Source organism: Vigna unguiculata, chromosome 3, assembly GCF_037176805.1.
Source record: "Vigna unguiculata cultivar grain cowpea cultivar isolate G323 ecotype 2 chromosome 3, ASM3717680v1, whole genome shotgun sequence".
Lineage (NCBI taxonomy): Eukaryota > Viridiplantae > Streptophyta > Magnoliopsida > Fabales > Fabaceae > Vigna > Vigna unguiculata.
Genome location: NC_140794.1, coordinates 40,715,270 through 40,787,358, shown reverse-complemented (window position 1 = coordinate 40,787,358; position 72,089 = coordinate 40,715,270). Strand labels below are relative to the sequence as shown.

The window sequence follows — 72,089 nt, the reverse complement described above, 5'->3', positions numbered from 1 at the left end:
TAGTACATCTTATATTTCCTATACTACAAGGGGAAAAATGTATTATTTATTTACAGCTTTTCCCTCATATACTGGCTTTCAAACAGGTGGAGGGAAAAGGTTATGGATAAGGTTCACTTGGACTGTTGGGGGTAAATAAAAGGTAACTCTGATTTGTCCTTCGATGACAATCGGCACATTCGGAGCAGAGAGAAAAGTAATGGTAGAGTTTCTCATTCCCTGAAATGTTACAAAATTGTTTATTGCATTGGTTTGCCATGCATTCCCAGGGAAAACAGCTACAATGTCAGCGAAGAAGGGATCAGGCATGTTTGGAGCAGCCATCTATGATAATTTTATAAAATTTTGTTTTTTACACACAATAAAAAAAATAGGGAAGTGAGACAAATATCACAAAAAAACAGCATATCATAATAAAATAAAATGAAATGAAAGTTCTCCCAAATCCATAAAACTGGATTTTTATTATACTTTTATAAAGATATTGATTAATTTTGTAGTGACTAGTCAGGATAAATGAGCTCATGGCCAACAAGGTAACTCAAGAACATCTCATCTTGAGTAATACTAACTCGTTTAAATCTCCAAGGTCATACCTCCAACGACAATAATCAAATCTTCATTTATCGTAAATTTTATTTCAATATTAACCATTTAATTATATAATTAAATAAACATGATCGATGCATAATTAAATATATATATATATATATATATATATATATATAAAGAAAAAGGACCAGTACGTAACTGGAGATATAAATAAGTAAATGAGAGTAAATATAAATAGGATCAGTGCTCAACTAGAGATGAATATAAATAAATAGGAATGGGAACTAAATATAAATTAGAATGAGGTTAGGGACACCTCAGTTAAGGTAAATATAGAGATAAAAATAATTATGAACAGATAAAAAAAATAATTAAAGTAAAAAGATAAAATGATAGATGTTTCCTTCCCTTACCTTAGCTATGGAAGATATACTTTTGAAGATGATCTTTGTATTTTATTTTTCTTCTCTTTCTTTTCTCACGCTTGCAAAGACCCTTTGCTTCTCCTCCCTCTCTTTTTTTTTCTTCACTATCTCTCTTTCTTTCCCCCCTTTGAATTCATTTCATCCATATTTATACTACATTGGCTTAAATATACATTTGGTCCCTATTTTTTTTGATTTTATTCAATTTGGTCCCTATTTTCGTTTTATGTTCAATTAGGTCCTCATTTTCGTTAAATTGTAGTCAATTTGGTCCTTTTCACTAATGGTATTTAAATAGTTAACGTTTTTTAACAATACATGCCAAATTTCAGCTCCTAGCTTTTTTTACTTTTATTTTTGATTTTTTTGATTTTTTTTTAATTTGTTTTAATTTGTTTTTATTTTTTTTTAATTTTTTTAATTTCAAAAAAAGTGTCCACGTGTCAAGTCACAATTGTGCCACGTGTCAATGCTAGTGTCACGTGTCAGTTTGTAGTTGTATTATTTATTTTTGTTCAATTTAGTCTCGATATTCGTTATTTTTGTTCAATTTAGTCCCTATATTCATTATTTTTGTTTAATTTAGTCCCAAATTTTGTTAAAATAAAATCATTTAATTTTTAAAATTGACATTATTATTAGTTATTTTTAAATTTAATTATAAATTATAATATTTAGTTATTAATTGAATATAATTCTTAAATTCAATTGTTAAATAGAATATTAATTTGTATAAAAGATATTAAATTTAGTGTCAATTTGATAGGGACAAAATTGATTAATTTTAACAAAAATTGGGACTAAATTGAACAAAAATAACGAATATAGGGACTAAATTGAACAAAAAAAATAATACTACCACAAACTAACACGTGGCACAATTGTGACTTGACACGTGGACCATTTTTTTTGAAATTAAAAAATTAAAAAAAAAATTAAAAAAATTAAAAAAAAAATAAAAAAAAAAACAGGAGCTAACACGTGGCATGTATTATTCAAAAATGTTAACTATTTAAACACTGTTAGTGAAAAGGACCAAATTGATCACAATTTAACGAAAATGAGGACCTAATTGAACATAAAACGAAAATAGGAACCAAATTGAATAAAATCAACAAAAATAGGGACCAAATGTATATTTAAGCCTACTACATTTTGTAATGATTACACTTAGTTTAAATTGCACTATCTCGTTTTTGTTTCAATGCTTCCTTGGTTTGGTTTAGTTTGTTAAAGATTGGCCCATCCAGATTTTTTTTGTTTATCCAATTTGAAGTTAATATTAACTTATCATGGCATTAATTGTGATTTGCCATTTTGATAGTGTATGTGCATGAACTGTGACGTGGTGGTGGAGATTCAACCTAAAAACAATTCTTTGTTTACCTTATATAAAGTGTTTATACATATATCATTAAAGATCAACTTGGAGAAGATTATTAATATTATTATTATTATTATTATTATTATTATTATTATTATTATTATTATTATTATTATAATAAATGCAAAACATGTTTTTTTTCTAAAACTGAAATGTAGCTATAATGTTATATAACTTATTTTATTATTGAAGTATATTATTTTGTAGTAATATATTTTTTTTAATTGCAAATACTTAAATTTTGATTTCTTGAATAATTATAATTTTTATATCATATGTTCAAAATTTATTATACTAGTCACAATACCTAAAAAAAAAATGTATCATAAACTTTTAGGTATTGACACACTGAAAAAACACTAGGGTACAAATGTTGAGATGTTACATGGGTCTTTCTTCCTGGTTGTCCATTATATTTATCTGATCTTAGAATAATAACAACAAATCCAAAATTAAAAGCAACCCCTCTAACCCACTTAATTAAATCTTCACGTGTTGGGAAGACATCATCAATTGTTGTAAAGTGAGATGTATAATCTTGTTCACAGATATCATGAACGAAAGCAGAAAAGTCTAACATGAGACTAAAATTTACTTGAAAATCCACTTGAGAATCCAAGAAACTCAAATAATTAAAATGATGATCTTCCATGATGAGCTATAATAAATAGAAAATATTTTAATACGTGAAAGAACCCGATTAAGGGCATGCACATTAGCAAAATATGCAAGCAGATAAGCAAAATATGCAATGCAACAGGAGAAAAAATTGATCCTTAGCTCAAACCAAAAGAAACCAACACAAACAACGAAGAGATGAATTATGAAACCATAAACTCACGCATACACTAATATAATCACACACCTCACAAACTCACGCACACCACTGCACCTCACTGGACTCTCTCTCACCTAGCACACAACACACACTACCTCACAAACTCACGCATACTGCACCTCACTCACGCACACAATACACACTACCTCACAAACTCACGCACACCACTGCACCTCATTCACGTACACACTAAAACCACACCACTCACTACACTCTCTCACCACGCACACAACACACACTACCTCACAAACTCACGCACATAACGCACTTCACTCATGCACACACTAAAACCACACTCAATGCACTCTCTCACCATGCACACAACACACACTACCTCACGCACATAACACACTCAAACACATTGTCACCTGCACTCCAACCTCAAGCTCGCATTACACCATTCAATTTACATATCAACTACTTTTATATCTTGGTTTTGCCTCAGTGCTTCTTTGCCTCGCTTGCCTCGCCGGTGTTGTGTGACATCCGTAACAAACAAAAAGAAAAAAACACTAAACGGATGTTGAGATCCATTTCAGAAAAATGTGAAATGAATGTCGACATTCGTTTCACATTTTTCTGAAACGGATATCAACATCTGTAATACAAAAAAAAATAAAAAAAAATGAAACGGATGTCGACATCCGTTTCACATTTTCCTGAAACGGATCTCAACATCCGTTTCACAGAAAAAACAAAAGAAAAAAAATTGCAAAACAGATCTTAACAAACAACATTCCAACATTCAAATCAAATTCCAACATTCAATATGATTATGATTAAAGTGGAAGCAGACTAACTTGGCATAGAAGAGAAGATGACAGCTTTCAAAAATAAAATTAATGAAACAGGGGTGCACGGAGCTCGGACCAGCTTCAAGGACAACTGGTAGCTTCAACAAGTGACAACAGAATGAAGCACAGGCAGGGACCATTGCCACCTTGAAGCACAAGGACCACGGATGACAGTTCAGAAAGCACTAGCACTGTGGAGAAAAAACGGAGAGAACAAACGGTGGAGAGAAGAAACGGTGTGGAAATAGTTAGGGGTGCAAAGCTCAGATAAAAACAAAGTAAAAATACACTGTTAGCCGTAGTAAATACCATTTACTGCTTTAACCCACCTGCCAGGTAAAAATTTATTAGGGGTAAAATGGTAATTATTGGGGGTACTGGAGAAGACTTGGGGGTGTAGGGAGAAGGTCCCCCCTCTCTCTCTTGTTTAATGGAGTCGTTTATCCCTTGTACCTAGGGATGGCAAAAATACCCGCGTCCGCGGATATCTGCGGATAAAATCTGTGGCGGATAGTTATTACCCGCGGGTAGCGGGTATTTTAATACCCGCTTATAAACGGGTCGGGTACGAGTATCATACTATCCGTACCCGTAGGTACCCGTTACCCGCAAAAAATTAAAATTAAAATTTAATTTATATTTTATTAAGTTAAATTTAATTAAAATTAAAATTAACAGTATATTTTATTATGCCAAATTTAATTATAATTAAAATTTAATTTAATTTATATTTTATTTTTATAATTTTATATTAATAAATTTATAAAATACATATTTTTTTAAATATTTGTGGGTATCGGTATTCACGGATACCCGCGGATTTTAAAAATATTCACGGATATTTTTTAAGCAGATACTCGACGAGTAAACGGGCGGATTTGTTTTTTGCAGATCGGGTTGCGGGTAGGCACTATCCGTACCCGACCCGACCCGTTGTCATCCCTACTTGTACCCTTTTCCCTTTAGACAAGATATATTGGGGCCCCTCTTCGACTCGTTAATGGGTCTATATCAAAAATAAGACGGCTTTTACCTCCTGCACCCCTATCATTTCTTCACACACCCACTCAAACTTTCAAAATGGCCATTTTATTCTCTGAAAAAGTGACTTCCAAATTACATATTGTTGAGGCTTTTCAAAATTTCTAAAATAATATTTCCATAGAATTTTTGAAATAAAATTTCCAAAATATAATTTCCGGAATAATATTTCTGAAACATACGAATGCGTTTTGGACTAAATTTTTAGGAATTGGATGCAGTTAAAAGTTTTTAGGAATAATATTTTCCTGTATTGTGTTGCAGTTAATAGTTGTTGGGTTGCAGAAAGCAATATCCAAATAAAAACTATAAGACTCCTTTCTAGTTGTTTGTAGCTTGTTTCGTTAATATACAAAATAAATCATTTTATCCTTATCAGATTGTGTAATTTTGAAGAAAAACATAACTTTAAAAAATTGGAGAGGATTAAGAAAAATAAATAATTTTCAGATTATACAATCTAAAAATATCTTTAAAGGAACAATACTACCATATCGCAAAATTTGAAAGTCATAAGGGCTCATTAACATGAACTAATCATAGTATATAAAACACCCAAAACGAAATCTACATAATATACTACCATAATTTCTTACATATAAGTAGCACTGACATTTGCAATTTATGAACATTTTTAAATCAAAATTCAATCATCTAGCACCGGTTTTTTTTTTTTTTTCCAATATGGTCTCAAAACTGGGATACAAAAATATAATGTTTGGATTGGAAATTTTGAGAAAGGGATTCAATTTTAAGTGAATATAAAAAAGATGAAATTATGATAGGATGGTTAAAATGAAGTGAGTACTTCATGAAAATTATATTATTTCATCAATTAAAGTTTCCATAAATTTTAAATTCCACGAAAAATTTCAAAACTTTTATCCACTGGCTAAATTCTGTGTATTACATAAGATGAATCCTTTTTTTTTCCTATTTGTATAATATTCATATGTGCAAGCATTCGCCCAAGAAAAGAAAAAGGCAGCTTCTATTAATTTCTTTCCGCACCTCCATACATTTTAACCCCATCTTCGTAGAGTTGTGAATTGACCTATTTGCTTTTATCTTCTTTTTGTTATTTTCTTCCTTCAGTGTTGCACTCTCTCCCTCATACTTCACCTTCTTCCTCCATTTGTACATTACTTTTCTCCACTCATCACCTTCTTCTTTCTATTCAAAATATAAATTTTGAATCGTGCAATCTAGATACCTTTCTCTAGATACATTTTTTATTGAATAGTCCGGAATAGAAATATATATTTTATATTTCAAAATACAAAATAAAAATTATATCCTAGATTTCAAAAAATATATTTTTTATTTTGTATTTCAGATGCAGAATCCATAATATAAATTTTATATTCCAAAATATAAAATATAAAAGGTACATTTCGGATTCTATGGTCCCAAATACAAAATTTAGATTTTGGACTGTGCAGAAACATTTCGAATTTTTTGTGTATTTCAGAACTCAAAATAAAAATAAAGAGGCTAAAATTGAAAGTTTGAACAGGATAGAGAATTAGGTAGGTGCAGGAAGAATCAGCAAAAGAAAATTACACACATTTCCCATACTATCCTTTCTGGGTTGGTGGCCCCGGTTTGCATTGAACATGAAGAAACACAAATTGAGAAAGTAATATGAAGCAGTTTTGCACAAAAAGCAACGCTTAATCTTGCATTAGATGGAAAATGGGAACGTAATCTTGTTGTCACTTCCGACCAAAAAGAACGAGGAAAGGGAATGTTGCAGATGAACATGACAGAATGTGATTCTTGCTTTCTTTTCCTTTACACATATTCTATAAAACATATCCTCTTATGTATCACAATATATATATAAACATTAAGCCAATCACTCAGTTTGTTTCAAAACCCAATGAAGATAACCACTACTACACCAACCTTTTCTTCAAGTTCCAACCTCCCTACAAAAATTAAGTAATGTGAACAGTGTGCTACAATTGACAGAATCAAAAACCGAGCCAAAACACATAACTTTTGCCCAATCAGTACTTTGCATCTTATTTTAAACCAAACATTTCTTTATCTTACTTTCCAAACACTTCTTTTTCCGATTGCGCAAAGTAGGGATTTGTATATTGTCATTCTGGGTTAACTCAAAACTCTCCAAAGATGGTAAAGTTTGCTTAAATTCATGAAAATGATGGCTTATCTCAGTTCATTTCCAGCTACATAGAAGCATAAAAAATCATTTTTTTGGCTTAATGTTAGTAAAACTACACTTTCGTTGGGTAGGATTTTGTCAAATAAATTATATTTATCACGCAAAAATGTAAACCAGCGTTCTAAAAGTACTGGTTTTAAGAAGATAAAAACAGAAACTTTTTATCAAAAAGCACTATAAATATGCATCTATATATAATGTGCAAAAAGTCTTGTTAACTTAGCAAAACCCTATTCATTAAGATGTTTAAATTGTAATGGGTCAAACAATTTGAAATTAATTGTAAAGAAGGCTTTATTAGGTATGCATGGACCTGCAAAGTATGAAGACACATATGTTCAATGCTCGAGGTTAGGTTTTTTATTTTTTTCGTTAGTGGGAAGGAGCTTGTGTTCTTGTGTGATGTTGATGTGAAAGCACTTTACATAGTTTCTGTTACTGTTTTTTCTTTGCCCCACGTTCTTGTAATGAATTGTCAATGAAATCCTTTTTCGTGTTCCATTTACCTAAGCATTGTAGTAATCAGAAAGAGCTTGAGAGAAAGTGAGAAGAGTTTCAATTCATCTTTGCTCCTTTAAGAAAGGACAATAATCACTATTATTAATCAATGACCTATGTTAAGTAATAAATTGCCTATGCATTTTTTTGCCGTACTAGTCTCTTATTTACTTCAAACTTTATTCCTTCATAATTTTGGAACAAGCTTTGGGCTAAACAGCTTCACCCTCCTTCTTCTGTCTATTCTATCCTTTCATAACTATATACTGCTATACATGCAAGCACCTTCATCAGAAAGTAAAACTTGTACCACTTCATTTTCCTCTAAACTTTACCTAAACTTTATTGCATCCAAACCAAATCTTACCCAATCACTTTTTACAAGTGAATGAGGAAATGGTATTGTGAATAAAGACTGCTTGGTGCATCTTTTAATGACTAAGACAAGAGAGAGGGTTGTTTTTAGATTGGAATAAAAAATATCTATAGGTGTAGTGTATGAGGGAAATTTTGAATGATCAAAGTTAAGGTTGAAGGGGTGGTGGGGTGGGGGTGATATATAGATGGACATGGTTGCTGTATAGGGTTTTGATGATTAAGCAGAAGACTCTTTTGTCTCCACTCTGTCACTATACAGGTCCATGGTCGCCACTATCACAAAGCATGAATAAAGAACACCACGACATCCACGTTACAAGACGCTCCCCCTCGAGACTAGTTCATATATCTACCCCATAACTACTCATCTTTTTTTCTTTCTGCTTTCCAAAGAGACAAATGCGTGTAACTCGATCACCAAAAGCTGGAACAGTATCAAATAGTTAAAGACTAAGATTTTAAGGAAAAAATGTGAATCTGTAAACAACAGTGTGGTATAGCAACATTACGTGACAGGTGTTTGATTCCATTTGTGGGGGGTTTTTGGTTTTTGAAAATGATGACAGACATGGATGAATAAATATGAATATGATTGTATATGTGCATGCGGGAGTTGTTAATTATGAGTGGTATGACTTAGTTTAATTAGGAAGAATGAAAGTGATGATTGGAGAGAACAATAGGAGGAGTTTTTACGTATAAATATGAAGTTTAGGTGGTATGATTTTTTATGCTTGCCTTTTTCTTTTATTATCTGTCTCTTATACTTTGGATAAAAAATGTGAACTTAGAATGGGGACAATGAGTGGGTGAAGGACTTGGGAGTAGTGGTGTGTGTTGCATTCAGCATCAAATCCTGAGAAACCATATATATCTGAGAATTATGATTCTCACTTTTGAAGGGTTAACCGATGGAGGGACCGAGATGAAACTTTTGGGAGGAGGCCCACGAGAGAAAATGATAAATTTGAGAGGAAAAAAAAATGACTGGTGTTCTTCTCTCTATCCTTGTCATATGGACACCAAAAGTGGGAAATTCCAAATTCCCTTACAAAAAGAGAGGATAAAGAGGTAGATTCTATATCCCACAGAAAACGCCCCGAAAGCCCTACCATTTTATTGCGAGGGAAAAGTATCTTTGGCTTTTTGGTTATATACTTAGGATTCCTCACTCCTCATGCTTTAAAGCTTATTTTGTTTACAAATAAAGGAAACCTTATTCTTTAGTGCAAGATAAGGAAAGCAAAGAAATGTAAAGGAACCTTCGTGCGTTAGTATACACATTTAAGACAAAAATAAAGGCAGAGCTTAGTGCCTGCTTGGTCCCCTTTGCTATGTCAGTGCACATGGCATCCTCTAATAGGTTTTCTAAATTGCTGCTTACAAATCATTTAGAGAAAGATAACAATATTTTGATTATTTTTTTTTATAATCTGAATTGTTATTTTTAAATGATCTTAAAATTTAAATAAATAAAATAAAAAATAGAAAACCACTTTTGTAAATTTTTAAGAAAAAATTATTAAAATTTAGTTGTTAAAATATAAATTTTATCTGGTGAATCATATAATTAATTACTACGGTCACACATGCCATAATAATAACTGAATTATAGGCAATACAAATTCGTGAATCCATCGAGTAGCCCAAACTCCCATGTGTACTAACATTTCGCCCTCATCATTGAGGATATTGGTGGGTGGGAACCAAATGGCAGGACAAAAATCCAAAATTTTCATTTAATTCTTCACTTTTTATGCCCAATGGGATGGCGTCACGTGTGCCCTCATGCCCCAATCTCCGGATATTTTTTAATTTTAGCCACCACTTATTCATTCATATATAAAACCAAATGCTCACCCAGCCCCTAAACCCATTAACCATGACTTTAATGAATAAACTAATATGGGAGAAAAAAAAAAGACTATTCTGTATGTTGTCTCTGAGGTAAAACAAATAGAGCTTTAAGTATCCTCTTTTGTGGTCGATCCAATACTGGGGTTGGTTAGCTATACATGCATACAAACTTGGCTTATGTGCGTTTCTTTTATAAGAAGGATTAGGAAGATACCAGTTTTGTGTCTGATGATCAAATTTATATTAGCATTATTGTCCTTCCAGCCCAGTGTCTGTCCTGATATCTGTCCCATTAATCCTATAATTCAAAAGCAAGCTTTTAATTAATATCCAAAACTTTTGCCCCAACTTGGAGCAAACAATATATTTATTAACTGTACGTGTCGACGATCGATCACCATAAGAATTGTTTATTTGATTTGCATGTTGGGGTTCAAATTAGCATATTTTGAAGATAAATTCTATTGTTATTCACATTTTTTTAAATAAAAAAAAGGAAGAAAAATTGGTAAATAAAATGAATAATAACATGATAAGAGATACAGGAATATTATTAATATAAAAATGTAATTATAAGAAAAAAAATAAGTTGAATGGATCCCATCCCACGGTGTCGGTGTAGCAGGTAATGAAATATTAGTGCATTAATTGATTGATGGAAGCAGCAACCAGCTTTAATTAATAAGCATGTCTTAATAAATTGACAAGTGGAGAAAGACACGTCGGGTTGGGGGATCCACATTTGGAACTACACGAAAACCCTTATAAAGCATCGAATAGTATGGTACATGTGAAAGTGACCATTACATTCTTGACAATATGGATTACCTACATATTTTACTTCACAGATGAATTCTTATATACCACACCATGTAAAGGCATATGATAATAATTCAAATGGAGCGGAAATTAATCTGTCGTTTAATGGATCAATCAAGTGCCCATATTACCTCATTCATTCATTCATTCATAGCTCCATCAATTATGCAGAGCAAACATCCAAGAGCAATGGGAGAAACAAGTAATGCGCTAAGATTGTCACTGAGTTGCCATAATTTTCTTCACTATGGTCCATCTGTGCAGAGATATTGATGAACATGGGTCTAGACAGCAGTGTATGGATGTGATGTGAGAATGTGATGCTCATCCAATAAATACTTTTATAGTTGTCATGCAAACGTACGGATGATATGATAATTAGGTCGCATACCATGCATGGTTACTTTTCTACAAAGACGCTACGGGGAAAAAGCCTGGGTAGTGGTGTGTGTTAATAATGTATGCAAAAATAATATATACCTTATGTCGGGGGTAATGGGACTAAATGACAAGCTCTCTCCGTGAGATGAGCTTTTAACTATTATTGAGGAAGAAATTCTGTACTGCACTCACTTTTTAAGATACGTTACTATGTTTTTTAATTTCGCTTTTGCTCTTCACAGTTTAATTTGTACTATAGTTGTTTGTTTACATACTTTTAAAAGTAATTATGGCAAAGGTTCTTCCTATTGGTATAAAAGCTACCCATCTCTTCTGCATCTCTATAAATATTTTTTAAGAAATATCTAGTGACAGAAAAATGGAAAAACTATTTGTGGTTGGTCTGTCAAGAAGGACACAAAAACTATGGCGTCCTTCCATGATTCTCTATCGTACTAAAAAGTAGTTTTAAGGTTATATATATTATCATGATTATCTCAGCCTGATTTTTCCAAACGCAACACATAGCATGTATGGAAATTCATTAAGTATAGCATGAAATCATGTTTAAAATGTGAAAATTAAAACCTTTTAAAATCACATTCAAGATATGAAACCAGACTAAACCAAACAAAGGCAAGAGTGGACATGGATATGTAGATGTAAAGCAAAGTGTGTGTGATATTTCATGAAATGGGAAGGGGTGCTACTGCTTAATAATTTGTTTGCATATGTATATAATACCACAACAGCACAGTCTGTAGACAGTCACGAGCATGCACTTGCTAATGAGGAGTCATAATCAGTGATTGGTCATCTTTAGAACGGGCGGGACCGACGAGTCCATCCGCTTCAGAGTTTTGCCTCACTAGATTTCAGAGAGGCTCTGGTAGTTTCTTTTCATTCAGTAATACGAACAAATAGCAAACCTACAAACTATCTTAAATGAGAGTCATGTGGCATGAGATAGCAATACCCAAAAGTTTTCAAGAGATTTTGCGTGGACTGTAGTAGTTCTTAAGACATGTGGATATGAATAATAATTGTAAATGTACATATAGGTGCATATGGTTGTGGAGCCGTGAATCACATTATTCACTCAAGAATAATTTTATATAAGAATGAGCAAGGAAAGAACGTAAATGAAAGAAATCTATGAAATTAATAGTCATTATTAATCAATCCAATACACAGCACACAGGAAATGGCCCCAAAGACCCTTTTAGACCCCTATGTGAAGAGGGTTTTCCTCCCTTGAAAACAAATAAAAAAATTCAAGGTTTAAACCTATATATACACGTGTCTCCATCACACGCGCGGACACCAAGCCATGGAGTCCTGTATAGTTAGGCCTATGCTCAAGGCCAAAAGAGGGAAAAAAATATCAACTGCTCCCGCAAAGAAAAACCAAGAAAAAGAAAATCACACGTTCACACTTCATTGGCACGCCGCAGAACCGTCTGCATAGGTGCCCGTAGCCATAAAAAAAAGTCTACAAATTGTAGCCAAAGTCCAACTTATTGCCCTTAAATTGCTTTCCCTGTTCATGGGTATCCCATCAAAGTAACGCGGAAGTTGAAGAAGCAGTGATGCTAGCAAAGAAATGAAGCTTGCTTGACTTATGAATCCCACATCACGATTAACAGTTCAAACTTCTCAGTTTCAACTTTCAATCACCCGTTTTTCATACCTGCTCTCTACTATAGTACTCAAGGTCTGCGGCTTTGACTCCATCATCTTTAATCTCTTTCGCCTATAATTAATGCAAAACTTTGAATTCCAGCCCGCAACTCACTTCTTTCTTCCACACTTACAAGTTACAACAACAGATCACATTAAATTCGTCTACCACTGTTTCAGTGTTTCCTGTTCTCTCATTACTTTCCCACATGATGCAAAATCCCTCTCCCCAAGGGAATTCTGCATACTCATTAATAAGCCACCCACATAAAATAAAAATTAATAATTATAAATTCTCCAAACCCATCAAACTCTTGTACATACGATAGATATACATAGTATAATAATCTACACCCTCACTCAAGTCATTTTTTAATAGCAAAAACCCTCTAAAAAATGTTGAGGTTTCTAGACAACCTGACCCACCTTTATTTCATCTTTTTCTTCTCTTTCTTTATTATTCGTGAAACTTTTCTCTTCACTCGGAGTTTCCTTTGTCATCTACCCACAAACAGTTATTTAATTTCCTCCTCTTACAAGACAAGGAGAAGGAGGATGACGATGAGAATGATGAGACACTTGACCTCATTCGAGTCCGAGTTGTTACTCGCAACTGCGGCAACACCAAAGGGAGTTTTCTACGGTTACTGTTAACCACAAGTTCTTGCATCAACTGGTAGCACCCAATAATTTTTTCCTGCAGTAATCAGATATAAGTGTTTTGGCAATCACTTCGATTTGTTTGTTCATTTTCAAACATATGTTAAAACTGCACATTATAATTTAATATACTATTTACATGCTTACTTTTCTTAGTCCCTCGCACCATGACTCAGCATGCTCAGGCTTAAGGGCAGCCCAATTAGGAATTTCCTTAGCCGCAGAAAGTATGGCTGCGGCAGCAATGCATGATGGCCTGTAAGCAAGAAAGCCAGCCTCTGCGGACAAAGTAATCAAATAGGAAACTCAAAATACAAACCTTACTTACTATCCAATATTTCTTCAACTTTTAACTTATTCATTAAATTACATATTATAGAAATAATACCTTGGATATTAGCCACGATGATTTCTGTAGCCCGGGAAATGAGGAACCCGGTAAAAGCTCCAGTTGAATCTATTTTGCACGCAAAGAAAGCGAGAAAACAAAGTGGGGTTACTGATCTTAGCCTCCAATCCAAGACACCCAGAACAAGTAGCTCCATCCTACGAATTGTTCTCGGCTCAAATATGTACTTGGCACCTTCTATCTGCATTTTTATACATCATGAAATTACGTAGTGGCATACGAACTGACATGCCGATTCAACATGGGAGTTTTAACTAGCGTATTACGTTGATTCTACTTCAAAAGCGAGGCCCATATATGCATAATATGTATAGATACCTGAAGGTCCAACAGAGATGGAACCAGAGGTTCCTCCATCTTTGCTGCCAAAGACAAACATGCAACAGATAGAAGTTGCAGAGGCCACCCATTTGTTTGCTGTAGACATGTATGCACAAGATCATGCATCAAACAGTGAATCGAAAAGGTCATTATAATCATCACCACAATAATTTTTTTTTTTTTAATATCTCGATTAATAGTGGTAATACTTTTCAAACTTTCTAGCCCAAAGGCCAGCATGTATCCCTCACGTGACATGCACCAGCGGATAAAAGTACTAGAATCTTCTGCAAGCTGTCACTATCCACTGTATACAGTATTAGGTATTATATATTGCCGAAGTACATTGTTTAATTTACATACTATTTCTTTTTATATTAGATAACATGTTGTATAAATAACTAATATGATACTTGTATAAACTTTTGAGCAAAATTCAATATTTAAATAAAAGCATAGCATAAGGTTTTGTCATACATAGGAAAATGCGCTGTTTAATCAATAATTGATTGGCTTTTGGAATAGTAACAAAGCGATCCTAATCCCTTGGAAATTTCTTCACATAATAATTAGAGCATATAATATAAATCTCTTCAGGAAATAATTAGAAGATATAATATTTGAACGTAACCAGTATGATGGCGCATATATTTTATACATAAATTTACTCTATAATATAAGGTAGTATTTTAGAGTCCTTCACATTATTTTATTATAATAGTCACTTTAGAAAAAAAAATTAATGATTTTTTGATGAGATATTTTATAACTTTTATGTAAATTTATATTTATTTTTATTTAAATATTATAAATCTTTACATTTTTCAATAATAATAGGATTTTAAAATTATTAATAAGAAAAATTAATGTGATATATTTTAAAAATATTCAACTAAATTAATTACTTTCATTCATTTGTACAATAATATGTTATTATATAATTATCGTTCTTTCAGAGACTCGAGTGCATTTATTTCGGAAAAACTATAGTACAATTAACTTACATGAAAAATAGAAATACTAAATGTATTATATTATTAACATTACTACGTGAATAATCATTTTATTAAAGAAGAATATAAATTAACCTTCAATAAAGATATAAAATAAAGTGAGACGATTATTGCAGTAAACCTAAGTACTTTTTACCTCTGAAAAGTCAAACATATTTCAGTGTAATTATTATTATTTTAATTACTTTGATATAGATTTTGATATAGATATACATAATTATAATTATTATTTTAATTACCTAATTATAAGAATGTACACGTCTTCTTCATTACTGCTAATAGTAATAACAACTGCAGAAAACGCTCTCCTGAGTTATCCAATTAGTGGAATAATCTTGACATTTTAAAGCTGGCGAGAAATAAGAGCTCACCGGTAACTGGCGAGAATCCATAAATCGGTCCATATAGTTGACGGCAAGGTACGCCGTCAAAGGTTGAAAGTCATAATACGCGTGTACCTGCGAAAAACGCACCAAACAAAGACCAGTCAATTCGTAATAAGACAAAGAAATGTAACGCCGTCTATCCACCGTGAACTCCGTACGACACAGATCTAGAAGATACTAGAACCACAGAGAGACGGCTACACAGCGGTGCATTTTAGCATGGAGCATTTCGGGGAGTTACAATTGCGTAATATGAGCGGAATGGCATGTCCGATTGTTTTATTTTGTTTTTCTTATTTATTTACCTTGAGAATCCATGCAACGGATTCCTCTCTGGCGTCGGCGTCGAGGGAGCGAGATTGGTACCTGGAGAGGTAGTCGAATCCGGGGACAAAGTTGCGTTCGTGTTCGATGAAACTGGCGATTGAATAGTCTTCCGAGGACGGTGGCGACGGCGGCGGGGCAGTGGAGTCCACATCGGACGAGCATTCCGGCGACTCTCCGGAGAGGATACCGGAGTTTTCGTCGGCGCAGAGGAGGTCGTAGTCGGAGATGCAGGAAACCGACATGAGGAGCGCTGCCGGTGGTTCCGCCTTCATTATGTAGCCATGTGGAATTGGCGGGGAGGTTGCCGGAACCTGACCGGAGATGTCGCCGGAGAAGTAATTTTGCGGAAAGCGAGAGGGAGAGAGAGGGAGTGTGGTTGTTGAATGAGAGAGACGGTGTTGTATTGGTTTCGGGTCTCTGTGTCTGTTTGTTTCACTATAAATATCGGTGCTTCTGTCCGTTTTTCTCTAACAATAATAAATATTAAAATTCTTTTGGACTATTTTTTTCCTTAAATATCTACCCTACGAATTTTTTAATATTAGTGTTTATGCGTAAGAGTGTTTTGATTTTTTATGTTTTTTTAGTTCAGGTCTCTTTCTCGTAAAATAAGGTTTATTTTTTTTTTTTAATTTGGATCAAGTTGTTATTGGAAAGATCGGATTTTTTTTTTTTTAAATAAAGTCGTTGTTTTTGAGAATAACTTTTGTTTAATAGACAAGGGAGGTCGTCCTGTAACATAATAATTTCACTTTTTATCTTTTTTATTTTTTTTTAACTTTTCATTTTTAATTATTATTTTTTTTTTTACTTTTTTTTTTTTACTATTTTTCTTTTAAATATTTCAGATTCTTTTTCTTTTTTTAATTTAAAGGTTTTGATTATTCTTTTTAATTTTTCAGTTTTGATATTTTTTTTAATTTTTCGGTTTTCGTTATTTGTCTTTTTTCTAACTTATCAGTTATGAATGATTTTTGAATTTATAATTATTTCTTTTACAAATTTTGTTAATTATAAAAATTATATTGATTGTATTTATAATTATTTTTATTCGTACAATAAATTAACTTAATAAAATAGATTAGATAATATAAAACATAATAAAAGTAAATTAAAATTGGATAAAGTAATAAATTACTGACGATAAGGATAATTTTCTCTATGATGTCCTTCATTTCTACAATATGAATATTTACTTTGTCTGTTGAGATTTGGTTGATTTATTTCATTATGGATTCTGAGTTGGTGGTCTTCCCCGTACTTTACGACGCATGTTTGGATCTGTAATGAAATTTGGTCCGGTGTATGTGGACCAATATTCTTTATTCTTAACCGGATGAAAATGTATTTCATATGCTTTGTTGATGTTGTAGAGGCTATAAACTGGATGGATGTATGAGATTAGATCTACATGGGAGAAAGAGCACACAACTATTACGTGATGACAAGACAGTCGAAGAGTTTGAAAGTGACCACAATCACACCACTAATCATTTAATCTAACCGTAAAAGACATTGGTAGGCAGTGATCATGTGCAAATTATTATTATTTTCTCTTAAGTATCGACGGACTTGACACATTCCCGCTTGTTGTTTTTTTCTAATAATAGCATTAATTTCCTCCAGATACTGCTCATAACATGGAGTATCGATGGACTTGACACATTCCCGCATCAGTCAGGTTATGGTGCTGGTCCATCACAGATGTTTGGCACTTCAGCCATGACACCACCATCTGCCTATTATCCAGGATCTTCATCATAAATGTCATTTTATCCTCCGCCAATGCCTTCTCAAACTCCCCAAATAACGATTCACCATCCCCAATTTTTTCAAAGTCATCAACATGAAGACGATGATCATGATGAACCACACCAAGAACAACCACCAACACGACCAACCAGACCCAGAAGACGACCTCCATGTGGAACTGGAGGACACAGATGATTTTCTACTAACTTAATCGTTGTATTTTAATTATTAATCAATGTTAAAATATATTAATGTAATGTTTATTTTTATTCTATTAATATTTTTTATTGTTTATTCTTCCAATAAGTTTAAACTAAAAAATAATCAAAATTCATTTATTACGAAAAAAAAATTGAAAAAGTGGAGTCGTCATGTATGAGGATGACTTCACTTTTTCCTTCAAAGAAAACGGTCCTCTGGATGACGACATCACCTTTAAAAAAAACCGGTTAGGAGGAGGACAACTTCACCTCTAATGTCGTCCTCCTCCATGACGACTTGACCTATTTTCGCAAAAAAAAAATAAAATAACAAATCCATTTATACAAATTCGACTTCCAATAAATCCTAAACTATAAAAAAAGTCGAGTAATTTACTCAATAAAATTATTATATATATTTTTTAAATGTATGCTTCAATACATGTATTATTCACTTTCTTTTTAACCAAAAAACATGTAAGTTTTCTATCACGAAATTTGTAAAATTATGATTACAAAATGTGAGAACAGGGTTAATTTAATTTTTAAAAGTTATTTTAATAGTGTATTGACATTATGAGTATATTTTACTTTGTCATTTGATTATGAATTATTATCTATGATTAGTATATTTGATTTTATGATCCTTACTTTGAAAGGATTTCTTACACAAGAGTTTCTCAAAATGTTTATAACTTTTCGTTAAGTCTAAAAAATTTAAAACTTGTAATTATATACTTGATCTTAAAATAACTTAAAATTAAGTTTTCGTAATTTAGTTTGCGAAATAGCTTAAAATAACATAACTATTAAAAATTCATTAGTCTTATTAACCGAATAGATTCAATTACAAAAATGATAGAAATTAATTATTCAATTACAAGTTGTTTTAATTAGTTTAGATATCTAATTAAAATGTTTTAAATAGTTCACAGACCTAATTAAACCGATAACATAAACTAATTATTTAATTTATTAACTATATAAAAAATATAAATCAACATTTGTATAAAGGTTAAGTTTAATTTTTCTGTGTTTTAAAGAAAAAATTAACTTTATTATTCAGACATAGATCTCACTTTTTCTTACTTAATTTGGTGTTTATGTGAATTGGATTTTCCTCGTTTCAAATTTAATTTGTCTGTGTATCTAAAACAATGAATTATAAATTAAATAAGTAAATGAAGTTATCTATATTATATATATATATATATATATATATATATATATATATATATATATATAACATCTAGAATGACTTACATGCCTAATTCTCACATAAATCTTCATTCCTAAATCTTCTTTAAATTTCTCAATTGCTTTCTCCATTATCACCCCTTTCAAAGATTGATAATACTCTTGAGTAGCCGAAATCTTAAGAATCATTTTGGACAAATTAAATTTTGAAATGGAGTAAGTTATATTTTTATGACTTTTCTTTGAAGCAATCTACTTTCCCAATTTGGCCTTTTCGGTTGTATGTGCCTTTTTATATTCTAAACATATCTTATTAGTACAGAAAACACATTTGAAATCGTCAAATAGGATTCAGTTTCAAAAAAAATGAAATATTTCAAAATGCGGTGACATTTTTAAAATTATTTGTATAACTATAGGCTTCACTTCTAAAGTAACCAAAGCTTATACTAGTATAGGCATCGGTTCTACGGGAACCAAAGCCTAATCTTCTACTTAGGTTAAATTTTTAGAAAAGTTACTTTTTTGCCACAACATTTGTAAACTCCCGCTATTAAAAACCCTTCGTTTCCAGGTTTTCTCTTTTCTCTTGGTTTCTCTTCTTGATTTCTCTTTGGATTTTCACTCTCTCGTCTGCCTCCTTTGTTCAAAAGTTTCTTCATTCACATTTTCCTTCATTTGCAAGTTCTCATCACCATGTTTAAAGAGGTTTTTGATGTTTGTTGTTCAAGTTAGTTGTCTTTGTTTGTTTTTTCATCATTTGCTCACCATTTAAAGAGCTCTAATGCTTGGGTGTTTTTTCACAATGAATCGTTTAAGACTTTGTTCCCAGGTTTGCTTTCACTCTCCTCATCTTTGCTCTCGTGTCCTCCTCATATCTCCTCTGTTATAGGTCTCATTGTCATTGTGGTGATTGTCGTTCTCATCGGTGTAGTGCTCTATGCATCGCTCTTATTGCTCTCGTTGTGCAACTCTCTCTTGTTTTTGCTCTGGTCAGCCTTGAACCTTAATATGTTGTTATGTTTATTGGGTCTATTATTGGTGTTTATTATGTTTATTGGGACAATATCACAATGTGTTTATTATATTTGCTATGTCGGCATCGGAGTCCTAAACATTTTTGGAAAAGAAGTGCCTGACGAAAGTGGTATTGGAGGCGAAGAAATGGACAGTGGGAAAGCATACCTCGCGAATGTGAACGAAGAGGCAGAGTAGGGAGTAAATGGCAACGACGATGAACATAAGGTGAGGCTAAAGTGTGTCACCTATGATGGAATCAGGGTTTCATGAAAAATTTAGGAATGGAATGAGAGTGGAACTTTCTATGCCAGTTGTAACATAATCAGCATAGAAAGTGAAACTTTCTATATCGATTGTATCTATGCCGATTCCAGAAACGACATAGAAAGCCTTTTCTAACCGGCATAAAAAGCCTTCGCTGCACTAGTAAAATAATTTGAAGTTCCACCATAGCTATTTGGGTTTCCTCCTCAACTTGGGTGATATGTTAAACAACTTTGATATAGGATCACGCTTCCTTGCCATGCCATCATCATTAACAGGTTGTTCCAAAACCTGCATATTATGACGAACAAAATCATAAACAAATGTAAAATGTTAGTTTAATATTGACATAAATTATAACAAAAAAAAAACAATGTAATACATGTGTATATGTTGAGATTGAAATGACTAAATGTTTTAGGCTAAGCCAAAAAATGTTCTTAAAGTCTCCTTGTCCAATTGAACCTTTGTATTTGGCAAAGACACTCCAATAACAGCATGTTGAACTTCATCAATCACTTCCTACGTTCAATTAGATTGTCCAGGGATACCGTGGATGATTAAGCCTATCTTATTTTGTTGTCCAATTGTGACTAGACATAGGGAATTATCATCAATATATAACTCACACTAGTTTGATACATTAGTGTGAGTATGATCCATTAAAGGATCTATAACAACACATGTCCCTTCATGAGGTGTTGCTCCAATAATGCATACCCCCTCAAGATATTAGGTGGAGTGCATCATTTAGTTTTTGTCGTTCTTGGGTGGCTAGTCCTTTTACCTATAGTGCAAATAAAAAAAATGAGACAACAAAAAGTGTAATACAAATTTGTGTCATTATAACAATTATAAAAAGCTAACCTGCCAAGAATCATCCAACTGAGACTAGCACAAAAACTACATCCAATTCTCGTCACTGGTCTAATATTTGACATGGGGACTATGATGTATATGCTTTTCAAACACATATTTCACTATCAAGAAAGTCTTAAAGTCCTTCCATCTAGTGGCAGTGACAGATAAAATCTTCCTCCTTACCACCTTAGTGTTGGGAATGTCAAAATTTTGTTGTACAAACAAACATTATTAATTCAGTGTAAATGTAAGTTAATAATGAAATTAACAAATATAGTGTTCACATACTTAATATTTTGTCACATGAGGTTTTCTTTGTCTATTTAACCCCATCCCATGCGAGAATGACAATAGAAATATGTTATCAAACTAAGAGTTCCAAATAGTTGTTAAACTTAGCAATATTTAGGTTGGACAGCTTACTCAAATAAGTACCTATGTCAACCTATATTCTCTCTTCAACAATTCGTCCCACAATTACTTGAGACAACCAGATCATATATCTATCTGGTCCACTCTTCTTACTCATTGATCTAGTGTCTGCCATACCTAAAAGATAACAATCTAAATTATATTTTTCCATATATTTATTTTAAAATATATTATACATGTTACCTATAATTTGATCTCTAAGGGCATGTTCTCTTGCGTGGATGTAACTGTTGAAGGGAATAAGCGAGCGCGAATTCATTTTCAAATTGTGTTCCATTGCATAGATGTGGACTGATAAGCGAGCGCGGATTTGAGGGATGCACAAGTTTTTTCATCCACTATAGAAGCAGAAGATTATCGAGTATTATCGATCACATTACCATATTGCCCTCGTTTTTACTTTCACACGCAATACAATATTCGTCGTCTGCCATGAGTGGTGTTGGAGGTGTTGCAGGAGGAGTGGCGCACCGGTGTGACAGGTGTTGGGGTGGTGATAGGAGAGGAATAGCACTAGCAGGTCTTGCAATGGTGAGGGAGCTGGGATGGCACCGGTGTCTTGCAGGTGGTAAGGTGTTGTGATTGTTGCGGGAGGTGTGGAATGGCACCGGTGTGGGCACCGATGTTGTGAATGAAGAGAGAGGGACGGCACCGGTTACGTAACCGGTGCCTTGTTTTCAAACGGGGTGACACCGGTGTCGTTGGTTTTTTTTTTTTACCTTTTTCTTGACTTCTTTTGACTTTTTTTTTTTTTAATTTTTTTAACTTTTTTTAACATTATTTAACTTTAGTTTAAAATTTAATTATATAATTTTTTTAAATTTAATTGTATAATTTTTTTTACATTCATAAAAATTTAATTTTTTTTTATTTTAAAATTTTATATAATTTTAATATTTTTTTAATTCGTATTAATTAATTATAATTATTTTTATAACATCAAATTACAAAATCATTCTTTTTTTTTCATCAAGGATATTTTCGTAACTTTCTAATTCTATCTATTTTTACAATTTATTTTATTTATCATATCAATCAAATCTTTCATTGACTTTCATACAACTTATCTCCAAATCTACTCACTTTACCCTCTAAATCTACTAAAAAAACACAAAAATTCATCCACCCAAATTTACACAAATTCATCTTCACACTCTCCCCCATATTCATCCTCTTAAAAACACACCCTAGGATTTAAAACAAACTAATAACTTAATTATTAATTCATTCCTACGGACTAAAATATCAATTACTCACTATAATTTTTACTATTCCTATATTTTAAATTTAAATTTCAATTCAATAATTAAATTTAAACGTTTAAAATTTAATTTAATATCAAAGTATTAAATTTTTAACATCAAAATAAATTGGATACGGTGTCAGGGATGGACAAAAATAATCCAATCAAAATATTCATACATTTCCGTGATTGATATCCCGAAAACAATCATTATATTAATTTCAAAATAAAATAAAGATTAATACCACTAACATCAATGAAGAAACTAAACTAAAATCCAAACACACATAATCTTCTCCACGCAAAACAATAAGGCGTTCTGAATCATCTTCAATGAGTGAGAAGGTTGTCACAATTGCCATCCGAGAATAAATTGAAAACGGTGAAATTGCAAAAGACAGTGAGAATGATGTTACATGTTTGATATTTGATATTTACATTGAACGACATAAAATTTCACATAAATAAAGTTGTTTTAATTAAAAAATATAATCGCACATCTTTTATATCAAATTTTACCTGGTCAAACATTAGAATGTAAAGTTATAATTTAATTATGGCTTAAATATCTTTTTCATCCTCATTTTTGTAGTGTTTGTTGCGGATGGTCCTCATTTTCACATAATATTTAAAATGGTCTTCATTTTTACCGAATATTTAATATGGTCCTCATTTTCGCAATTCGTGTTTTATTTGGTCCTTTTCTCTGATACTGTTTACATCAGAAACAGAGCAATGTAAAGGTGACACTGTTTGTATTACCTTGCATTGGGGTGTGTTATGTGTATTGTACATATGGCTAATTAACGTTAACTTTTCAATTTGGGGGAAATTTTGCAATTAGGGCTTGAGTTGGATTGCAGTCGTGCTCTTCATTGTTGGAGGCGATTTCTTCATCTTCGTCTTTCTTGAGCTCGGATTTGCAGAGGAAGCAGTTAATACTTGTCATTTCATCATTGAATTGCAGTCGCGCTCTTCATTTCAATTTTCCAGTTAATCATCATCAACGAGGTAAGTAGGTTTAGGATTGTCTGGGTTGTGTTTGCTCGTGGGTTAGGGTTTTCGTAATTCTATTTTGGGATTTGTTTGTGCTTGGATTGTTGTGATGTTCTACATGGTTTCTAAATTACCACACATGTACAGTACACGTAACACACCCCAATGCAAGGTAATACAAATAGTGCCACATGTACAGTGCTCTGTTACTGATTTAAACGGCGCCACAGAAAATGACTAATAAAACACGAATTGCGAAAATGATGACCATTTTAAACATTGGGTAAAAATGAAGATCATTTTAAACATTATGTCAAAATGAGGACCATCCGCAACAAACACTACGAAAATGAGGACGAAAAAGGTATTTAAGCCTTTAATTATTAGATTAGTTAAATCATTATTTTTTATATAAAATTATTCACAATATATGACTTATAAAATTTTTATTGGTGTAATTTGATATCTTTATATTATATTATATATATTAAATATTTTTAGATTAGTATAATCTATATAGTTGTTTTTTTCCTCCAGCTGCACCCAAGCTGCAACTCTTTGATTAATAAATCTGTTATAGCGAAAGTTTATTGTGATTTTTATATTTATGTCTAAATTTGTTTATGAAAAATATATTAATGATGATAATTTTGTAAAGTATATTATAGATATACTAGTTACCGTAAGAAGTTGTATTAAAGATTAGTTGTTAGTGATTGACTACCTAAACTGTTACATTAACAGTTCATATTTATTTAACTCTTTAATTAATTTTGAATTATATTTTTAATCAATTTTGTTTATTAAGTATGATAATTAATTAAATCATGAGTAATTTATATTCGTCAAGGCAGATGCATATACAGATGCAAATACAAATCTAAGACATTGATACTATATGATGTAATAATGTATTTAGTGTTGAGTTAGTTCCTAATACTATTAGAAAATTTCCGACAGTGGAACAAAAACCTTAATATTCAAATACATGTTATTAAAAATTCAAATATACCTCTGATGCTTGATATTATCCTATGATAATTACATGTCATAAGAAACTTCTTAGAGGATAAGAAAAAAACACAGGTGTTGCTCTCTTCTCATGGAAGTCAAGACACGTAATAAAATTTCTTAATCATAAAAAGGATGAAAAAGAATGATAGGAAAAAGAGCGAAAACAACTTAAGATTCATAAAGAAAGAAAATCTCTAATTATTCATCATTTATGTAGTAAGTATTATAATACTTAAATTATCATAAGGGAATTTCTTTCATTAATAACCTACAAAATTGGCAACTTGTGCTTCCATCTAAATCAAAATAAAAGTGGATACTTGTGAAACAAGTTCAAAGACAAAAAAAACATTATAAAAAAAAAAATACTCGCATCAAGATGACATCATGATCTTCGTTGTTTTTCTTTTTATTTTAAGAAAAACCAATGTCAATATTCATGACATGTTGAAAAAATATTCATGACATGTTGAAAAACGTTTTAAAAAGTACAATTTGACTAAATATTGCAGCCCACTCCCGGGGCTGAGATATGTTCCAACTTTCAGCCAGCACATGGTTGCTCTGTAATTTGTACCATTTATATTTACATATATAAATTATTTAATTGATATATTTAAATTAAGAATTAAATAATTTTGGATTCTTATAAATTTCTCTAAATATAATACTATTGTCTATTTTAGTTTTAAAATATAAAATACATCATTTTAGTTTTAAAAAATACATCAAAAACATTCAAAAGGAAAAAGGGTTTTCAACTTCTATGAAACTATTAGAATATTAAAATGATAATAATTTTTTTAACTCAAATTAGTATAATAATTACAATAAATTACACTTATATACATATAGAACGAATTTTATTTTGTTAATTTGAATATAATATTTTTATTGTTTAGAATAAATGCAGAATATATTTCCTAAAAATTATTCAAAGAATAATTTGATTTGGTCATTACAGTGTACAAATCCTGAGTAGCTTGACCCATGCCACGACCATGATAATTGATAACCTAAAACAGATGCAAAGTGGGTGCATCATTTTCTTCAATACTGTGTTTCTTTCAACCTTTTTTTCCTTTTTCTTCTTAAAAGCCTTGTATTATCTGCTTTTTTTCACATGGAACTATTTGTTATACAATCTTTTTCATGTTAGATGAATAGAAGTAGCAGAAACTTGTGAGAGACACTCTCCATAAGTGTCATCAGAATCTGGTATTAGTTTCTATCTAAGTTAGAGGCTCTCATAAGAAATTATGTGTACTATAGGACCCATTATCTGCTTTTGAACTTAGGTCGGTGGTCCTAGATTGAGACACATACACTTCCTTAGATACCTTATTCTCGGTTAATTAATTTGGATAAAGAGGGGATTAAGAGCTTCAAATTAAACTATGTTTGAAATATAGATCAATGGAGGATAATATATATAATTTTAAGAAGACTTATAGGGTAGTGAATGTCAAACTCACATCATTATTCTTTCTTACATGATTGATGCTTCAGCAGCCTGAAATGGTTGAATTATACCAAAAATCCTTTAATTTTGGCATTGTTATATGTTACTTGTAGATCTTTCATAGTGGCTAGAGCATAGCTTCTACCTATAATATATAACTTTTCTTTTTCTTTTTCTTGGTAGATAAGATTGATAACTTACTAAAAGTAAAAGCAAAACTGTTTATCTGTTTCAACATCTATTTGTTTATATTACTAAGTTTATTTTATGTTCAAAATGTTATCTTGTTTCTTTTTTTAGATTATATCCTATAAAGCCTCAAATTTTATTTTATTTTTGTTAATAGAAGAAAAAACTTTAAATAAAATTCCTTTAAGGGTATTGTCGGAAGTTTTACATTAAGATAAATTTGTAATGTTAAATTATACTTAAAATTTACTTTTTAAAATAAGATGCGTGTGAGAAACTATTAATACGAAAAAAATAGAAAAAGAATTTAATTTTTGACAAGTAATTGTCACGAAGCTTGAAAGTGTTAATCCAACATTTTTTAGATGAAAAGGAAAGTAAGAAAGAAGAAATTCATGCCTATTAGCCAATGTAATAACTTGTAGGTGTTTATATTAAAAATCATATTAAAAACGATTTAAATTTTGATCTTGTCAATGTCACCTTCAATCTTTTCTTTCTTTGTTTTGTGGCATTGACACAGTGGACACATAGTTAATGACATAATGTTCATAAATCAATGAACTGACCCCATGCTCTCGAAATTTCAATGTATAAAGAAGAAAGGAAAAGGAAAGATACATGACAAAATAAACATAGAAAGATCCACAAAAACGGACAAATCGGTTTGTCCATGGTGACAACACTTTCCCTTAATTTCTCATTAATCCCATTAAATTAAATCCAAGCACTTTGCAATAATGCATCGTCCAAGTAATTAAATGGCTATATATGTTTTCTTCTTGCACCCTTCAAAACTTTAAATATGTAATCTAACAACCTTGATGGATAAGAAATTCAAAGGTACCAACCCTAAAATTTAAGCAAGTTTGTCCTTTTGAAGGAAAATGTGAGAACCAAAGTTTGCTCACTAATTCATCAACTTCTTAACTTCTCCCTTTGACTCTTATCTATTTAGTAACTGCTGGAGAAAATAAATCAAATAGTTTATACTTTTTTGATGGAAAATTCTACCTAACTTGAATGTGTATCTTCTCTACACATGAATAGCAAGCATGGTTTTGTTGTGTTAGTGGAAAATGGTTAACTACCCAACACTCTATGATTTTAATTGAGTTTTGTTTAGGTTCCTGCTGAGAGGACACCTGCAATAACACTATAAATCCATTTAGAAAAGAAAAGTTTGTGAAGAATAAATTCTGAGAACAAGTGTAGCGTTTGATATATCAAATCAAGAAAAAGTAGAAGGAAAGCATGGACCTTGTGTAGGGAGCAAAAATTGAGTGTGGAGTTGTATGTTACACCAGCAGACAGAGAAGCATGACAGAGTTCAGTGATGAAAAGAAAGTTATGGAGGTTAAGCTAGTGGTGAAATGTAGGCATGTGTCAATTAATGCACTTAACAAAATTTGAAAACAAAGACAGTGATGAAACAAGAGGAAAAGAATAGAGTTTTGACAGAGTGTGCATTATGCCAATATTGTGTGTGATTCATAGATCGTTTTGTTCTTTGAAGATGTCATCCTGCGTATGATATCAGGTTAAGTATCGTTTTAGTCCTTAGACATAAAATCAGAACATGTTTGAATTTTGATATATTTTGATTTCCAAACTTTAAAAATAAATAAGTATAATTTTTAAAAGTAAATAAATCTAATTAAACTTTACAAAATCAACTTATTTGTACTATATATATTTATAGGTGAATTTGTATTTTAGGGTCTTTTTGAATTAAATTTTGTAAAAATAGGTTCGTGAAATTTTGTTCTAAAAACAGGTGAAATCGTTCTCCACCCTGTCGGATTCTATTTTTTTTTTTCAGAAAAGTGAAACTGTCACCATGGAAGCCGTTTTCTATGAAATGAAAAAGTGAAGTCGTCCTCGTAAATGACGACTTCACTTTTTTCTTTTCTTTTTTAGATTCTCAGTTCTAATTTATTATAATTAAATTATAAACTTCACTTTTCTTTTCTGTCAGTTATAATTTATTATAAAGATTTCTATCATCTCTCATCATTTCCGTAATCTACAATTTTTTAAAACACATCCCTTTCACCATTGTAAAGTGAAGTCGTTACTTGAGATGATGACTTCACTTTTTCACTTTTTTTCACTTCACATAAACCGGTTTTTGTGGTGATGACTTCACTTTTTTGAAAAAATAAAATAGAAACAGGTAGGGTGGAGGACGACTTCACCTATAATGTCGTCGTCCACCCTGACGACTTAACCCTGTTTTAAAAAAAAAATTCAACGAACCTATTTTTACAAATTCCCGTTCAGAAAGACCCTGGAATACAAAATTGCCATATTTATACAATGTAAAATTATTTTATTTCTTGTGGACGTAGAATATTTGGTTTGTGAGTTGAATCGAATAACCTAAAATGAGGAGTTGTAAGGGAAAATACGAGTGTATCCTAGTATTTTGCCAAAAGTGTGATCTTGAAATGGCATTGTAGAAGAAATGAAGTGTACTGCAGAATGGCATGTGCAAGGGCCAAGTTTTAATGTGGTGAGTGAGACATGTGAGAAGGTAGAGGTATAGATGGTGGGTATTGGCAGTGAGAGAAATGTTGAAATCAATGTGCACATGATTTGTAGGTTGATTAGTGGGAGTGTGGAATGATTGTGCTGGCATCAGTGAAACAATTGTTGGTGGTTTGTAGTTGTTCCAGCTGCAAAAGGTTGAGGTTGAGGGTGCTTCTTCTACTGTTTCTGGTTTGGGGTTAGGTTGGTGCAATACTACATTTGACAAGCCCGTGATGCAGATCAGAGGGAGTGGAACATGCTGATCCAGTCCACTTTTGGAATGCTGTAATGGGCTCGTTCGGACAAACCCCTACTTCAAAATTAAATGCTAATTTTCTCCTCATTTCTTCATCTTCAATTTCAAACATCATCATCAATATATTTGAAAATTAAATTAATTGAGATAAAAAACAAAAATCAGAAAAATATTAAACAAATGGCGTCGCCCGGACTTGAACCGGAGACCTTCAGTGTGTTAGACTGACGTGATAACCAACTACACCACGACACCTTAATGTTAAAGGCTTCACACTTTTAGGTCTAAATCATACAGTAAAACAATGTTTTTAAAACATCAGCTAAAATGAAAAATATTTATTATAACATTAAAATTTTATAAAAGAGCATTAACATTTTCTATTTGTTTTTAAATAAATAAAAAGTTAGTAAGGCACCGTAGGTATATGAACAAGTCTTACTTGTATTGTATTCTATACGTATTTGTAAATACACGTCAAATGTAAATAGAAATATAAGTAAAAAAAAATTAATCTACCTCTGAAACTTTTATTTATGTAAAACGTTAAGTATTCGTTTAATAAATAATATAATATCTTAGTGGTGATTAGTAAATATCTCATATTGTTTTATTTTATCAATTTCGTTCTTGTTATCTAAAATTTGTTCAAAAGAAAATATCAATTTAGAAAAATTATAATTTTTCTTATAAATATGTCCTCTCTAGACTAAATATGACCTATTTCTTCTTTGATGATTAAGTAGTAATTTGTTTAAAACTATCCGTAATAGGGATGAAAAAAAATATAATCTTGTAGTAAAATTTGTTAGAGATAATTCATATTTGTGAGTAATGACTACCACTTTTGTGTACGTGTATTCTAATATTCAAATCACGAATACTTTTTACTTACCATCTACTCATTTTTAGTAAAATTTATTTAAATGAAAACAAAAGTGATTAAAATAATGTTATTAGTGAGATAGATTTTAATCATTAAATAATTGTTTAGAATTTGATTTTATATATTTTTTATTTTTATTTTATGAATATAAGATTTAATTTAGTTTTAAAATGATTAATTTTTAAAATAATTATACTTTATGGTACAACTTCAAAATTAAATGCTATTTTGCATATGTTTGTTGCATCAGAAAATCCAACATGTATGAGAATTTGGATTTTTTTTTCTATTTTACTGTTGGTGACATATATATATATATATATATATATATATATATATATAAAATTTTAATGTTTTAAAATATATTAAAAATTTTAGTATATAAATATTAACATATTTTAAAGAAATAGTAAAGTGACAATAAACAAAATTACAGAGAACCTTGTAACTGAAAAATGAAAAAAAAAAAATATTGTAATTTAAAAAGAGGAAAACACAAAATCTTATGACTAAAACTCTAACATCCCGACTAAATATTATAAATTTTTAATAAAATAAAATAGAGATATAAAAAGAACATCATTTATTGTGTCTCAATCTCTAAAACACGAGGAATTTAAAACATTTATTACATCAGCAAATAATCCAAAATTCATAAATTATAAACTCAAAATAAATATAAAAACATCACATAAGTGTTTACAAATTTATTCCAAAACCATAAAACATCAAAACTCTGACAAAACTCTCTCCCAATCTAGCCCCGTTCTGGTGTTATGCCTTACCAGATCCACTTGCAACATCATCTATTCCAGTGTACCACATACACGATCATCGTCAAACACAAGTAGATAGGGTGACCTAACGTTATATAAAACATATGCAATTCATATATATTAAGACATTTACATCAAAGGAACATTATCCTTTGATTCTATATCACATGGCCACCACCATGTTACTCATGTTCTATGTCTTCTGATGAATACCTCGAGATGTCTTGCCGCCACACCTACCAGCCACAACTGGTAGAGCACGTGCGGGAAACCATGGTACGGACCACACTCCGTAACGCCAGGTGGAGTTCTCAATACGAATATCATTTGTAACGTCCCAAGACTACCAAACTCGTTGGTCTCATACCAAGGAGGGCAATTTATCTAAACCCGCCGTACGAGCCACAACTCGCACACTCACACCGACAACACTCGCCAACCCAAGCCATAACTCAATAGTTCCTCGTATTCATCTGTCATCCTGAGCCACACAACTCAAGAGATATCATTTCGAGCCACAACTCAAGGAATGCCACGTGCTTAACCCCTATCCTGAGCCACAACTCAAGGGATACGTTCCGAGTAGAGATGACAAATAAACTCGTCCCCGTGGGTATTGCCTGAACCCGTCCCCATTTTGTCGGGGAATCTCCGCATTGACTAGGTATGGGTATAGGGAATCCCCGACTTTTTCAATTGGGTATGGGGATGGGTATGGGGATGTACATATCCCCGCCATAACCCATTCTCGTCCTATCTCCATCCCCATTTAAATTATTAAAATATTCACAATTAATTAAATAACTCATATATATATATATATATATATATATACATTTTATTTTTTATTTCTTCTAATTATTTGGTTGTCATGAAACTCATTCGCATCTCCAATATATTTTTCATCTTATCATAACTTTTATGTAATTATGTTAAAATGATGTATGTCAATTAAAAAATTTTATGTCTCACATTTGAATATTTCTATTATTTTTTAATATTTTTATTTATTATATATTTTCCTTTCACATCAGAATGTTTAGTAATTTCAATTTAAGTGTTTAATAACATAAACCTTTCATTTACTAGGTAATATAAAAAAAATTATTTACTTATTATTATTCATTTTTTGTTTCATTTGAAGAAATGCTTTGTTTCGCTAAAACAATTTTCGTTATTTCTCAACTATTGAGTATATATGTTGATATTTGAAAAGTTTTCTTAGATTTCTTTGTACGATTTATTTCAATAGTCTCTCAAATTGTTTATAAGACACACATTTGTTAATTTTTTAATATTTTTATTTGTTGTTTATTTTCATCACGTAGAATACTATTTCGATATATTTTATCTAATTATTTTTTATTTTCTAACTCATTATCAATCATACTGTAATTTTTCCACTATAATTGTATAAATAACTTTTATTTACTACAATATAAAAAATTAATGTAATTGTCATGAATATTTTTTTATCACCATCCAACATATATTGGAGTTCAAAAGATAGAAGATCTATGTCAAAATTTTATTATTATGTTTATTATTTGTTCTTTGGGTCATTTTGATCAAGTGATGTATTATAACTTTTATTAATGTATAAAAAAGAGATTCATTAGAATTAAAAAAATTGAAATAAACAAAAATTTAAAATATATTTTAATTTGAATATATGATAATATTATGTTTTCTTAACCATAATTTTTTATTATTTTATAAAATTAATTAAAATTAATATTGAAATAGTAAGAAAACGGGTACGGTTATGGGTACGAGATTATACCCGTTACCCGGTGGGGATGGGGATGGGACAAAAGTTTGATAACCATTGGATTTAGGTATGGGGATGGGATGAATTTTTTCTACAGGGATGGGTATGGGATAGCGAAACCCGTCCTCGCCCCGCCACGTTGCCATCCCTAGTTTCGAGCCACAACTCAAGGAACACCAGCAAGTCGACCTTCGAGATATAACCAAAGCCTTGTAAACCACGCACATCCAAAACAAGGAAAACATAATTATTGCCTCTACAATATCGCTTGGCGCTGCTCCTGAGCCGCCAGGCGAAACACGCTTCTAGACCGCCTGGCGGGGAACACGTACCACCAGGCGCCAAGCGCCTCTGATGCCTTTGTCATGCAGATATCGCCTGGCGGGACAATACTCATCCCCAGGCGCCTCACGTCACAAAGCCGTCATGAAAATGTAACTATTGCCTGGCAGTCCAATCCTTGTTGCCAAGCGCTACACCAGTACCCGAGGTTGCTGGTTTTTCACACTTCTTAATGTTGTTTAAGGCACTAACACATTCCAATTACTACCCAAGTTACAATCTGCATTACCAGGTGTTTTTAGCCCCTTACCAGTTCATCCTACTTAATTTACATACCTAAGTTCGCTAGTATATAGATTTAAGCATGTGAACTCATGTTGTTCAGCGTCATTAACTTATGGCAAAACTAGGTACTTTCAATGAGATTCGTTATCATTTTGTCATAGCCCTTCCTAGTCCAGTTTCTTTCGTGCCTATAGGTATAACTTTGTGTGACTCCTTTAACTACTGCAGTAATTCATTTTTTCAATCGTATTCAAGCCAAATAATACTCAACAACCCATCCACTTCTTTTACCAACATATTCACTCTCCATGCATAATTCCCACCATGACACACCCCTATTATAGTCCTCTCATTTCATTTACTTTACTTATAAACTACTGTACCTACTCATGGAAGCCCAACCCTGCGAACCTCCACCCATAGAAAACTCCATTGTTGTCACTGTTGCGGTGTCGCCTAGCGGAAGCCTAGGAGCCGCCAAGCGGTGCATTACTTTCTGGAAAATTTCCAGAAATGGTATTGCACCTATACGAACCCCAAAAATCCCCATCACACAGATTTGACCAATTCATCGAATCTTAACACACTTATATGTACTCAAGTGGTAAAATAACATATAACAATTCATTCTCAGTCCAATTCAAGCTTCAATTGATTCCTAACCCACGAATTCCCAAATTTTCAAACCCTAGAACAAGAGTATGCCACAATCCTCCAATTGTCCCTTATCACCTCATGAATTTCACAATTTTTCACTTCCATTTGATCAATTAATGATTTAAACACCCTTTCCACCAATCAAAAATAGCCCAGAACTCAGCAAACCCCAAAATTGAGCCACATCTACTCATGTCGCCTGGCGGGTGTTCATCACCGCCAGGCCCTTCAAACAAAACCTAGCAACCTGGGTTGCAGGCACGCGTCGCCTGGCAGCCAGGGCCACACCGCCAGTTGGTTCCTCTTCAGGAACCTAGAAACAACACGATAGGGATGAGTCACTTGGCAGCAGTTTATCACCCGCCAGGCGATTTCTGAAAAATTTCCAGAATCACAAATTTTATACAGTTTAGACAAAGTATATGCACCCAATAATCATATATTTCATATAGTTAAACAATAAGAATTAAAAGAACGGTTACAGCTCCCCTAACCTGGTAATCCTTGCCAAAGTTTGAAATTGCTTGAGTTCTCCTTGCTCACGATAGTTCCAGCCCTTGTCTCCTCTCCAAATTCTCTCTAAGCTCTTGATAATCTCTCTACTTATCCCAAAATGCACTCTCCATGCTGCCAAAAACAATCGGCTAGGGTTTTCTGACCCTTCTCATCCATGCCAAAAATGATTTTAGCAAAAAAGGAAGCTTAATTCATGTCAACCATGGTTCGAATACACAACCAATCAATCTCAAAGCAATTATACAACCAATTCATATTTCATGATAATTCCTATAAGTCTAGGATTATATTATCACTCATCATGATTAAGCATATTATTAATAAAAAAAATAATCAATTAAATTACACACATATAGCATACACAAGACTTGAACCTAAATCCTTTCATAACAACCAAGTATTCTTAACCACTTGAGCTAGTGCTTTTTCCACATTATAGAAACTAGCATTAATTGCCTTAAAGACTCTCACTACCCTCATTTATTAATTAATTAATTATTTAATTAATTAAATTCATCGGATCTTAAAAAACCAATAAAAAATACCAAAACTAGAAATAATAAAACTAAAAAATGATATTGGTGAGATTCAGAGTAGAAATATTGAAAGTGAAAAGCTAATGTGATAACAATTGTACAACAATTTCACTAGTAAAGTCTAAGTTCCATATTAAAAAAATAAAAAAGTTGGACATTGTAAAAAAAAATTATAAAACCATCTTAAAGATTTTGAGTTGAATTAAATCTCGTCTTGAAAAACCTGTCGCAGCTAAATTTATCTAATTCGCATGGATAATAATGTTCAGTCATTCATACAAATAACTTAAACCCAAATGTTATTAACATGTGAGTGTTATACTTTTATAAGGGTATTTATGGAAACACAATTTTTTGAGTATTTAACTATGATGCACCTATACTTCAACTTCGGTCACATATTCGTGTTCGACACATATCGTGTTCGATACTTCAGGATACTTTAACGATACTTATCAATGAAGTATCTAATTTATAAAGTCATAGTACACTACAATAAAATCTTTGAATAATGACCAATTTTAGTGACAAAAAAAATTAGTCACTATAAAGTGACCAAATTGACAACTAAAATAGTTCCAAAAAATTATAATTGGTCTCTAAATTGATAATTAAAATAATTTCAATTATGAATTGGTTTTTAAATTGGTTACTAACATTAGCTACCAGGTTTTGGCTACCAAAATAATTGGTCTCTAATTAGGAAATTTGGATTCACACATCAACAATCATATATTTATTATGTTTGTAAGAATTATTGTGTACTTTTCAATATTCATATATCACATATGTATCACGTATCGTATCCAATTATTTTGAAAATAAACGTATCGACGTATCCGATACACATATCGTATTTGTGCATCTTAGGTATTTAATATTGTAAAATCTTATTTTAGTAGTTTACAACTAATAAAGTAGAACATTTTATCATAATACTCAAAAAAGATAATTCAGTTAATAAAATATATTAATACAATTTTACAAAAGATACGATTATAAAATATAATGTTTACACACTTAAACTAAACCAAAATTGTCCTATATAAAACTAATAACTTACAAAAACTCCTTAAAGACATTTCACTACTTTAACTGATGGTTCATCATCCTCCAACGGTGCCTCTAACCTGCAACTTCATTTGTCCTCACCAAATAGGTAATCATCACAAAAGAAAGTACAGACAAACATAAGAAAATACAAAGCACACAAAAGGTAGTGTACAAAAGAAATATTCATATATAATTAAATCATGCTAATACTTTCAAACATGGTATAAAACATATCTATGTCTATAGTCACAAAAGCAGTTAACATTAAACTCAATTATTTGGATACATGTACTTGACATTGGACTCACTAGTGATGTTCACCTATGGTAGTTCCCAAGCTTTGTAGAGCTTGGCCTCAAGAGGTTATCACCCAACAACATACAAGCTAAATCCCATTCACACCTAAGACTAAACAAGTCTAGTGACTAGGACCTCTTGTGACTCTCACCACATAACTTATTTTACAATACTTGAGTGTGAATAGTTATTAGAGTACAAGATACTTTCATATTGAATCCATATGTCAATACATACACTATAGTTATCACCACAAAGAATCTCTCATTGAAATTCTTTCAATAGCATCATCATACATACTCACCACAACAACATCATATCAAATATTAACCATTTAAAATATCAACAAATAAATTTAGCCAAACATAACTATTCACAACATAAGAAGAGCAAACAAAACCAATCAGAGCAAACTTGTGCTCAATGCCTTTCTTCTCTCAATAAGTGACATTCAACATCACATTGACAAGTTTAGTGCCCAACAACTCGCAAAAGGTGCGCTCAACGCTCAGGAGCAAAATTGCTCCCAAGACACCAGGGGACACTAACGCTCAATGCCACAGGTGGCGCTTAACACCACTAGGTGACGCTCAACGCCACTAGGTGACGCTCAACGTTGCATCAACTAACAACAAAAGCATTTTATGTTTTTTAGTGATCTTAAACCCAATCAGTTGTTCAAAACTTTGGTTCAAAATAGTTTTAACAAATAAAATGGAGTATTGATTTGTTCAATTGACCAAATTCCAAATCACCTCAATCAACACAAAATCAACCAAATCATTCAAACATCAAATCACATTTATAACATACCAATTTACATTAAAACATACACACCAAATATATTCATCATATTCAATTTCAACCTCAGATAGAATCAATCATCAACATGTAACTAATCAAAGTTATAAAACACACACAGAAAATGAATAACTTCCTTTACTTGTTAAAAGGGATCAACAAGCTCACAAACACCCAAACACCTTTAGCTCCACGGGATATTCTATCTACACCTTGGAACAACACAAAAATGATCAGGACATACTGTTATGATCACTAACCAATAAAGACTTGTACTGATGATTAAAAATACTCATGCAAATGGACGAAGGCTCAGATGCAACAAAAAACAAAAATAGACCAAGAAAAAAGACTAAAACTCAACTTACGCAAACGAAGAAACTGATCGGTCCAAATTAAAGAGTTTGCCACAAGGATTAATCATACGGTCTGAGTTCTTTAATTAGACGAGCAAAGAGGAAGAATCCTTAGAGAGAAGTCATAAAACTCTAGAAAAATTATTTCTATAAAGATTGTGTGTTTTAAAATAATGAAACTCATTTATAAGAATTTTATTTATATTAAGACATTTTAATATTAAAATAATCGAGTTTAACTATTTTTAAATCACTATCAATTCTAAAATGTCGTTTTATAGGATTTTATAATTATATTATCATCAAATTAACAAAATGTTGCTTTTTTATTTTCTTTTTTTTCAAGTAGATGATATTTTTTTTAAAATATTATTTTAATTTTTTTACTTGTAATTTTGTTAATTTTCTAATCTTCTAAGGTTTAATTAAAATAGTATTTTAAAATAAAATAAAATTAAATGTCATTTAAAGATAGAAAATGGGTGAATGTTATTTATTTAAAAGTGAAAGTTTATTTTAAAATATAGAAAAAGAGGAGAACATTATATTATTGAAAAGCTCTACTAGAAGACCTGTGAATGTTAACATAACTTCAAGAGAAATAGTGTAGTTTTTTCTAAATGATATATTTTCAAAATAACTTTGTTCAAACCATAAGAATGTAAAGTTATCAACTTTTTTGGTAAAATTAAAAAATAAAAACATTATAAAATATATCATAAGCCCATGATCTACATGAAACTGGGTTGAACATGGAAATGCTGTAATGGGCTACAAACCCAAAAATAAAAATGAATTGAGAAAAAATTGAAGATCAGTAAAAAAACGAAAAATAAAAGTTAAAATAAGAGAACTTACCAGTTGACGTAGCCTGGAATCGAACCGGAGTGTGTTAGACTGACGTGAAACCTACTACCCCACGACACCTTAATGTTCAAAGTTTCCCACTCTCAGTTTGAAATCCTATCTATACTCATAATAGTAGTGTGGAATAAATGGATGAAAATTATTATGTAACACGTTTATTATATTATTGAAACGCATTATTTTTCTTGTATTAGTCGTATACGTTATCCATTATAATAATAAAATATGTTAAATATACTTTTGAATATATATCTAGAGATGTTAAAACAGGCTAACCAATTTAGACTCATCCCACTTCTGTCCTATCAAAATTGGGGCGGGCTAAGACAACCTAACAAAAAAAAAAACGGGTTGAAAGACTTAACCCATCCCAATACTAGACGGATTGGCAGGTTGGCGGCTCATTGTTTTTTCATCTCTCATCATCACTTGTTCACCCATCTTCTTCGTCATTTTTCTTACTGATCATCTTCAACCTTTGTTTTATCCATCATATTCCCACCACCATACACGCACACACACAAAAACAAAGGCTCCATATATGTAAAATAAAGGTAACCAGAAATCAAAATTTGCAAACATACCAATATGCAAAAATTAAGGCAATCAAAAATTTTAGAGCTGTCAAAACAGGTAACCCGTCCCGACCCGGCTCAACCCACCACGGGTTGATGATTTAATGAGCCAACCCAACCCGGCTCACTTTTTAGTCAGCCAAAAAAAATCGAACCCGACCCGGCCCATCACGAGTTGGCGGGTTAAACGGGTTGGCTCACGGGTTCACTTAATTAAATAAAATTTTATTTTTTTATTTTATTTTTCAGTCAAAACTAAATTATATTTCTAATTAAAATCTAAATAAATTTTAATAAAATCCAAAATAAAAAAATATAAATTATTTATGTGTTGGCTAAACAAAACACCTAACATGACACAAATATAAAGCCCAACTTAATAAAAATACTTGTGTGACCCTTTTATCTGCGGGTTGGTGAGCCAACCCGGCTCACCGCGGGTTCAACCCGGCTCACTTTGGGTTCAACCCGGATGAGCCGGGTTCTACATGAGTCGGGTCAAAAATCAACCCGTATTAAAATTTATAAAAAAATTACAACCCAACTCGGCCTGAACTCGTGGTGAGTCGGGTTGGCTCGCGGATTTCAATCCATTTTGATAGCTCTAAAAAATTCCAATCCCTACAAATTAGGGAAACCAGAAATCTCATTCAGGACCCACTATGGATTACCTTGTCGCTCAATCTCGTGTGGTGGTGGCTCCTATGTGGGTGGCTCGCATGGTGGTCACTCACGATGTATTTGTGTGTGGTAGGGGTGGTGGCTCGCAAGTGGTGGTGGTGGCTCGTGAGTGATGGTGGTGGTAGGGTCTCTTTCATTTCTATATGGCTAAAGAAGAAGAGCAAAAGGTTGGTTGCTGTAAAATGAATGGAGAACAAAAAGGTTTTTGCACTTAAGTTAAAACAGGGGCGCAACTTATGGTGGATTGGCCTATCTCTTGACTTGACAAATTGACGGGTCAGGTAGGACGAGTTCAGCAGGCTGGCATGTTCAAATCAGCAACCTGACCCATCCTTCTCTTGGTGGGTTAACAGGTCAACCCGATGGACCCATTTTGACATGCATATACATACTTAATTTCTTTCTTTCTAAATAAATAAGTATAAAAAAATATAATGTTATGACATTGTGGGTATTTATCGTCTACAATACTTTAAAGAATACTTCGAGACTAATTTAACTAACAAATTTTAACCATATTTTGTTACAATATCATGTAGTTCTTAAAACATGAGCTAAAATGAAAATTATTCATTATGTTTAGAAACATTAAATTTTTTATAAAACAGCATTAACATTTTAGTTGCTTTTAAATAAATAAAAAGTTAACAAGTCATCGTCTATATATATATATATATATATATATATATATATATATATATATATATATATATATTAACAAGTATTATGTGTATTTGTAAATCCAAGTCAAATGTAAACAAAAATATAAATAAAGAAAAAATTATTTATATTTGAAATATTTATTTATGCAAAATATTAAGCATTGGTTTAATAAATAAAACACTTCATTATATTAGCATTAATGAGGTTAGAGGGTGATGATCTCACATCCATTAAGTCCTTATTCTTCTTTATTTGCATTTTCTTTTTTCTCCGTTATTGTTTTTTCCTTTGGGAGTTTTTATTTATTTATTTTGTTTGGAAAAAAAGTTTTGATTGTCGTATTTGAGGAACCTTGTGACCTCTAAAAATGGATATTTGTTGGGTGAAGTTTGTTGTGAAGCAAGCGTTATAAACATTTTAAAAGATGTGAACGTTGCTACCAGCCATAAATTCATTGTTGTTGCAGTTTTATTTTGGTGCAAAATCATGCTTCCGTTTTGATTCCATGTTTAATGCAATTATTCTGGTTCATGAATATCCCAAAGCACGTTGCAATTTTGGATTTGAACGTTGGTGAAACTTTATGTTTTTAGCTCATCTTTTTCTTCATTCATACCTATAAATAGGTGGTTTTGGTGCTCTCCAAAACACACCATCTCTCAATCTTCTCCTTCATTCTTCAAGCTCTCATCCTCTCTCATATTTCTTTCTTCTACTATCTGGGTTAAAAACTCTCTCAAGAGTACTTTCTTGCTAGTTCTGAGATCCTCGGAAGATCCGAGAAGTTTCTGTTGTATCCTGGGGGGCTTGCGCACACATCGCGTATAAGTCCTTAAGGGCAGTGAATTTACACGCCTCAGGAAGATTTGTTTTGTTCATGATTTGTCAGCTTTTAACAACAATCTTAAGGACTTATGGTTGACAACAACAACAACTCTACTACTTTGGAGAATCAAAATAGTTCCGGAACTCCGACCGTCTTTGCGAAACCATTTTCGGATGTATCAAAAATTGAGGTATTCTCTGGGTAAAACTTTCGACGCTGGCAAGAACGTGTGTATACTCTTCTAGACATGTATGAAGTAGCTATGGCTCTTTCAACTTCAAAACTTGACAAATCCAGTGCCAAACAAGTTGAAGATTGGACTTATGCAAACAAGGTATGTCGACACACCTTACTTAGCGCCTTGTTTAATGATTTGTTCGATGTGTATTGCTCATATAAGGAAGCGAAAGAAATTTAGGATTCATTGATTCTCAAATATACTGCTGAGGACGTCGTCCGACAAAGGTTTGTCATAGGGAATTACTATCGTTGGGAGATGATCGAAGATAAAGACATAAAGATTCAAATCAACGAATATCACAAGTTACTTGAAGATATCACCGTCATCTTGGACTGACTATAAACAACAGCTGAAACATAGACACAAGCAAATGACGCTTCAAGAGCTCATTACACACATCATAATAGAAGACACCAACAGGAAGGAGAGTGCTACTGCAAGGGCCAAAGCATTATCCGCAAAAGCAAATGTGGTAGAAGACAAACCTGCTTTAAAAAGGTACGAGAACAAACTTGATCACAAAAGGAAAAATAAATTTCAAAATTTTCGTCCCAATGGATCTAACCTCGTCTTTACGAAAAAGGGTAATTGCTTCGTATGTGGGAAGCCAGGCCATCATGCACCTCAGTGCAGGCACAGAGCAAGAAACGACAATCCTCCTAGGGCAAATATAGCCCAAGGGGAAGATGATACTATAGTTGCAGTCGTTTCTCAAGTAAATCTGATGACCAATGTGAGCAAGTGGGTGGTAGACTCTGGTGCTACCAGGCACATATGTGCAAACAGGAGTGCTTTTACCTCCTACACTAGTGTAGGGCATGAGAAGAACATGTTTATCTTGGTGATTCCAGGACAACTCCAGTCCTTGGAAAATGAAAGGTTCTTCTAAAATTCACATTTGGGAAGACTCTGGCCTTGAGTGATGTGCTACATGTGCCCTCTATCAGAGTTAATCTAATCTCTGTAGCACTACTGGGAAAAGTGGGGGTTAAAGTGTCATTTGAATCTAACAAGATTGTAATGACAAAAAATAATGTTTTTGTGGGGAAGGGATATTGTGATCAAGGTCTCTTTGTACTCAATATTTCAGAAATTATAAATGAATCATGTTCTTCTGCTTATATCGTTGACTCATATGATATGTGGCATGCTAGATTAGGACATGTGAATTCCTCATATGTTATGAAATTGCAACGACTATGATTAATTAATATGCATGATAAACAAAGTGGTAAATGTGATGTATGTGTAGAATTCAAAATAACTAAGAAAACATGTTATCCCGTAGAACGTCAAAAAGAATTGTTAGGGTTAATTCATACTGATCTAGCTGATTTAAAACAAACCATGTCTAGAGGTGGTAAAAATTATTTTGTAACCTTTATAGATGATTTTTCCAGATACACCAAAGTGTACTTAATCAAACGTAAGGATGAAGCCTTTGATGTTTTTTTAACTTATAAAGCAGAAGTAGAAAATCAATTGAATAAGAAAATTAAGAGGATTAGATATGATAGAGGTGGTGAATATGTTTTATTTAATGACTTTTGTGTAAAAGAAGGTATTATCCATGAAGTAACACCACCATATTCATCTGAGTCTAATGGAGTAGCTGAGAGGAAAAATAGAACTCTTAAGGAAATGATGAATGACATGCTTATTAGTTCTAATGCACCTGATAACCTTTGGGGAGAAACCCTTCTTACTGCATGCTTTTTACAAAATAGGATACCTCATAAGAAAACAGGTAAAACTCCCTATGAGTTATGGAGAGGGTATCAACCTAATCTTAAATATCTGAGAGTGTGGGGGTGCCTAGCTGAAGTAATGTTACCTGATCCCAAGAAAAGAAAAATAGGCTCTAAAACCTCTGATTGTATGTTCTTGGGTTATGCTGAACATAGTGCTGCCTATAGGTTTCTTGTTCTTAAAAGTGATGTGATTGAACATAATACTATTGTGGAGACAAAAAATGTTGAGTTTTTTGAACATATATTTCCATTAAAGGTTAGTGATACATCTGAACAACCTATAGACACTTATAGTGATGCCATGAGTGAGGGTTTAAGAAGAAGTACAAGGCAAAGGAAAGAAACTTCTTTTGGAGATGACTTTTATACTTATCTAGTTGAAAATGATCCAACAAGTTTTTTAGAGGCTACTAGTGCTCTTAATGCAAAACAATGGGATAAAGCTATTAAGACTGAAATTGAATCAATTGAGAAAAATAATACTTGGACCTTAGTAGATTTGCCTAAAGGAGCAAAACCCATTGGTTGTAATTGGATCTTTAAGAAAAAGTATCACCCTGATGGATCCATAGATAAATATAAGGCAAGATTAGTAGCGAAAGGTTTTACTCAGAAACCCAACATAGATTACTTTGATACCTTTGTCCCTGTGACTAGGATTTCCTCTATTCGAGTTTTGTTAGCTCTAGCGGCTACCCATAAGCTAATGATACATCAGATGGATGTTAAGACTGCTTTTCTGAATGGTAATTGGAGGAGGAAATTTATATGACTCAACCTGAAAGATGTGTTGTCCCTGGTCAAGAAAATAAGGTGTGCAAACTTTTAAAATCTTTGTATGGGTTAAAACAAGCACCAAAACAATGGCATGAAAAACTAGATAATGTGTTACTTTGTGATGGGTTTTCACCTAATGATGCTGATAAATGTGTGTACTCTAAATCTGAAAATGGTGAATGTGTCATTATATGTTTGTATGTGGATGACATGTTAATTTTTGGTACATGCATTGATATAGTCTCTAGAACTAAATTGTTTCTAGGATCTAAGTTTGAAATGAAAGACATGGGTGAAGCTAATGTGATTTTAGGTGTTAGAATCATAAGGAAGGGAGATAATATATTACTATCCCAGGAACAATACATTGAGAAACTTCTTAGGAAGTTTGGATGTTATGACTTTAAACCTGTGAGTACCCCTTATGATGCTAACTCTAAATTAATGAAAAATAGAGGAGAATCTATTTCTCAACCTCAGTATGCCCAGATAATTGGGAGCTTACTGCATTTAATGAGCTTTTCAAGACCTGATATTGCTTATGCAGTAGGTAGACTGAGTAGATACACTCAATGTCCTTATCAAGAGCATTGGGATGCACTTGGAAGGCTTATGAGATACTTAAGAGGTTCAATGGATTATGCCATTGAATATAGTGGATTTCCCGCTGTACTAGAAGGGTACAATGATGTTAACTGGATATCTGATTCAGATGAGACAAAATCCACTAGTGGTTATGTATTCACACTTGGGGGTAGTACGATTACATGGAGATCAGCCAGGCAAACAATTGTTGCAAGATCAACAATGGAATCTGAGTTTGTTGCTCTTGAAATGGCTGGTAGTGAGGTTGAGTGGTTGAAAAACTTCTTAGCAAACATTCCTTTAGGAATGAATCCAACCCCATCTGTATCTATACATTGTGATTGCCAATCGACAATATTTATAGCTAAAAACAAAAACTATAATGGAAAGAATAGACATATACAATTGAGACATAATCTAGTTAAGCAGCTGCTAAAGAGTGGAACTATTTCCATTGATTATGTGAAGTCAGAACGGAATCTAGCAGATCCCCTGACAAAACTCTTGGGAAGAAATATGATTTTGGAAACATCGAGGGGAATGGGACTTAAGCCACTTGCAAACAAACAAGTGATGGTAACCCAACATTTGTGATTGGAGATCCCATGAATAAGGTTCATATGGGTAAAAACAAGTCACTTGTTAGTTCTGATAGCATTAAATTGATTTTTAAATCAATTAAGTCCATTCCTATGGTGTGCGTGAAAGTGTTAAAGGCTGCATTTTTTAGAGGTTAAACTTTGTAAATAAAAATTCTACGTGGTGTAAGAATTTTAGTTTAAACAAAGTTTTAATGATTTTCATATCCCTTATGGGTAGTGTATGATTTGCAGCATACACTTGATGAAATCACCTATATGAGTGTCAAGTGGGGCCGCTTGTATGAGATCTTGGCATGATCTCTAGAGCACTCATGAATATCGGGCACGCGCATGGCCTAGTAAGCGCAACACAACGTTAACAACAAGGATTGTGGGGGTGTATTGTGATCGATAAACCACTAACACACATCAAGTGTCTTTGGTTCATATAGCTTGCTATACCAACTACACTGTGTGTTAAGTTTATCTGTCTAGGACTGGTTCATATAGCTTGTTATACCAGTTCTGATGCATTACATCTTATGAGACCCAAGTTTTCTTCTTTCAATCTTTCCTTTCTCATCTTTTGCAATGTGTGGGGGATTGTTGTGAAGCAAGCGTTATAAACATTTCAAAAGATGTGAACGTTGCTACCAGCCATAAATTCATTGTTGTTGCAGTTTTGTTTTGGTGCAAAATCATGCTTCCATTTTGATTCCATGTTTAATGCAATTATTCTGGTTCATGAATATCCCAAAGCACGTTGCAATTTTGGATTTGAACGTTGGTGAAACTTTATGTTTTCATCCCATCTTTTTCTTCATTCATACCTATAAATAGGTGGTTTTGGTGCTCTCCAAAACACACCATCTCTCAATCTTCTCCTTTATTCTTCAAGCTCTCATCCTCTCTCATATTTCTTTCTTCTACTATCTGGGTTAAAAACTCTCTCAAGAGTACTTTCTTGCTAGTTCTGAGATCCTCGGAAGATCCGAGAAGTTCCTGTTGTATCCTGGGGGGCTTGCGCACACACCGCGGATAAGTCCTTAAGGGTAGTGAATTTACACGCCTCAGGAAGTATTGTTTTGTTCGTGATTTGTCAGCTTTTAACAACAAAGTTGTCCATGGTGGAAGTGGGGAATAAGAAAGTGAAGGGCTCTGTATTGCATCTTTGTACGTGACAACTACACCGAATGTATCGTTGTTGGTGTCAAAAAAATCCATGAAGTCAAAATTGATTTTAGAGGAAAAAAATATGTAAACTTTAATTGTGGATTTTGATAAGGTAATTTAAGAGAATAATTTATTTATTTGTAAAGTTTGAATTTTTTTAAGGAAAATGACATGTTTGGATGAAGAAATCGAAATTGAAGAATTTTAAGAAGGTATTTCAAATAACTAAAATAGTAGAATTTGAAATTTACACAAAAAGAAAGGAAATTAAAATTTCCTAAGTTGTGGAACTACTCATTGGTTATGATAGAAAAAGTCTATAAGTCCAGAAAGTCGAGTTAAGACAAGAAAAAGGTCGAGACAAGTTGGTTCGTGTCAAAGTCGAGCTGGGTCGGACCAGACCAAAGGTCGATCTGGACCGACCTAGGTTAAGTTGAAGATCGAGTCGAGTCAAGCAGGACCAAAGGTTGAGTCGAGTCAAGTTGGGTTGAATGTAAAGTCAGGTCGGGTCGTGCTGAAGGTCGAGCTGGGTCAAAGATTGAGGACATGGCTAAAGGTAGAGTCAGGCTGGGTTAGGTCGGTCTGAAGGTCGACTTGAACCAAAAGTCAAGACGAGTCGTATCGAATTGAAGGTTGAGCTAAGTTAGTTATATTCAAAGGTAAAATTGAGTTCGCAATAAAATAGAAGTTAAATTGTTTTATCCAAACAAAAAAGTTGAAATTTAAAATATTTCAGTTACTACATCCAAACTAATTATTTATGAAATGAAGAGAATTCAATTGCAAATAATTCAATTACTAGGAATTTCAATTTCTTAGAATTGGTGAAATCTCGGGTCAAAACAAAAGGTAAATAATGTTTCAATTTCATACATTTATGTTTATGGGTCTTTTTCTTATGACAAATTATGAACCTTTTTTCTTTCTATGCTATGACTTCTAAATTTATGTTTTCTTTCGGGTTGGTCTTTATGTAAATCATAAGGGAACAATAAATATTGTATATAATTAGAGATAAAAATACATCTGCCTGCAAATATCCGCGGATAAAATCAACGACAAATAGTTGATACCATCAAGTATTTGTTACCTACAAGCAGCGAATACTTTAATACCTATTTATAAACGGATCGAGTGCGAGTATCATACTATCTGTACCTGCAGGTATCTGTTATTCGTAACAAAATAAAATTATGTTTTATTAAGTTAAATTTAATTTACATTTTATTAGATTAAATTAAATTTAATATAGTTTATATTTTATTTTATATTCTTTTTGTAATTTTATTTTAAAAATTATAAAATATATTTTTTTAAATATTCGTAGACATCCATGAGTACTCACAAATTTTAAAATACCTGCGGATATTTTTTAAATGGATACCAGACGAACAAACGGACGAGTAGTAGGTTGATTTTTTTTTTGTGGGTTAGATTATTGGTGGACACTATCTGACCCGACCTAACCCGTTGCCATCAGTATATATAATCTATGCATATTGGAAACTTGTCAAGGGTTCATGTTCATTTTTCTCCCTCATCCCTTTTTCTTTTACCTGCCATATTTAATGTATGCATGTATAAAGTCATAGAGAAAAAGAGAAAGAATAAAGGTTAGCATATGTTCTAGGGTGGATCTTGACCAAATTTTTTAAGGGGCCAAAATTTATATATTTAATCGTTGTCACTAATATAACAAAAAATATATATAATTTAGTATTGAAATCTCTTAGTTGTATGCTTCTCCTCAAAGAAATTATAGTTTTGAGGTTGTATTTGATATAAAACTCGTTTTAAATAAGTTTTTCTAATTTCATCTCTTTCACTTATCGAATATTTCTATATTTGAAAACGTTTTCCTGTAATAAGTTTCAAATAATTAATATGAAACTTTCCACATGTAATTCTTTGATTATTAAAAATGTTCATCTAATTCAATAATTGAATCCTTATTATTATGTTTGAAAATATGTAAAGAAGTAAATATGTATTGTTATCATCTTCACGAGTATCTTTCATTTCATCCGTCTAAACAAAATGAATATATTATTTTATTATTTAACCGTATACTTTTTTTTTAAATTAAGACTAAAAAATAATTTATCAAAATTTAATCAAAAAATGAGAGACCTAAATACTAAAAAAGAAAATTATGATAATAAAATCACAATGAAAAAATTATAATAAAAAAACATATAGTACATAATTTCTCCTTCTAAGATTTACTCTAATATATTGGATTATCACCCGTTATCAACATTAACAACATATATAATTTTATGATTTTAAAAATTTATAATTTTATAACTTTATTAATTTATAATTTAATAATTATATAATTTAATAGTTTTTAATTTTATAATTTTGTGATTTATAATTATATAATTATATAATTTTATAAAATATTAAATTTTATATAATTATACTATATATTTTATAAAATTATAAAATGATATAATTATAAATCGTAAAATTACGAAATTGTAAAATTATAAATTATAAAATGATTATTTATAAATTTATAAAATTATAGAATTATAAATTTTTAAATTCATAAAATTAAATGTTTTTATTTTATATTTCATAAATTTATAAATTTATAATTGATATTTTTTATTTTGAAATATTATATATTATATATTATATAATTTTATAATTTTTATTAGCTTTGAGAATAATTTTAAGTAAATATAGCAAATCTCTAAAAGAGATCATCATCATTATGGTAGTTTGTTATAATGTATTATGTGACGATATTTATCGTCACTATGGTAGTTTGTAAAAATATATGATGACGATATTTAAGTTGTGGCAAGTAACATAAGAATTTAACCAAAGATACTTAATTGAAATGTTTTGAAATGTTAGGACTCAATAGTCCATCAAAATCTAAACTCAACCGAAAGTTTCAATTTTATTAGCGATCCAAAACATAATTAAGCTAAAAGTTAAAACAACATTCATAAGATAAGATGTAGGTTTATCCTTTTGGGGCTAATCATGATTTGTCTCTACTTCGTTGCTTAAGGAGTAATTTGTTTCAAGCTATTTGGTTTGTCTATGGATAGGAATGATAAAAAAATATTGGTATCATGTTCTAAAATGTGTTAGAAATAGTTAATAAATACTTATACTCACCTATAATGAATAGAATACTTGAAGATAATTGATACAAGTATTCCGATTATTCTTGTGTACGGGTATTACAATATTCAACATATGAATACTTCTTATCTTTTAACTTTTTTGTGAATTTAATTTAAATAAATAATAAATAAGTAATCAAATCAAAGTTATTTTAACATCCCATTTTAGTAGTACAAAACTAATAAAATAAGACATTTCATAATAATATTCAAAAGCAAATTAATGAAATAAAAAAGCATATTAATATAGTTCTTTAAGAGACTAGAGACCAGACTATAAAAATATACCATTTATACAACAACACCAAACCTTAAAACGTATGCATATACTAATCGTATAACCACTTATACATCTGCTGCAAACTCACAACTGTAACTATAAACTTCTCACCTCTCGAGCTGTCTTTAAACCTCCATCTCCATCTGCTCCCACCAGAATGGTGATCATAGCAAAAGAAGAACACAACAAGACCACAAAGTGCAAGGGTAAGCTAGTTTACAAAAGAGTTGTCCTAAGACCATTTAAATCATATAATTCATACATAGACAACTACACTTAATTCACATAACTGCATACAAACAATTGACACTAAATTCGATTATCCAAATACATGCATTTGGAATCGAAATCACTAGACACTTATACTTGTGGTGGTCTCTACTACTCTCTAGAGCCATTGTCGATGAGTTTCACCTTACCACACAAAAGGTTAATCCATGATCATCTAAGGCCATTATCTTGCCCCAAACTAGGACCTCGTACTACTCTCACCACATGAGCCATTCTACTCTAGTTGAGTGTGAATGATCATTAGAGTTTCAGGATGTCACCTTACTTGAATCCATAATTCAATACATACACTAAATTAACACCACCATAACATCTCCTCATGAGACCCATGGAATTACGTCAAACACATACAATACTCGTTTATATATTCACAATCTCATTATCATCATAGTTTCACACAAATACTTTCACAATCATGTACATTGTTAATCATATTTTCATATTTTCATATTAACATATCAATAATTCCGTCTCCAATTTCAAATATCAAAACTATCACATACTTTACAAAAACATACCAAGTCAAGTCTCAAAATACCAATTGTAAGATCCGGAAAAATTAAATAATTATTTAATTAATTATTTAATTAGGACGGGTAATGAGAATATTCAAAGTAATAAATGTGGAGAACTATGACGTGGAAAAGTACTAGCTCAAGTGGTTGAGAGTACTTTGATTGTGTGAGAGGACTTGGGTTCGAGTCTTATGTGTGCCATTGGATGTTATTTAAATTATGTGTTTTTGTGTGCTTATATATTGAACTCGTATGGATGATGATAAATCCCTAAAATTGTGGGAGTCATCATGAAACATGTGTTGGTTGAGTGGTTTGGCTTTGGCTTGGTATGTGCATGAGAGTGGGTTCAAACCTTGGTGAGAACTAAATAATTCCTTTTTGCCAAATCTTCTTGTGCATGAATGTGGAAGGGTTAGAAACCTAGCAGCCAAGAGGGAGGCAACTTAAGGGCTGGAAATCAGAGGGTAATTAAGCAATTTTGGTTAGCTTTTGTATTATTTTTATTTAAAATTTGTGCAAGTCACTAAAGGGACAATTAAGTAAGGGTGATAGTGGAAGAGAAGGTTAAAAGAGGGGGAAAATAGCAATTAGGGTCGTGGGTATCATAAGAGAAGTCTTTTCAGAGAATTGGGACTGATAGAGTGAGGCATTGAGGCTGAAATTGAAAAGGTTGGAGTGGGAAGTCAAGGCTAGAGAGGTTTTGGTGAAGGGATAAGCACACCAACTCGAATTTAGCAAGGAATCCAGGTAAGGGGAGTTGTTTTTAATTGTTTTGAATCGTATTGACTGTTCTATGATTGATCGAATTGAATTGGATGAGTTTTGTGCCTAATTATGCAGTTTGTTTCACGTTTCTGGGTTCTCGCCCAGAAACCGCCTGGCGGACACGAAGGTGCCGCTAGGCGGCACATTAGAAATCACTGTGATTCTGGGTTTGCTGTTGAACTGCCTGGCGGTGAGCCCGAACCGCCAGGCGATACATGGGGATGGGGTACTGTTTCATTGTGGTTCTGAGTAAAATGGGATGTAAAGAGTCCTAAATTGATTTTTTTGTGTTGGTATGATTGCAAAATTGTTGTTTCATGAGTTTTGTGTTGCCTGCGAATTATACTGTAAGGGTATCATTGAGTGAATCACATTTAGACCTAAGCGTTCCATTAATAATCTGGCCTAGGGTTCATGATAGAAGAGGATCATAGAAATTGGGATTTGGAGCGGATAAATACAGTAAAAAGAAAAGGATAATGAGTGGTTGGTTATTCTTAAGTTTTGAACCTGGACTGAATTGATGGGGAATTGGGAAATTCGTGAGTGCAGCAGAGAGATGGAACCAGAATCTGATACGCCGCCTGGCGGTTTACAACCTGCCGCTAGGCGATGACTGTAACAGTGACCATTTTATGAGTTGAGAAGTAGAGGATGGAAGGGTGAACATAGGGAGTGTGTGGTACTAGATAATTCTTAAGGAAACTATAAGGGACGATATAAATATGTTACCAAATAGTAGGAACTAGAATAAGCGTGAAGGTATGAGCATAATATGGTGTGGGGATAGGGAAGTTAAAGGTTAAATAGAGAAAATAATGGTCCAAAATGTAGAGTTTCAGGGTTAAAAAAATGTATACTGTGGGTGATGGTGATTATCTGGAATTGGAGACGATGTGGTTTAAGGAAGTGATGTAATAGTTAAGATTGGGTAACAAGGATTGAATACTAGTATAGAAGTGTGGTAGTGCTGTTGTAGCGTGAAACAGGTATGTAAGATGCTAATGTTGTGGTATGAGTGGTCTCATTTGTGGAATGGGTTATTATTGTGGATAGAGGGAATGGGAAGAAGTCCCATATCTTGTTGTGCGGTTATGGAAGGTACATGTAATTGTTTACATATGATATTTGTAGGCTCGCCTATGTGAGAGTTGAGATTGGGGTTCTTATGCGACCTATGGAAGGGATTTAAATGGTAAAATAGATTAACTGGAGTGTCATAAACCAGGAAAGTGTAGTTCTGGTATGGCGCCTGGCGGTCTACTGATAGCCGCCAGGCGATAGCCCTAGCGTGGGAGGGTCTGCACTGAGAGGCGCCTGGCGGCACGGTGTGCTCCGCCAGGCGGTGACGAGAAAATAGTGGGGTCTGGAAGAGCGCTGGCGCCTAACGGTGGGCAGGTACCGCCAGGCGGTCTGGGCCTGTTTCGCCAGGCGGTGTTGGCTGGTGCGCCAGGCGGCCGTGCACCAGGTCACGAGTTATGTGTGTTGTTTTAATTGACAATGATGCTTTGCTTGGATCGGGAGATGCTGTGCCATGAGCGGGTAGGTTCATGGATGGTGTAACATGTGATGATATGAGCGGGGAGGTTCATATCAAGTTACTCTCACGTGGGGATACGAGCGGGGAGGTTCGTTTATTCCGTGCTCACGTTGAGAGATGCCACGTGCGGGGAGGTACGGGGGCTGGTGGATCACATGTGTTGGACTACGGGCGGGTAGGTCCGTAGAGCAGGACTACGAGCGGGGAGGTTCGTAGAAGCAGGACCACGAGCGGGCAGGTTCGTGTGAGCATCAGATTCCCGAGTCCAAGGCTAACAAAATGTATGATTTGAAGACTGTTAAGTCTTGGGGTTGGGGTCTTGGCCAAGATTTATAGATAATGAATAAGATGGGTAAATGATCTATCTTGTGTTTATATGTTTGTTATTTTATTTTCTCAGCTCACCCTTTCTGTTTGTGTGTGGCGATGATCGTGTAATTCGTTACACGGGAGCAGATGTTGATACAGGTGGTGCTGAGGATGCTCAGATGGCGGAGTGAGGGCTAGCATGGGAGTAGTGCTAGGATTTTTAAATAAATTGTAATTTATTTCTAAATGCAGATTTTGGGAATTTGTAACCTTTTATAAATTTATTCATGAGTTTTGGCGCGCTATCTTATTAAAATAAAATTTTCCCGCGTTGGGATTTCTATCGAGATGGTTATTTAATGCAATTAATTATTTTAATATTTATTTTTAAGTAATATTCCCTAGGGATGTTACACTAATCATCCATGCATAGCTTCGTACATCATATTTTTAAAATTCACTTAGTCAATCGCATGTTAAAATTAAGAAATTAAAATTCTGCAGCATTCTCGTTTAAGCTAAGTCTTTCTCGATTGGGCGAGATTACTCTCGCTTAAGCTAGACATTCTCGCTTGAGTGACAAAGGCAATCTCTCAAGCTAGAAATTCTCGCTTGAGCAACAACTCGAACAAAGAGCAAAGTAGAATTCTGCTATTCTCTCTCGCTTAAGCTAGATCTTTTTCACAAGGGTTACTCTCACTTAAGTTAGAAATTATCGCTTAAGCTAGAATAGCAGATTTTCAGCTGCTCTTAGCATGCAAAATCGAAAATCCAAACCCAAAAGAACACAAACCACTCAAATTTAGTACACTCATCAATTCATCACATTAAGACGCACTCAAGGACCAGGATAAGCAATTTAATTCAAAATCTAAAAGAAAAGCCTAGCTTCCCTTATTTCAAATGTAGACCAAAACTGAGACTAGGAAAACTCCCAAGATGATTTTTAAGATTTAAAACCCCAAATCATCTTAAGAAACTAAAACTAAAACACAAGAGCACAGAGAGATGAAAATGAGGTTTTGATCATGATCAAAACGAAACCAAAAATCCAAAACTGGACAAAGAAAAGAAGACAAAAGTTGGAGTTTTGACTTACGCAGAGTAAAGCAATGTTCAGTTTGATTTGAGGAGGACTCAGCAACCCAAATTTGGCCTCTGTTTCAAAAAGGGCAAAGATTCAAATGCAGAAGATGAAGATCAAGAATGCAGAAGATGAAGATCAATGTTGAGTTAAAGTGGAGAAATGGACGAAGTTGAGAGAAATAAGAGAGTCACATCTTCTTAAAAAAAGAAAAAATGAGACTGCTAACACTGTTTTTTTTTTTTTTAAGAAATAGGTTTCACAGTTATCAAGGACAAAAAATGTAATCATTGAATAATGATTCAAAGTTTGATTTTACATATTTTTATTTTTAATTTAGAGATATAAAATTGAATTTATCTTTAAAAAGATTAATTTTTTTAAAAATTATACTTTATAGTATTACTTGTTTTAATCATTTTAGAAAAACTAAATTAGAAATATTTTCGAGTATAAGGCCGATATTTGTAGAAAAGGTAACCCTAATAGATACTACCTATACTTGGCCTAACCCATTCTAGAAATAATTTGATCCTCAAATTAGAAGAATAAACAAGATAGTAAATTTGTAATAATGAATCATCCACAATTTGAAATTGTCACCTATTTTATATTATTCTTAGTAAATTTCTACATGTCTTAGCCTTTCATGTTTCTTTAACAAGTTATTACTATCGCATAGCAATGGAAGAAGAATTTGGTTAACAACTCAATTCAACTCGCCAATCACAGACCATGCAGGTACACTCTCTTTTCCCAATTTCTTTCCAATATATGACCTGGGTGAATTAGAGAAAATTAGTTTTCAAATTTCCCCAAAATTCATTCTCAATTTTTTTTAAGTGGAAAAATACTTTTCAGAAACTAGAATTGAAAATTTGTTGGGTTCAGTAACCCTGAAAGTTCTCGAAAACAGAACCCGACCCGTTTAATGTTAAATAGCAAAACCCCACACCACACCACACACATTCTTTTAGTCATTCTTCTTTCACTCTGAAGTCCCAAATTCCAATTCACAGTTACTTTGCAAGTTACCACGCAGTTACTCTCATTCCACCATGCATTTTGCTCCCATTTCTCAGCAACCAAACGCCACCTGACTCTGTCATGAACTGCTTCTCGCTGCTATCATCGTACACCGCCGCCGCCGTCGGAAGCGCCGCTCGATTAATCACCAACCGTTCCCCTCACTGCTGCTCGTTCCCGACGTTGTTAGAGTTTCGCGGAATTAGGTCTTTCCGTTCAGAATTCGTGTTCACCACTCGCTGCTTTTCCACGAAAAAAGGGCGCAAAACTGGTTCTAGTTCTTCTGGGTTGCGCAAGGCCGAACCTGAAGCACCAGTCATGGAGAAGGAGAAGGACGCTTTCTATGTCGTTCGGAAAGGGGACATTGTTGGAATCTATAATAGTCTCGCTGATTCTCAGGCTCAAGTTGGATCTTCTGTAATTTTTCTTCTGAACCCCTCATCATATAATCTTGGCTTGAGTTTAATTTTCATATTCGGTAGTATTAGAATCGTCTTATATAACTTTTAAATGATTATTAAAAGTAAACAATCCTATTCTACACGATGAAATGTGATGAATGACACAGTAAGGACATTCTAGTTAAGTTCAATTTATTCTTACTCTTCTTTAAATGACATGATTAAGTACTTGTGACTGTTTTGAAATTTTCTTGGGTAGCAAAATTGTTAAGTGAGAGGAGTGTTTGATTGCAACTGTTGAGTGGTTTGATTGAGAGCTACTATGCTATCGGGCAAATTATTCTTATTCCCTTGTGATTTCTTGAAAGTTCACACTTTACCCCTGCCTTTTTTAATGCCTGCCACAACTCCTGCAGGAATACATCGGTAATGTTTTCCTTTGATAACAAGGTTACATTGTCAAGATATAATGTATTTCAGGGTTACCATAATCATTATTCGTTAGATAGCAGGGATTCAGTTGACATTTGCCAGTATGTTACTGATCTTTGTGAGCATGTTTTTTCTGTTAGCATTCAAAATTCAAATTGCCTACCTTTTATTGTGCTTCAACATTACTCTTCATTTCAATGTGTGATTATTATCTGCTTGGCTTGATGCAGAGGCTATATCTGTTTTGTGCTATTGAGGATAAGTTATTACTTTTTTCTGTCGTAGTAGGCTTAAATATATGCTTCCTTGTGTCGCTGGGTAGGTTTGCAACCCTCCTGTTAGTGTGTACAAGGGATATTCGTTGTCAAAGGACACTGAGGAATATCTTGCCTCGAATGGACTGAAGAATGCATTATATACAATTAGAGCTGCTGATTTGAAAGAGGATTTGTTGGGCATGCTTGTTCCTTGCCCTTTCCAGGTAAACAGCTGTTGCAATGTATTTGAATTTTAATTCTTTTCAACAAATGCAAGGTTATCATTAGCTATATATGCTTGATCTCAAAGGCAGCATCCTTATTTTGAGTTGGTGATGTTTACTAACTTTTAATAGCGGGGGAATTTGAATTGATGATAAAATATGTTCTCATAATGTAAATATCTTTCACATTCATATTACCATGCATTGGTGATTGATGGGAATAAGTCCTCTTTTACATGAAATTTTAACTAGACAAACTTATATATAGAATGTTTTAAATTCATAGGTTTTGTTCCTTCTTGATTATAATTTTACATACAAAACCCATTCTGTGGTTATACTATGAAGTAGGTAATCGGTTGTTGCATTTAAAAAGCTTGCTAATAAAGATATTAATCTATACTTATAGATGGCATGGCACATTTTGTTTCCTTGAACTGTGTTTTCTCCACAGATATCCTCTAAATTTCCTTTAAAATTTGAGGTTTGTTAATCAAACTAATAAGAAGGTTTATTATGTATGTCCCAGGAACCTCCTACCAAAGAGGGCAAATCAAATATGGACGTATCTAAAAAGAGATCTTTGGGAGTGCTTGGACAGGACGAGGTGAGTTCAGTACAATTTGAAACTACAACATCACTATCAGGAAGGCAAAATTCCAGGGCTATGTATCTGTTACTTACTAGCTATCACTTTTGTTACAATGATCAGTCATATGCATCTACCAATTCTATTACTTCCATTGGAATTATTTAAATATTCTTATGACATCCTCTCAAACCTTGTTTTCTTTCAACCATCTTTGTAAATCATTACTTTATGTTATAGTTGACTGCATGGGATTGCATATCATGGAATCTTATAATGGTTTTGAAGCATTGTATAATGCTATATAAAATTCGTGTAGTTGACGGTGCATAGTATGTCATAAAGATTTAACTTATTAAAAAACTTAGGTCAATGTTTGGTAGTAGGTAATAACTCGATAAAAAAAAGATTTAGAGAACAGCTTTACTGGACTATCATCTGCATCGGATACTACACTTGGTTTCCACCAATGAAAACTTATTTCTAGAGTCTAAAGTCAATTGTAACATGAGAAAATGTAGTAGCTCTGTGTGTAATGTCTGTGAAACCAGTTGTTTTTACTTCAGTGCACTGTCAAAACTTGTTTTTAATGTAACCGTTTTAATACATTTATTTCCTTTGCAGAAAGCAATAGTTGAAGATCCCTTGAGAAAGCAAGTCAAGTTAGATCATAATGCTGTAACCGAAGCACCTTCACAAGCAACTGTAAGTTGAAATCATATTGATGCTCATGTATTCAAAAACATGTTTGCATGACACTTTCCTATTTCCAGAAAATTATACTTGCATCTCTTGCAAAAAACCTTCATCTGGTTCAGAATCTGGCAATCTAAATTGGTAAAGTTGAAACTGATGAACATTAGTATCCACGTAATTTGCAGAAGAAGCTCGTGTAGAGGCTCAATATGCATGGTTTGGTAAACTGAAGAAGCCAAGATGCTAAGTTTTGAACCACTGGGTGTTTTCTAATTGATTTATAGTTGAAGGGGGCTTCTATGCATTTTAGCCAATAGTTATCAATCAATTTTATTGCAGACTGACTTTATACTGTGGTCATTTGATGGCTCTGTTGTTGATCTCTGTACAATATGGAGTGAAATGTTTAATACTTCATCAACTCATTTGATGCTTTTAGATCTCTCTTATTCTGGCATTATGTAGCCTCATAGTTGCCTACCCTTTTTTTGGTTAATCAAAGTTATGTATCATTGTGCAGCAGACTTGTATTCTTGAGTTTGATGGTGCGTCGAAAGGAAATCCTGGAAAATCTGGTGCTGGGGCTGTTTTGCGAGCTATTGATGGAAGTTTGGTAGGCATTTGATGTTTCTGTATCTAGTCATCATTAGTATAAAACTTTAATCTCTTTAACTATTTTTACTTTAAAGATTTGTAGGTTACGTGAAGGTGTGGGTGTGGCAACTAACAATGCTGCGGAATATCGTGCAATGATATTGGGAATGAAATATGCTCTTAAAAAGGGATTTACTGGTATTCGTATCCGAGGTGATTCCAAACTTGTTTGCATGCAGGTTGGTTATTTTATATTATTTTCTATGTATTTTATTCTAGCATAGTAGCATTATTAAAGTTCTAATGACATTTACATTCCTTCATTATGTAATTCTATGCCCTTGGATTCTTTATGTAATTGCTCTTTTTAGGACTCTTTGATTTAAATATTCACATGAAAATTATATGCAAAATGGAACTTGAGTGTTTACTCAGTTACATATCACCGGAACCTCCCCCCACTTACAAAATTCACAATGTCTTCCTCGAGTGTTCACTAAAGCCCCACACTGGTCCACTTCTGTCAATTGCTCTACCTGCTGAAGTTGTTGACAAGGACCCAGTCTTTGAAACACTGAAAATTCTTGATGTGGATGAATGTCAGGGTTCACGTTGTGGTCGACCCATTCCAACATAGTTATGGGCCTTGGGTCAGAAGATTTATTGTAGGAGAAACAAAGGAAGGAAAAAAAGGTCGAGGCAAGGGGATTAAAATTCGAAATTGGTCGGGGTAATTAGTTATCCACCACTTGTCATTCCTTTACAGGGGAAAAGGTAAGTGGGGTTGGAGGGGGTTTTACAGTTCTTACTCTTATTTTGTAGTGGAAAAGGAACATTGTTCTGGGGTATTGCAGTTTCTTCTGCTGTAATGCATAATTATTCTAATAATATGCAATTTCTATTATGTTTTATTTCTGGTTTTTGGGCACGAACCAAAACAGCAGGTTCTCATTTTAGTGGACTGTGCTATTATCCTAAATGAGTTCCACCTTGAGGAAATATTAATGGCCTTTCAAGGCCCAAATGAACAACCAAAATATATCACCTATAGGATTTTATTTGTTCAGCGAAAAACAAGTAGAAAACTGCAGTTAGTTATTGTAGTAGAAAACTGCAGTTAGTTATTGTAGCAGAATTACAGACAATTCTGTAATTATGGGCAACTAAGAAAATATTGTACAAAGAAGATTGCATTTTTTGCATTCGGCCTATTTTCTTATAATCCTTCTTATACTGGCAATATATATAGATCATGTTATTTATATTGGTATACAGAGTCTCACAAATTTTTGTATGCATCATGATTTAAATCCATTTACAGTTCATCATATGAATCGTTGGCTTGCTGAATTGTATTTAGTTGTGCGATTAGATTTGCAAATAGTTGATTGTAACAACTATGAATGTGGGATAAACCACATGACAGCAAACTGTAATTATCCGTTGGATAATATCAACCAAGTACAGGACAAGCATCGCATTTCATCTATATGATCTCCTATAACCTTGTTTCTTTACAAGCGTTTGATCACTGATTTCTGTTATTTATAATTTGCTTCTCTTCAATTTTCACGCTACTGCCCGAAACAGATTGATGGTTCCTGGAAGGTCAAGAATGAGAACTTGTCTACATTATATAAGGTGGCAAAAGAACTGAAGGACAAATTTTCTTCATTCCAGATCAACCATGTTCTAAGGGTAGGTATAGTTTACTGAACTATTGATGTATATGGATTTGCATCTTGTTTGGTATGAGTTATTATAACTTATTTTGAGAAATAATTGTTTATTTTTCAAAAGATCTCTTAGCAAGCAGGCAAAAATAATTATATTTTGAAAATAAGCCAAACCTGATACACAATTGTACATTATCCAAAAAGAGAAAATTAATGGTCTCTGAAAAGCTGATAAAAGTATAAAATGAAGCATTGAAAAACTGAATAAAAATTGCAATAAGGTAATGTGTCCTGTAACCTTCTTAATGGCGTGATTTCTCTCCCCCTTGATTTTTGTGCTTGCGAAACACAAATAAGTTGTAGGAACAAGTTTAGTCCAAGTGGTCATGCCATTAATTATGTAACACTACAAAAATTCAATGAAAGAAGAATCGTTTATTGCATCTGCTCTGCTACAGAACTGTTGTACTGAATTCTAGTATATACACCATCCCCTGTTTGGTAAAACGTGCTTTCCTAACGTCAATTTTTTGATGACTTTATGAGCATTATTTCCTTGTTAAATTTACTAGATAATCGAGCCTTGCATTTTAGAATTGTATACGTAAGCATTGCCTTAAAATAATTTTCTTTTTACCTTGTGAAGAACTTCAACTCTGACGCTGACGCTCAAGCAAATTTGGCTATCAACCTTGCAGGTGAGGTCTTGAGAATCCTTAATCTTTTATATTCATTCATCTCTTGTTTAAATGCATGTATTGAATCATTCTAAGCTTTCGCTGTTTATACAGATGGCCAAGTCCAGGAAGAGTGTGTGTAACTGCTGGGTTGGATTTGTTGCTGGAAGAAGTCCGCAATTTGAAGTGTCTCTGTTCTTTAATTTATTGGCTACACGATTATTCCGCAACCAAACCTCCGGATAGGAAATGATTAGTCCTCTACTGGTCCTGGCTTAGCAGTTATGCAACTTATAGCCTCAGCGTTTTCAATTTCCATAATTTTTGGGCCGCAATGGAAGATTCCCATTACGACTTATCGACACTGCAATCATATCAAGTTGAGTTCGTTATTTTCATTTTTGAGCATACGGAAGATCAGAATATCATACAGTCTAAAGAAAACACGATTCTTGTTCAATAACGCCAATATTATCACGTCTTATTTGAAAATGTTTTTCATTATTAATTTTGTATCTATTCAGGCTCTTTCAACTGCGCTTTAGCTCAGTTGCATTTAGAATCTCCCGTCATCTGATTTACATGGACGGTAGTGTTTAAATTATTGTAATAATATTCTGTAAACCAATGCTTTCAACTCTACTAACCAATGAAATTGATGTTGGGAGTATATTACGGTTAGTATTGATGTGGATCAGTTTAGATAGACACCATTCCCTGTCTGTCATGGTGAATGGTGCTCTTGAATGCTTCATCATTCAAACTGGAATTGCCATAAGTAGTAGTGAGATAATGCTTTGAAAAAAAAATTATTTTCGGTCATTATTTCGTATTTCATGCAGACAGGGAGTGAAGTCCATATTGATTTAAAATAAGATTATGAGTGGCTATACAAGCATTGTCAGGTGCAGCTATACATTAACATTTTGTTACGAGTTAAATTAGCGAATTAATATCTTTGTAATAACTATCGAGAATAAGAGGTAGGTATCATTTGCTAAAGAAATAATCTAGTTGTTTGTTTAGAAATAATTAATACCAAATGGTGAGGAGTTAAGGCAGTGTTTACAAACATTGAAAACGAGTTGAAAAGAGAATGAAAGCATGGTAATGAACGATTAAACCTCTATCCGATTTTGTTGTCCATCTTAGGCTCAGATTATTTTATCTCTTCTCGGTAAAAAGAATACACGTTCTAATATAAATAATTGCTAATAACTATTTCAAAATCAAGTCTCTCTCCAACTCTACCTATCCTAGACCAAAAAGGCACTAAAGAAATAGACACAAAACTGCTCATTTAGGTCTCTTACAGCATAAGCATACATGAGGTACCCTATTACTATTTCTTATCAGTTTTATTCCATTCTCTCCAGTCTTTGTCCACATTATTTTGTGCCCAAGTGATAGCAGCACGTGCAGCTATTGGTCCACCAGGAAATCCTTGCTCGTTCAGGGTATCCGCCATGTCAACAAAAGGAAGGACCAAGAGTGTACCAGGACCTCCATACTCTGAGTGTAAGAAAGTGCTAAAAATCTACTCCATTAAACATTTAATCACACAATTCAAAACAGGGTTAGTATGAACACAAATATTTCATTAGTCAACTCAGCTCAAAATAACAATGTGGTGCACAAAGACAATCCATACAGAATAAATCAAACATCCCTATGAAAGCAAAACATATCAAATTGGCTGGCATTTGGAATATTGCACAAAACTATTAGTTGAACTGAATTCAAGCAATATGAAAGACAAATTCTGAATGAACCGTTCCAATTACTAAAATATGGTAATATTGACAAAATAGACAAATAAAATCACATCTTCCCTATCTTCTTTTCCTGGTTGTTTGAAAGTCCTTACAGCGTCAGCTCCCTAGTTTCATAAGCTAAGACAGGAGTTTAACTCAGATTGAATAATTCCATAATCTGATAATAACAATAGATGAAACAAGTGCAAAAGCTGAAAGTAAACCAAACTAGAACACAACCAACCTTGTTCTATAGTCTTGACAGATTTTTTATTGTAAGAAAAAACTATCACGGGTTTCTATAACATACACATAAAATCTCTCTTACGAACATAGTTATCAATTTCAAATGCCAAAGAATAGAAGTCAGACTCAAAAAAATATAGCATGATTAAAAGTCAACGAAACAAACAAATTCAAAAGACTTTCATAATTCAAATACATGTCATCATAAACATTCAATAAAAAGAAGAGTGGGTGCTGCACAGAGAAAAGAACAGGAGAAGTTGAGGGTTTAGAATGAGATGTGTAGGTAACTACATCCAATGAGGGATTTTCCAAATTCAGAGATCTCAATTAAGCTGTGATTGAGGGAAAAATGAGCTTCCGGAAAGCCTCACTCTAGAGTTGTCAACTTGTCATGATATGATTGCTATTTGAAAATGTAGTACTAGTTCAATATATATATCAGAAGACCTTAGTTCATATGCTGAGAGCAACCTAAGGTATAATTCGCATCACTTCTGGGTGACTAAGATCAGAGAAACCAAAAACTAAACCAGTAAATATCTATACAGGATCATTCATCACTTACTTCTCCAATAAAGGTGCACAAATACATTGCATGCAAGGTGATAAGAAATGCTTTTAATGATTCTTCAGCATGCTGAGAAAACATGCTACTATAACCAACTAATCATTAATCTTATTCCTGCTCTCTACTTCAAAATAGGTATTATGGGTTTCTTTCTTTCCCAAATTAAAAAAAAAAAAACAAAAACTAGATAACTCAACTTAAAAAAGAGTGAATAAAAAAAATGAGGACAACCAAATTAACTAAAGAAAAAGGGTTTAGTAGGGGACATGAAGCAGGAAACCAACGAACCTCAGTGCAAATTCCTACAACTTCCTCAACGGATTCTCCATATATATCCTTTTTTGTAAGCTTTTGGAGAAGGTGGCTTTTGAATTTTTCCGTCTCCTGAAAAAACACAAACAAAAATAGAAAGAAATTGGAAAACGAAGTTAATTTATTAGTTAACAAATACAGAGAAGAGAAGCCAAAAATGGAAGAGACAACTCACGGCATCTGCGAATTCCGGAATTGGGTCGGGGAATTTGTACTCAGCAGCTCTGACAAGGAACCTTTTGGTGGATGAAAATGGTAAAGTTGGGAACTTTCTTCTTCCTTTGACAGAAGGAAATGAAAACCTTTGCTGTTTAAATGTGGCAGAGGTTGAGATTAAGCGGGGTTGAGAGAGGCACAATGGAGTGGCGGAAGGAAGCAAAGAAGAAAAAATTGAAGAAGAAGAAACTGAGAAGGGTAGAAGAGAAGCAGAAGAACTCATTCTGCAAACCGCCTCCTTCGTTATCTCTTCGCTAGTTCTTACTTCTGTTCATAAGCTAATATATATTATCAATTTTTTTAATATTTTCCAAAATTAATTAGATTTACCAAATATATAATATTCCTTTCAAATTCATTCGATCCATCCCTTTATACATAATAACAAAATATTTCCCAAATCAAAAGTTAAATCTTTAAAATATAATCAGCAACTTTCTAGTTGTTAATTAATTTTTTATTATGTAATTATTATTATTGTTAAAGTATTTAATTGCTTTATATATAATCATATGAGGTTTTATTACATCTAAAATCAAATATTCTGTAAGATGTGAGGTAGATGTTTCGTATTTATATTTATATTAAATATATAATTAATGACTTACATAACTAATTTTGTTTTTTTACTATAATTTTTTCCTATCATTCTTAAATTTTTATTTTGTTTGGGTTCATACTTTTTTTAATGATTGAAAAGTAAATATAAAATGTTTAGCAATTATCGAAAATATTTTTATCATTTGTTTCTCAATCATTTAAACACTTTAACTCTAATACCTTTATTATTTTTAGTTCATACGAATTTGAATTTTCTACTATTCTTCTTAGAATTCTCTACTCTTCTTTTTTTTTTTTTTTTGTTATTTCAAAATACACTTATATTAGTTTTAAAATTTTAAAATATACTAAATTATCTGTACTCACTAACACAAAAAAGCCCTATAACGTCACCCATATAACGTCTGTCTAGAAAAAGTCCCACGTTAAAAATGACCGGTGGCATTTTTGTAAATTATTTGACTTTTTTAATGTCTGTCCATTTCAACACAGACGTAATTTAACGTTTGACCCACAGTACCCCGACGTTATGTAAAAATTATCGTTTGAGCTCTCTGCCCCCGACTTAATTTAACGTCTGACCCACTCTGCCCCGACTTAATTTAACGTCTGACCCCCTCTGCACCGACGTTAAGTAACGTCTGACCACGCAGCCCTGACGTCAATTTTTGGGTTTTCTCTACGCGAAACGCATAAACCCTAATTGTTTCGTTGCGCCACCAATTTTTCGCGAAGCTTCTTCGTCGGCAACCACCATTCCGAGCACCTCCAGGTAAATTTTGAACGTTTTTCACCACCAAACTTGTTGGGATTTGATTATGGATTGATTTTAAGTGTTTTGAACCGAATATTTTCCGTTTTCATCCTCATTTGCAGTGTTTCGCGATCCTTCCCATTGGTGACCATTATTCCGACCTCCTCTAGGTGAGTTTCGAACATTTTTCACCACCAAACTAGTTGGTATTTGATTGTGGATTGATTTTAGGCGTTTTCAACCGAATATTATACGTTTTCATCCCCATTTGCATCGTTTTGAGATTATTTTGCTTGTTATCTCTTTTTCATTGTATGTATGTAATTGCTTGTATTTTTTATTTGCAATTATAATTTTTATCTTAGACTATTTTTTTTAGTTTTTTTGGCCTATTTCTTTTTTTAATTGAATTTTTATAATAATATTTGTAAAATTACGAAATAAAATTATATTTATTGTTATTTGTAAAATTGGACTAATTGTATTTGATTTTTTAATATTATTGTTGCATTAATTTTTATTTTATGTATGTAGATTTATTATAGATTCATTGTGGACCAAGGTCGATCTGCCGTATATGGATTCATTGAACCTCAAACCATTCAACCTTCGGGAAACTCACATGACCACATCAAACTTTATTTGCAAACATGGATGGTTGAGTCAAATAGAGAGATCTACTTTGCGCCATACATTGATGCGTATGTTTTTTTTCTAGTAATATTTTATGAAGTATTATTAATTATTTCTGCTAAGTACTTGTGATTGACGGTAGGTATCATTGGCAACTATGTGTCATCATTTCAAGACAATGCACGGTTGTATGGTTTTATTTATGCAATAGGAAGATTCCATCTACTTTGAAAAACATGTTACAAAAGTAAGTATTAATTTTTTTCAATAACCTATGTATCTACTTAGTTATAAAAACTAACATATGTTTTATGTTTCCAAAATTTTATTAGAATTGTGAGTAAGCCTAGAGGCCAACAACTTAAAGTATTATATTCAAAGGTTAGAACTCATTTAGTTTAAAGTTATTAATTTTTGTATGTCAACTTATGACTTTGATATGTGTTTATTTTATTTGTAATGTTTAGTGTAACAAGCAAGAAGATTAATGGGAATTGTGTATATTAGTTTAGAATATATGTTGAAACTTAAGTGTTATTAGATATAACTGTAACTCCATAATTGTGCTGAAATTATTATGAAACTGTTCTGGAAATTTGCTGATTTTCAGGTGTGGGAATGTTGTAAAAACAACCAAATTAAAAAAAAAAACAGAGCAGATTAACGTCTGGTGGTGCTCTGACAGACGTTATTTAACGTCTGAGCTTACTGTGGCCGACGTTATTTAACGTCTGTCAGAGCCCAACAGAAGTCAAATTGCTCTGTTTTTTGGTTCCATTTAGCGCGAAAATTGACGTCTGCTGCTTTTGGCCCCGACGTTGGATAACGTCGGACCCCTATTGCCCCGACGTTAAGTGACATCTGTTTTGTTTTCCAACGTTATTTTAACGTCACCCAGTACGACGTCGGTGTTTGGACAAACGTCAAAGGTCGAAAATATCGGACGTTAAAAGACTTTTTTGTGTTAGTGACTAAAACACTATTTTTAATGTTAAACAAAGAATAACACAAAAAAAACTCAACACTCAGCAGATAAACCAGATTCTAACTCTAAATTTATTGTGACTTCCAATTGACGATATAAGAAGTAGAACACATATCTCCTTTATATTATCTCTATGTAGTAGTCATTTACAATTAGACATATCTACTTGATAGTATTTTGATTGGGCACACTTATCTCATCACAAAGATATCTCTAATCTCATGATCTTTGAGCACCAACATCTTTTCATAAATTTTTACTTATCATTTGTATCTCATTACAAAGATATAATTCCTTGTCATAAAAATTTTAGTAACTTTTAATTACCAATTTCAACTACATTTGATGGATGGAAAAACATATTTCAATCATTCAAAATGTGTTCCCAATCATGTTCCAAAATCAAATAATAATTATTTTGAATAGCCCAAATTCCTCCAAATCTCAAAGAAAAATAACCAAAAGATAAAGAACCAAAATATTTTTTTTAAAAAGATTAAAGGTAAAAATGAATGTAACAAATAAATATAAAATATTAAAAGTATAATTTAAAAAAAAACTATATATCATGGTAGGTAAAATAAGTCAATATTTACTAAGGTGATATATTAATAAAACAAAATACAATTTATATTAAAAGAATTAGGTAATGCAGAGTTACAAGTTCTACACAAATTTGGGTTTGAATTATTGAAATTCAGAAGAAAACAATTATTACTAAGATCCGTTGCTGAGTGGTAATATTAATTAACTTATATGATCTAACTTGCCACATATTCTGATAAAAACTCAGATATTAACTAACAATTATACATGCAAGCAATACACTTAGCAAGTAGTGTACCTTGTTCCTTGAGTTCAAACTCAAAATGCAACATAAAAATTGTGCATGTTATGAAAGTCATTCAAGGGAGAATCACATTTTCTTGGATGCCACCATTTAAGAAACACAGACAAACTTACGATTCAAGAATAAACTAAACTTGACATATCTTGAAAATTTTCCAAGCTCCTTAACAAATACTTAAGCACCCACAAGCTAAAGAAAGATCACTACAATATGTAATCAAGGCCACAACCATCTGTTTCCTCCATCAGATAACACATCACAATAAAATGTGAAAGGCTATATAAACTGTACTGTGTGATTAATCCTCTTCTCTTTCGGGAGGCAAACCACAAGGCAGGAGCATTTTCTGCACAAAAGATAGAACTTGTCATATAAGGAATAGCTTATGACGGACGAGTTGTAAACAACGACACCAAAGACAAGGTTAACATGACAAGAAAAAATCAGAGAAGGGTCTCGTGCTATAAGTACTCTTTAGATAATTGTAAATTATACTTCTTGCTAATTCCTTTCAGAATTCTAAGGTCCCCTACCTCTTGATAGGATTAGGATGAATAAACATGTTGCAGGTTCAGACACACCACAAAGCTCTGTTCCGTAATGTTTTTCCTATACCATATCTCCAATTAAGAAGCTTCACATTGCTCAAATGCTACCTAATTGTGGTATTGGGTGGTGTTTTTCCTATCCCATATCTCCAATTAAGAAGCTTCACATTGCTCAAATGCTACCTAATTGTGGCATTGGGTGGTCACTGTTATGAATGTATGTGTTGAAATTATGATGTTTTATTGAGCGAAGGAAGAATTTGAATAATACCCTATTCATATTGGGATGTTTTACAGGTTTAATTATACACAAGCATTAAGCCTCATTTATCTAATTATGCTAACAATAGACTCTAGATACTAAAGAGCACATAGCTTCCTAAAGACAGCATAAACCCCTCTAAGAAGATAAGACAATCTAAGATGAGATGCGGTGAGATATTGTAGATATTCTATAGGATAAAATCAAGATACTGTTTGATATTTTTTATGATACAAGAGTATGATCCATCATGTTAGATCTACAACCCATATTGGGCCTGAGACCCATTTCCTGCCTCAACATAATATGGTGGGTAGGATCCAGAGAGTTTATTTGAGAAGGAACAAAAATAAGCACTGGTTAGTTAGGAAGTTAATAAGGCAAGAGTTAGGTAGAGTGCAGAAAATTAGTGCAGTTGATTGAGAACGATAATTGTAAACTGAGTATTCTCGATTAAAAAAAAGGACATTCTCCGTGTTCTCATTCTCTATAACAGAAACCTTTTCCATTATTCTACCACTTCAGTCTCTTTATACATCACTCTCTATAATTTTAGCTATCTTTCACTCCAACATTCAGAATGTTCAGAGCAACATGCCACCACCGATTTGTGAGGTTTACTGAGAAAAAAACTGAGGCAAACCTTTTGCACGTTTACAGTGCGTAAGCTATAGCCTGGTTCTCATGGTTACAAAGGAATGCAAAATTTATTAAACACAGTCTTACATTAGTGTTGGGAAATTAAGCACAAGCTCACTGGGACAAATTTAAAGAAAAGACAAGAATGCTAAGAACACCATTCACAAAAATAACACCCTCCAAAAAACAGGGGTAATTAACAAAGAGTTGTAAATAATTATCACTCGTACTTAGCAGATGAGCAAGTTGCTGATTGCAAATAATCAGAACATGGTAAGTCCAAATGGGATATTTCGTTGAATAGACAGATAAAAATCCCATAATTAGGATATTGGGCTACAAGTCTGATTATGCATTTGCTATATAGAAACCAATGACCCTTGAATTGATAATAGAACATGATAGTGCAAGCAGTCTTTACAAATTTCCTTATTTGATTACTTGTATCCTAGTTATCAGAAACAACACTCTCTGAAAAGAAATAGCAAACTAATAAGCAAGTAACATTTATCTATAGTTCACAGAACTATGTACCTACAACAAATTCACATATAAAAATGGAAAAAATAAAATAAAAAAGGACAGCCTCTCTAAAATAACAGGATTAGTGGTATTCAAAATAACAATAATAAAGGGATGCAACAAGGTTACGAAGTTCACTTCCTCAATAAGCAAACAATAACAGCAGCACTCAACAACTTTATCAGAAAAGCATTACAAGTAACAAGTGATTTTCTTTTCACCTTTGTCCCAAAAGCCCATAGACAACCTGTTTGGTTGAAATATATTTAACTCTAAAATAATGTTAGCAACGCACTCTTGTCTATGCTACTGGGCAAAATTAACATTCAGTTACACTAGTAACTGTTCCCACTCCTCGTTCATGAACTCTCCCAATACAGTAGAACACTGAAAAAAATAATGTATTGCTAGCATTTATCTTTTATTAAGATGACAGTGAAACAAACTAGTGGATATAGATAAAGACCTGATTCAATATCAGAGGTAGAAGACAAGACGCCTCTATTATAAAGTAGAACAAAAAATGAAACTGAGTTGAAGGGAAACAAAAGAAAAAAGTTATGTCCAGAGAGAAAGATAACCTGCATAAAGCTATAGCGTTCCCTTCCAATAGATTCATTTTCAGCAATACCAAAGTATGCCAGTAAAGGGTAGTGGCCAATATATGATGCATAGCTATCACGTTGAATGTTCACTGCCCACTCACTGCAAACACATACAAGCAAGAAAAACAAACAATTGGCAAATAATTTATATAAAGAATATAAAAAAAAAAAAAAAACAAATTGAGAATGAATTTTAGGGAAAAAAGAGTGAGAGCGAAACTGACAATCTGTTCAAATCCGCATGACCAGTTCCAACATATTTGGCTTGGAGATGCTCGAGCTGAGAGTTGATATTAAACCTATCACTGGCCTGCATAAAACGCCCAAATTAATTTTTGTATAAAAAATTCAAAAACCCTATTTAACTCCAATTCACCCAGGGATCGGAAAATTGAAAATTAAAATAAAAAATTGTATTGCAGCCTCGGGAATAAATTGGTAAAAGAGTGTACCTGCATGGTGTGTGATTAGTGGGTTGAATTGAGTTGCTACGAACCAAATTACTCTCCCAATGCTTAGGGATAGATATAGCTGGGAAGAGAGGGTTCTGCTTCACCTGCAAATCATAGATACGTGCTTCTTCATTCCTGTACAGTGTGGTCGGTTATGGTTATTTTACAATAATTAAATAAAAAATATTTTTTTACTAAAATAAAATAGTTGTATAGTTTTTTATTGTTATTTTTTATCTAATATGATAAATGTGTATATATCTATATATCTATATATATATATATAAATGATTTGAAAGTTATTGTAAAGACAAAAGATATAAATAATAAAAAATTTAAAGAAAAGAATAGAGAGATATAAATATTTATTTAAAATGATATCATATTAAAAAATTCAATCAGGATTTGTCTAAATAAATGAATTTGATGGTTTAATTTATATTTCTTATTTTATTATAAATTAAAATTAAAATTATCAAATATATTTAATTATAATACGAGGTTTAAGGTGACATGTAAGGTAACTAAGTAAAGTCATTATATCATTAATAAATTATAAAAGTTAAATTAAATTTAATCGTATTTACTCGACTTCGACTGAAGTTACATCTTACGATAGAAGATTTGGACTTTGACAACAAAAATTGGAAAAAAGTAAATCATATCAAATTTATTACAAAATTATATAAAAAATTTATCATAAATTATTTTTAATTTTGGTTGAAGTTTCATGTAACTTTTTCTAGTTTTCTCTGCTATTTTTTTTTTTGAAAAGTTTGTTCAGACAGAAATGATAACATTGGTTTCATTTCATTTCTTTATCCTGTATTTTGTTTAGTTGTAATACGATAATGAAACTTATACCTAGGAAAATGTGACTAATATATTTTTAGAATGTATTATTTTTTTACACTGTATTGTGTTTTTTATAAATATTTTTTAATCATAATTTGCAATAAGTATGTCTTGTGTTTAAAAATAGGAAAAATATGTTTTTAGTTCCTGTAATTTCAGTTGATTTTGTATATGGTTTCTGCTTGAAACTTGATCACTGTTTATTTTTTGTGCTTTCAAAACGTCTGATTTTCGTTCTTATTTTTGGACGACGTTAAAAACCTGCTTGGGTGTCAAACGGCGTTCCACATCAGTTGCAAATCTTTTGACACCTGTGTAGAGACATCATTGACACGTGTTTTAAGAAATGAAGTAGGTTTTATATTTATGTTATCTTGGTAATTTAATATGTTGTGTGTTGAATATCTATATCATATTGAACCACTTAATAGATGTTCTGTGCTGAATATTGCAACACATGTTATGGACTACTTAGTAATGGATGACTTCATGCCAAAATTTTAAATAATTA

General features: G+C 32.5%; 4 protein-coding genes, 1 long non-coding RNA gene and 1 other non-coding gene across 7 annotated transcripts; 2 read left to right on the top strand and 4 right to left on the bottom strand.

Annotated features, from left to right (window-relative positions):
- Nucleotides 1-12,297: 12,297 nt before the first annotated feature.
- LOC114177850 (cyclin-D1-1-like) lies at nucleotides 12,298-16,380 on the bottom strand. Its single transcript, XM_028063428.2, has 6 exons — nucleotides 15,933-16,380; nucleotides 15,613-15,699; nucleotides 14,226-14,324; nucleotides 13,887-14,088; nucleotides 13,646-13,776; nucleotides 12,298-13,535 (listed from the first exon to the last, which is right to left on the bottom strand). The coding sequence occupies exons 1-6, from the start codon at nucleotides 16,224-16,226 to the stop codon at nucleotides 13,317-13,319; spliced, it is 1,032 nt and encodes a 343-aa protein (XP_027919229.1). The 5' UTR covers nucleotides 16,227-16,380; the 3' UTR covers nucleotides 12,298-13,316.
- A 13,173-nt stretch (nucleotides 16,381-29,553) lies between these two features.
- Nucleotides 29,554-29,627, bottom strand: TRNAV-AAC (transfer RNA valine (anticodon AAC)). Its single transcript has one exon. It is a non-coding gene; the product is annotated as a tRNA-Val (tRNA).
- Nucleotides 29,628-55,208: 25,581 nt separating this feature from the next.
- Nucleotides 55,209-61,494, top strand: LOC114178164 (uncharacterized). Of its 2 annotated transcripts, none has more exons than XM_028063913.2 (9): nucleotides 55,209-55,684; nucleotides 56,423-56,581; nucleotides 57,111-57,188; nucleotides 57,795-57,875; nucleotides 58,390-58,479; nucleotides 58,556-58,699; nucleotides 60,051-60,158; nucleotides 60,783-60,834; nucleotides 60,928-61,494. In XM_028063913.2, the coding sequence occupies exons 1-9, from the start codon at nucleotides 55,349-55,351 to the stop codon at nucleotides 60,954-60,956; spliced, it is 1,077 nt and encodes a 358-aa protein (XP_027919714.1). In that variant the 5' UTR covers nucleotides 55,209-55,348; the 3' UTR covers nucleotides 60,957-61,494. The 2 variants fall into 2 exon arrangements, with proteins under 2 accessions (XP_027919714.1, XP_027919713.1); XM_028063912.2 differs by having other exon boundaries at nucleotides 55,284-55,684; nucleotides 58,387-58,479.
- Nucleotides 61,495-61,924: 430 nt separating this feature from the next.
- Nucleotides 61,925-64,184, bottom strand: PRIN2 (Serine/Threonine-kinase). Its single transcript, XM_028063914.2, has 3 exons — nucleotides 63,872-64,184; nucleotides 63,673-63,768; nucleotides 61,925-62,350 (listed from the first exon to the last, which is right to left on the bottom strand). Exons 1-3 carry the CDS (start codon nucleotides 64,133-64,135, stop codon nucleotides 62,156-62,158), a joined length of 555 nt encoding a protein of 184 aa, XP_027919715.1. The 5' UTR covers nucleotides 64,136-64,184; the 3' UTR covers nucleotides 61,925-62,155.
- A 658-nt stretch (nucleotides 64,185-64,842) lies between these two features.
- LOC146887852 (uncharacterized) lies at nucleotides 64,843-66,806 on the top strand. The gene is made up of 3 exons (XR_014993321.1): nucleotides 64,843-65,245; nucleotides 65,350-65,397; nucleotides 65,762-66,806. It is a non-coding gene; the product is annotated as an uncharacterized LOC146887852 (long non-coding RNA).
- An 815-nt stretch (nucleotides 66,807-67,621) lies between these two features.
- Nucleotides 67,622-70,869, bottom strand: LOC114176572 (uncharacterized protein At4g14342). The gene is made up of 4 exons (XM_028061652.2): nucleotides 70,724-70,869; nucleotides 70,496-70,581; nucleotides 70,248-70,371; nucleotides 67,622-68,041 (listed from the first exon to the last, which is right to left on the bottom strand). The coding sequence occupies exons 1-4, from the start codon at nucleotides 70,727-70,729 to the stop codon at nucleotides 67,994-67,996; spliced, it is 264 nt and encodes an 87-aa protein (XP_027917453.1). The 5' UTR covers nucleotides 70,730-70,869; the 3' UTR covers nucleotides 67,622-67,993.
- Nucleotides 70,870-72,089: the final 1,220 nt, after the last annotated feature.

Coding starts and splice junctions, on each gene's coding strand:
- PRIN2 (XM_028063914.2), bottom strand. CDS start 64,135: ATGAGTTCTTCTGCTTCTCTTCTACCCTTCTCAGTTTCTTCTTCTTCA. Junction 63,769..63,871: donor TTCCGGAATTCGCAGATGCC/GTGAGTTGTCTC, acceptor GTGTTTTTTCAG/GAGACGGAAAAATTCAAAAG. Junction 62,351..63,672: donor TTGTAGGAATTTGCACTGAG/GTTCGTTGGTTT, acceptor TTAATGGAGTAG/ATTTTTAGCACTTTCTTACA.
- LOC114178164 (XM_028063912.2), top strand. CDS start 55,349: ATGAACTGCTTCTCGCTGCTATCATCGTACACCGCCGCCGCCGTCGGA. Junction 58,480..58,555: donor GAGCTATTGATGGAAGTTTG/GTAGGCATTTGA, acceptor TTTACTTTAAAG/ATTTGTAGGTTACGTGAAGG. Junction 58,700..60,050: donor CCAAACTTGTTTGCATGCAG/GTTGGTTATTTT, acceptor TGCCCGAAACAG/ATTGATGGTTCCTGGAAGGT.
- LOC114176572 (XM_028061652.2), bottom strand. Junction 70,372..70,495: donor CATGCGGATTTGAACAGATT/GTCAGTTTCGCT, acceptor ATGTGTTTGCAG/TGAGTGGGCAGTGAACATTC. Junction 68,042..70,247: donor AACGCTATAGCTTTATGCAG/GTTATCTTTCTC, acceptor TCTTTTGTGCAG/AAAATGCTCCTGCCTTGTGG.
- LOC114177850 (XM_028063428.2), bottom strand. CDS start 16,226: ATGAAGGCGGAACCACCGGCAGCGCTCCTCATGTCGGTTTCCTGCATC. Junction 15,700..15,932: donor CCGTTGCATGGATTCTCAAG/GTAAATAAATAA, acceptor CGTTTTTCGCAG/GTACACGCGTATTATGACTT. Junction 13,536..13,645: donor GGTGCGAGGGACTAAGAAAA/GTAAGCATGTAA, acceptor TGATTACTGCAG/GAAAAAATTATTGGGTGCTA.